At 46.6% G+C, this 72,089-nt stretch overlaps 1 protein-coding gene across 1 annotated transcript; it reads left to right on the top strand.

Annotated features, from left to right (window-relative positions):
- The first annotated feature begins 26,311 nt into the window (after window positions 1–26,311).
- Window positions 26,312–64,108, top strand: LOC119444889 (sodium/nucleoside cotransporter 1-like). The gene is made up of 6 exons (XM_037709232.1): window positions 26,312–26,392; window positions 38,941–39,066; window positions 40,733–40,860; window positions 49,995–50,163; window positions 52,332–52,484; window positions 64,058–64,108. Exons 1-6 carry the CDS (start codon window positions 26,312–26,314, stop codon window positions 64,106–64,108), a joined length of 708 nt encoding a protein of 235 aa, XP_037565160.1.
- The last annotated feature ends 7,981 nt before the right edge of the window (window positions 64,109–72,089 follow it).

Here is a 72,089-nt window from a genome sequence, read left to right as displayed (position 1 = left end):
CTTCTCGCTCACGAATAAAAAGAAGCAACACGGCACGTAACTCCTCTTGTACACATCGAGAACAGAGCAGGTACACCCGTGAGCAAAAGTATACGGACCAGGGATTGTGCGAAGAAGCCGATTTTTTCAACTGCCTGCGAATGAAACTGGAAATTGAGGACTGCAGTTCAAACTTGGCATTGCGAACTTTCCAGTGTACTCGTCAATTTCAGTTTATCCGTGTTAATTACCAAGAAATTCAGTTTTTTCGGCGACCCTGTGGTTCGTATACTTTTGCTCACGGGTGTACCTTGCGAAAATGCTTCACCAACGACAGTACTTGGCAAACTGTAATTCAAGCCTTGCGAATGGAGGCGATTACGTCTTTTTCAGTTCAGCAGGTATACTAAGCATAGGAAGAAATGATTTGGTTGCTCGGTTTCCTTCCATGCGTCAGTCATTGCAGGGGGGAACATTCTGAATACTGCGAAGCAGCACTCTCTGAGCGTCGTTTCGAAACCACCATGCGCAGATCTCTGTGGGACACCTGAGCCGCCGCGTCGTCGTGTGGTACGTATCCGCCGTACTCCTGCTCGAGTGGAAAACGTCGGCGCCATTCGTCACGTGCCTCGGATCGCAGATGCTGGCCGCCTTTCAGATGGCGCCGTGGGGCCTCGAGTTCTTGTTCGGCAGCTTCGCCGTCGGCACAAACTTCACCCAGGCGCTGCAGAACACCTCCTTTGCCGGCTTCGGAGAGCTCGACGTTCAGGCGCCGTTCATGTTCCGCGTGAGTGGTGACACTCATGCCCCTGAAATTGTTCGAGAGCTCTAGGCTCTTTCGCGATAGGAATTTCAACAATGACCGAGTTTCTGAGCTGGATCTACGCCGAATAATACCGCACACGTTTTGGCGTTCGTATTAACAGCTGTCTTGTGCGGGCGCTTACTGATCTTTCTTTTTGTGACTGCCAGGTCGGACATGTGGTGTCAGTTTATGCTTTATTAGTTGTCTGACAACTCAGATGATGTTACACCCGTATGCACCAAGAAGGAAAACTGCATCTCTGTGTCCGATTTATTTCTTGTGTCCGATGGCGCCACGCACACAAAATAATGCATGAAGGATTTGGCTAGAAACACAGCAAGCAATGATCGCCGGGATTCAATGAGGGTTTCTACGTTTTAATGTGCGATTTCTGCTGGAATAAAAATTGGATATAAAGAGTTTTTTCTAACCTTCATTACATTCAGGATAGGAAAAAGCACACCACTAATTGATAAACGAATAAACCTAATAGCAAAAGCTGGCAGTGATATGACACAACCGTTCTCCAAGATTTGCTGACGATAAGTTACATAATCAACATTTTTTTAAATATTTACATGCGAGCATCGCAAATTCCACTGAAATAAGTTGAATGCTTTACCGCTTAAACTATATGGCATTGCTTACGAGCGGCTTCCGTGAGCAGTCCGATGACAATATTATGCTTAGGTATTTATATCTACGCTGCTGTCCTAATATTACATTGTACAGTACAGCTATGCTTAAGTAGATAATGTCACTGAAAAATTGTTCACACACGTAGTTTTATATTAGAAACAGACGGAAAAGAACGCCGACCAAAACGATGTTGTCAGAAGGGTCGACGTTTCGGCTTCCTCGCGATATCTTTGTTCAACGAACTAAAAGGCACAGACATCAAGCTTAAGTTCGCTTTAGTAGTCTGTTAAGGCATTTAGCGTAGGCAGGCGAAAGATTACCGTCTTTCCGATTCGGCCGGTTTTTTGCTTGGATTTTCAAGGATTCCAGACATTGCCTCGACATCCAGTTCTTTTTCCTGGCGATAATTGAAGACTATAGCCCCGGTTGATATGGTGTTCCGTCGCATGTGCGTGTTCAGCGAGTCTACTCAGTGAAATATGAATCTACTTCTCGACCAGACGAGATGTCATCCAATTATTTATTTCGCGCAGTTTTACCTCTGTATAATCAATAATATTTCATGCCATTCCGAAATTACACAAATGAGAACGTCTCAAGGTCTAGGCGCTGCACCGCTGACCAGGTGTTCCAGCGAAGAGAATAGGTAACATATTAAAAAAAATTAATCATACTAAACTCCGGTTCACACTACATAATGCAAAGCATTCATGGTGTGGCAGAAAATGGTTCTTATTGAGCTATAACTGTTCTGCAGCGAACAGTTAATGCTTTTGTGACGTGTTGGGAACTGATGAGTAGTGCAGCGCATGGTGTTGTTTGTTGTAGTGATAACCAGGGGCCCAAGTTGGGGTGTCCAAAAGGTTCATTGAAGAGCGGCATATGCCCAGTGTGCTTCCGGATCGGCCCACATTTTTAGACTTCATTATCTTCCAGATCGGCGCACGAAAATGGCCGGATGGTCGCCAAATAGTCGTTCCAGAAAACTGGGCTGAACTCGCCCAAGGACGCTCCGCAACGGCATATACTTGTGCACCTACTCAGAATCACAGCCGGAGATCAAGTGACGCAGTTTTCCGAGACAAATAGGCAGCAGCGCCCCTCGTGCTCCCAGCTTAGCCCCCTCATCTTCAGCCCCCAAGGAGTGCCTTCAAATTTTATTTGCTCTATTTCGAATATTTACTCAGTGGACCACCTGTGCAGACGTCTTGAGTAGGCGCTTAGAGATTTCGTTCTCTACAACGTGCGCGACATTTTGAGCATGAACACAAAAATAAAAACGCAAGGAAAGAAATAAGCGTGAGCTTTCTAAACTTAGAGTATTGTATATGATGGGGCACACAGAGAGATGCGTTCAAGCCGATGGCGCATGGTTCTTTGTAAGTTCCCTTCTCACTTTTTTTTTCAAATTTAAAGCTTTCTTGACATGATGATAAAGATAATAATTTCTAGAACCAATTTTCGCGGTGAATGCTGTCCAACAGCACACAAACTGTCGTAGCACGCATCAGTAGAAAGTAGGGGTGGGTGAATATTCGAAATTTCGAATACTAATCGAATGCCACAAACTAACTACTCGTATTCGAAACGGAACTATTCGGCATTTTCCATAGTCGAAACTAATTATTCGCCACAGCTGAATTTTAAAGTCTGATTACCGTTCTCCGTCAGCTAAACAAATTATCGCAAATTATCAGAAGTTAGATGACGACAAATTGTTTCAGAGCAATGCAGTACAAAATGCGTAATGCTAACTGTTTTCGATTTCGCGATGATAGCCTGGATGACAACCTGTGATTTTTTTTCTTGTAGTCTTTTATTCATTGCATTGTCAGTCTATAGTCCTGTATCGCTTTTAACTTTTACGCTACAATCTGTTGACGTTTTTCTTGGGATGGGCCCTTTTACAAATTTCTGCGGCTCACAAGTCCCAGCAGCTCGATCTTTTTCCCCCACAACTTCTGATCTTTTATGAATACCAGATCTTTGGCGACTTCAGATCGATTTGGGGTTCGTGGAATCTGGGTACCTAACTACTTTCATCTCGTAAATTAGCCCCTTAAATGTTTTATTTTGACCAAAAGTGACCTTATTTTGCTTTATTTTTATGCCTTAAAACTTCACTACATGAAAAACCATTCTAAAGCAACCAATTTGCTTCATGTTTTAATACCTAGTGAGCAGAAAATGGCGATATGAAGTCTAGATGCAAAGAGTTAGCATACTAACTTTAGAGGAAAAGCTGGGCGAAAACAGTGGCAAGCACAAAGAGGCCGCCATGTTACTACCTGTAATTTTTGTAACGCGAAAAATATCCAAATTAGGAGTAGAAAACACGCATTTTCACGTAGCACGTACGTATGGACAATGTGTAATGTTCATTCCCAATATTTTTCATAAGATCTGATGCAAAGTGGGATGTAATATTTACGATGCATGAAAGTATCTGTTTGCAGGCGCCTGAACTAGATGAACAAGGCGCCTGAACTAAACACACTGAGGGAGGCGCAGAATCTTGTTGATTGCGTATCTTGTCTGAATAGCATCTGGTCGTCTGCGCAGGCGTGCCTGCACAGGGTAGCAACATGGCGGCGCCCTTGCGTTTACCGATTTCAATGCATGGACGCTATAGGGAGGTTTGCCTCTAGAGTTGGTTTCATTAACTATATGGCTACACGCGTTCATTAAAACTGCTCGTGCCTAAAACTGGAACTGGAAGTGTGGTTTTCTCAAAAATAAATGTGGACTGAACCCAGAAATAGTGCATTCTAATAATGTGAGCCAATCCTGAAGGTAGTGTACTCTAAAAAGAAAGTAAAGTAAAGGTGTTGAAAAAAAGTTGGTTTTGTAAGATGGTGAAGGTGAAGTCAAGGCGGTTGGCATCCAGAAAGAAAAAAAGCGCGTCAAAGTCCTCTGGAAGAGCCTCGTTTCCCTCGCGAATAAGAAACATGAAAAAACATGAAACACACCACATGATACACTAATGCACCCCGGAGGGCCTTGTCTTCCTTCCATGTTTTTCTTTCTTTTCTTTTTTTACAACCATAGTTTCAGCGTTTTTGGAAAGCTGGTCCCACAGCAGTCCCTCTTTCTGTCAAAGCTTCTTTTCAAATAGGCTCATAAGTGGCAAATTCTGCAGTTCTTTTAATAGCAAACATATTATTATATTTAAAACTCACCCTTTGTCACTGATTGTTAGCTGCCTTTTTTACACTAGTCAGTCCAGGCTTGGTACGTAATTATACTGACATAAATATTCATGTTGTAAATATATGTGTCTGCCTTTGACTATTGGATGTTCGATTCGATATTCGATGCTTATTATTCGTATTCGATTCGTATTCGAAAAAACTTGATATCAGCACACAACTTGTACAAAGTGCTACACCAATGAGCATGTTTAAGATGTGGCGTCAGAGAAGGTTCTGTGCTATGGACAGGTTCATTTACAGACAGCTGCAGTTGTCGCGAACTGAACAGGAGAAGGATAGAGAGAGAGGAAGCACCATCGTGAAAGTGCAGGGAGACTGTACTGGCGCTGACGTCATATTCTCGTCCGCAGCTGCACTGGATTAGCTGGCATAGTGGTGATTGAAGAAAAGCGGAACAAGGAGATTGTAGCTATGCTAAGTATAGTTTAAAAACTAGAGGATAATACTGCTATAAAGTTTGGAACCAAATTCACGAGGGTTTTTGTTGGCAAAAGGTCTGCCATTGAATGAGTGTCGAACAGCAACTTTTTTATCGTGAAGGTTTTCATTGCTGTCTAACGAAAACTATTTAGTTCCGACTCAACATCGGAGTGAAAAACAACGGTTCCAATCGGTTTGCACCAGCAGGTATTCGTTTCCTTAACCTAAGAACATAAGGCAACGCAAATTTCTTTTGCTCCAAAACGTTAGGTGGTTCTCCTGAGTTGCATGGAAATGCCTCGAGTGCTTACAAAAATATGACATTGTGGAATCATGCGTCACAACCAATATGTCAGAAGCATACGTCATATATATCCCACCAGCTTTAGTTTACATACCAGTGTGATAAAACAAGACTGACCAGGGGTGCTATGCGTGGAATCATGCGTCACAACCAATATGTCAGAAGCATACGTCATATATATCCCACCAGCTTTAGTTTACATACCAGTGTGATAAAACAAGACTGACCAGGGGTGCTATGCAGGATGCGCCGAGTTTGGTGAAACTCGGGATCTTCACGAGCTCTAGCGACACCCCAAGATGAAAGAACAAATGGTAGCAAGACAAAGTTTGTCCGTCGGCATGCCTCTAGTTTCATTGGTTTATCTAGATTCACTCTGGGTGGCTATCATCTCTTGGGCGCTGCCATATGGGCGGTCGACAAACTGGGGCTCACGTGATCATACGGTCGGTGCATGGCCGTGCATTCTTTCACTTGTTTGTCGTTCCACTGAGTGCATTACAGGCACAAGCAAGTTACAAAATAAATGCATTTAGTACAATAATATTAGTCACATTTGTGAGTTATAAGTATTTTAAAGTTTACAAGATGTACACTGAATGTGTATTAGACTATTTTGTAGTTTAATACGTTTCGCGTTATACCACGAGGGTACGCTCGCCCTCCTCTTTTTTCGTCTGGATTGGATTGGCGCGGCTCGCTACGTACTTGCGCTAGCATTTCCGAGCACCGATAGGTGTGCGCTTTGTTTTCTCACTGGGGTTTCAACAGATCGCTCGTTGATCTTTCTCTTTCCTCTGGATTGGATTGGTGCGGCTCACTACGTGCTTGCGCTCCCATTTCCGAGCACAGATTGGTGTGCGCCTGGTTTTCACACTGGGCTTTTAACAGATTGCTCGTTGCTCCCGCTAAAGAAAGGCTGCGAGTAGGGTGCCTCGCGCACGCATCGAGGCAAACCAGCTGCCCCAGCTGCGAGACGAAGTGAGCGTCGGCTAGCGCCTAAGGGGTTTGCCGCGCGCTTACCGTGTAAGCACTCAGGAATGCTGGAAAGCACTCATACAAGGGTCAGAAAACTACGCTTTATTTTCTTTTGCTTTGCGATGGACCTTCATACTGGCAAGCGTCGAGCGATGGCTTCTAACAGCCGCAAGAAGGACTCTTTACACTGGGTAGCCCGAGTGATCCGTGGTTTCAAACAAACGCAAGAGAGGGTCTTTGCAGCGCAGGTGGCCGTTGAGTGCCACCACATCCATCCCAGGTGGGACTCCAGCATCGGTGCAGTTACCCTGTACCACGGTGTAAGATATATACTCTTTAGGTGGGGGCACTTCTCGGCTTGCTTGCTAGACGCGATCGACCAGATAAAGTAGCAAGGGCGCGCGTCTATCGGGGCGGTGACGGCAGCGGATACCTATCAGCGGAACGACGCAACTTCAGTTAGAACGCAGGCGAGAGCGTGCGCCGACAAGGAACGCGTGCATGCCCTCTCCCCGGTGACCTACTTTCGTGCGTCACTCAATCATTTCGGATTTCCCGTGAATCGCCGGTTGCTATAACAACGGGAGATTAAACCAATAAAAAGCTTTATGCGTTGAAGTTGCGTCGTACTGCCGATAGGTATCCGCTGCCGTCACCGGGCCGATTGGCGCGCGCCTTTGCTACTTTATCTGGTCGATCGAGTCTGGCGAATGTCCTCACCTGAAGAGTATATATCTTACACCGTGCCCTGTACCCATCGCTGACGAGGTGGCGTTTCCCTTTTGACAATAACTTTCTATTTTTTCGCGTGTGAACGCCCGTGATGGGGTCCACAAAGTTCACGCTGTGGTTGACTATCTCCCAATGCAGATTGAGCCATAGCCCCGTTAGCGTCCACTAAATTTGGGATATATTTGTATGCGGCCAATTCGTCACTATGACTAATGGTCCCCGGTTGAACATTGGCTGCAATAATGGCTCCTAGCGTCGCCGCCTTTCGTAGGTCGACTTTGAAAGTCACAGCACCCCTCTGGTCGCGCAGAACATGCCGAAGACCCATGGGCCACCATCTTCAGCACCGCCGTAATTTTGACGGCTCGGCGGAAAGTTGTCGTCCGACATTAGGCGGCTTCGATTGTACTTTTGCTCGCCGCGAAGAAGGCACTCGTCAATTTGCGCTATCTACCCGGGGCCACCGAGTGGAGGCTGCGCCAGCAGCTCGTCCCTCGCGAACTTACGGTGGTAGTTCCTCCAGTCGGCGAAGGCGTGCTCCGATAGAGGAAACAAGTCGCTGGTGATCCCCTTCAACAGCCATATGTCTACGCTTTGGCTCACGCAGTACTTGAGCCAAATCATTTGCCGCCTGGAGAGGTGGTCGTTCGGACGGCCGAGGCGGCCCGTGTTGGCGAAGTAACGTCCTTCGCCTCTCTGCCCGTGCAGTGCAGCGGTACTGTGTAACTGCGAACACTGATTTCGGCAGCTGTTGCACCGGAAGGCAGCCCGGTGTCCATTCTGAGCCTTCCAATATAATGTGACCACTTCGCCAGCGCAGGTTGGTTGGTCCGGGTTGAGCCCCAGGGCCGCGATTTTGTAGCGATGCCTTATGACTTATTATATACTAGTCTTATCATCCACCACTCACGGCAGGCTGATCCCGTTGATAACGCGAGCGGGCTGTCGCTCTGACCACTGACAAAGCGCGATAAGCTCGAAAAGGCATTATTACCGGAAAGGCTTCGCTACAAGATACCGGCCCAAGTGCTCGCAGGCGCCCCAGTACTCCGATGACGACGCCAGACCTGGCCTGGGGCTGGGGCGCGGTGGACGAGCTGCGCTTGAAACAGGAGAGCCGAAGCGATCGCACGAACTTTTCCTCCGCAGCTTAGTCACACCACTCTGTGCTCGGAAAGCATAATTTACCTGCCACGTTGTCTCCGCAAACGACGGCCTTCGCCTAACTCCTCACAGCCAGCGCACTGACGTTTTGGAAAGGCAAAAATGACACGAAACTCTACGTCGGTCATGTAGGTGAATGGGTCCAGACGGTCATATTGACGCTTACTGCCGCTGGATGCGATGACACATTCTGCTGCTGCCGCAGCCATGTTCACGAGTTCTACTCGAGGTGGGTTTCGCAATGTACGAGTTTGGCACGAGTTCGCCTGTCAATCAAAACCATAGGTCACGCCCCGCGCGAGGCATGTAACTCTTGTGCGCGCCCACCACGGTTGGGCCACGCCCAACTTGATGATGATGATGATGATTTATTGGCATCCCTTTGAAATGGGGCGCCGACAAATAGTCACCTAGCCTGCTTGATTTAATCAGGTATACTATACATGTTCTCTATCTAGCATTTTTGTATACCTCTCATTATTTTTCTTTTTCAAAAATTCACCTTGTACCGCTGCCTATGATTTTAAGAGATCAGGTCGTATCCATCTTTTCCCTGCTTTTTTTCCACCAGTACTCTAATCGTCTCTTGCTGATCTCTATGGCTGATCTGTTTATCTTTCCTTCCACTTTAAACCCAAGCGCTTCTGGGAGTTGCACGTTACCTACGGTTCTCGCTGGGTGGATCCCGTCGCATTCCATTAGGATGTGCTGAGTGGTCTCTGGATCTTTACTGCAGCATACACATGTTTCATCTAGTTCCGAATATTTGTTCCGATATGTTTTCGTCCTTAGGCAACCGGCTCGAGCCTCAAATAGCAAGGCACTGCCCTTTGTGTTATCGTACAGATTTTCCCTTCTAATTTCTTTCTTCTCATTCTTGTAAATCTCCATTGTCCTTTTCGTTTCCATTCTTTGCATCCAATTCACGGTCTCCATTTCTCTCACTTTCTTTCTGATGACCCCTGGTTGTCTATTTACAGTTTCGATTATCCTGTACTTGGTTGCCAACTTCCTTGACCTCTTCCTCCATTCTGTGTCCACGCTTTTCATGTAGAGATGCTTGTGCACTTTAGCCGCCCATTTATTTTCATCCATGTTCCTGAGCCTTTCTTCAAAACTAATTTTGCTTTGTGCTTCTCTGATTTCAAAAGAGGCCCAACCCATGTCACCATGCACTGCCTCATTTGTCGTATTACCGTGTGCTCCCAAAGCCAACCGGCCCACTGATGTTTGGTTAACTTCGAAACCCGCCAATATATCCGATTTTAAGCATATAATGGCATTTGCGAATGTTAGCGCTGGCACCATTACTCCTTTCCAGATTCCACGCACCACCTCATACTTATTGTGGCCCCACAGTGCTCTGTGTTTCATTATTGCAGCATTCCGCTTCCCCTTTATTTTCAGATTATCTTGGTGGTTGCTTGAGTAATTCTTTCCTTCGTTTATGTGTACGCCGAGGTACTTATATTGCTTCACTATGGGTATTACTTGCTGTTGAATTGACACCACGAAGTTACTCGTGTGTTCATTAAAGATCATAATCCCTGATTTCTCTGTGCTAAACTTAAGGCCTAGATTTGTCGCTGCGTTCCCACAGATATTCGCAAGTATCTTTTTTATTGTCCGCTAGTAGCACAATGTCTTCTGCGTACATCAGTCCAGGGACCTTCTGTTGCACCATTTGTCCATTACGCATGTAGGATAAATCAATACCTAATTCGCTGTTTTCCAGTCGTCTTTCTATGCCCTTGACGTAAAGCATGAACAACAATGGTGACAGAGGGCATCCTTGCTTCAATCCTTGGTGAATTCCCACCATTTCATTTCCTTTTCGGCCTTCCCATGCCACTTGTACTTGGTTGTCTCGATATATCTCCCTCAGCAGCTCCACGAAATCGTCATCTATGCCTTCGTATTGAAGAATATCCCACAACAATTCCCTGTCTACGTTGTCATAAGCTCCTTTAATATCTAGAAATGCTATCCATAAAGGTCTTTTCTGAGCTACTGAAATCTCTATGCACTGAGTTAGTACAAACATATTGTCTTCTAAGCGTCTGCCTGGCCTGAACCCATTCTGTAGTTCCCCCAATACACCGTTTTCCTCCACCCACTTCGACAGTTCTAATTTTATGGCTTGCATTGACATTCTATATATCACCGACGTTACTGTAACTGGCCTGTACGAGCTCGTCTTATCCTTATCTCCTTTGCCTTTGTAGATGAGATTCATCTTGCTTTCACGCCATCCAACGGGAATTTTCTTTGTTCTAATCACTTGCTCTATTGCATTAGTCAACAGTGCCTTGCTTTTTGGACCGAGGTTTTTGATTAGCTGTATTGGGATTTCATCGGGTCCTGCTGCCATGTTGTTAGGGACATTTTCTGCTGTCTTTTTCCAATAAAAGCTTTCTATGCTAAATTTTGATCTCTCAGGCCTCTCTGTTGTTGCAGGATCTGTTGTCTGAACTACGCTTTTTCTCGTGCCGAAGTTATCCCTGATAACGTCTGTGATGTACCGCAGCGCATCATCGCCTTCATAGTTGTTACCGTCTTCATCCCTTATATCCGTTTGCGAGTTCTTAGATGGAGCTCCGAGTGCTTTTATATGGTTCCAGAATCTTTTTGGAACGCCTTTGTCTCTTTTGTGAATGGTATGCACCCAACGTTCACTTGTGCATTTAATTTTCTCTTGCACGAGCTCACTCGCAACCCTTTTCTTTTCTCGGTATGTATTCCATCTAAGGAGCACCTCTTCTTCTTGTAATCCCAACTTTTTGGCTTCTCGATGAACGTTAGATGCCTCTTTACGCTCTTCTATAGCTTTATTTTCCTTGTTCCACCACTTACGTGGTTTCCTCTTTCCAATCCAACAATTGCTTTGCCGTGTCCGCCTTATTTCATGCTGCATAATCTCCACCAGTTCCTTATATTCCCAGACTACTGTAGGAAAAGCCTCAATTTTCTTATCTATGTTGTTTGCGATCTCTGTTATTTGCTCGTCATTCATTTTTAAAAACTCTGAGGCAATTGGTTCATGTTCTGCGCTGGTATCTCGCCCAAACTTTAATGCTAAACGTCTATGATCGCTTCCCAGGCTATTTTTTCCAATTTCGTCTATTATCATTTGGTCTAGTTGTTCGTAGACCATTTCTGAGACTAAGGCGTAGTCGATACATGACTGCCTGTTTCCGCATTGCCACGCTACCTGTCCATGACACTTATTCTCCCTGTTAACTACTATAAGGTTGTGTTCATCACACAAATCCAGCACTAGAGAGCCGTTGTAATCAGTATATCCGTCTAAATCGTCCATGTGCGCGTTCATATCTCCCACTAATATCACCTGGCCCGAGTTACTGAACTCATTAATATCGCTTCTAATGCAATCGACCAATTCCTTATTTTTTTCTCTGCTGTCACTACCTGTCCAAAGGTAAGCTACTCCCAGCCACGTCTTTTTACCTTGCCATGTGCCACTAATCCATAAATGCTCTTTACATGTCTCGTTTACCCTTCGCCACTTCAGACCTCGCCTAATTAGTACGCCTACGCCTCCACCTTTCCTTGACCCGGTCATTCTGTTGCACCCTTCCCATACAAAGTTGTCAATAACAGGCGGCTGCTCCAACTCTCGTAGATGCGTTTCGATCAAGGCGTACACGCTAATCGCTTCATCATTCAGTTGCGTTTGAATTTCCAGCCATTTTTCCTGCTTTCGACCACCCTGCATGTTAATGTAGCAAATTTTACCTTCTCTATTCTTATCCTTTCTGCGTCTTTTCCTGACTCCTGGTCGCCTAATTCTGCCCTTTACTGGTGTTTCGCTATGTTTAATACTCAATCCTGCTTCCTGATTGCCTGGAGCCCGCCTAAAAAAGCTACAGCTCGTGCCGCGAATCGACGTCCGACCGGTGTTGCTACACTTTCACTAAAATGTATCCCGCCAACCACAAAAGCGCCTTCGCGGCCTGCTCGGTGCACTTCTCGGTTGATGTCAATGACCGTAAAATTCATTGCTTTAGCTAGAGTCCAAATTTCCCTGTTTACTGCAAGAACTGCCCTTTCAATTTTACAACCCTGCCTTTCAACCTCTGGCACCGTGCACACCGCGATTTGTACTTATTTTTCACTTATTTTTCGGCAACAGCGACGTGGTGCGGAACTGAGAGGCATTAACAATCTTGACCGGCGAAACAAAAAAAAAAGCACAACGCACTGTCATCTGTGATGTACGGAGCACCGGTCACTATAAAAAAAGCGTCGACTTTCGCTGGCGTATTGCATATATCTTCTTGGGCTGTGATGGCCCCAAAACACGGTTCATTGCCTGCATTGTGGCGACGTAGCGCACAGCAAACAATTATCGGCACGTCACTGTAGCTGCTTGCAAGGCGTCGATGCGCCGCGGTGGACGACGATCCTGAGCAGTGCGTAGCGTTTTCTAACGACAACGTATCGCAGCTGTCATTTTCGACGGATGCTCTGTCATAAGTGATGTGTCGGAGCCCCAGTGTCGCAAACACGGTCAGCGGTCAGCGAAAACACATCCAGTGCGATGGAATTTCTTCATCACAAGCACGGCACACTAAACAATTGCAACACCTTCCTGTGTTCGAAGTCTAATTTCCTAACTGCACACAAGAGCCCTCACCCGCCAAAATGCGATTGCTCCGCTGTCGTTACGGTATCCATCTGCGATCGCTGTTAGCTCAGCAGCAGAGGCAATCGGCAAGCACATTGGAGTGAACAACGCACTCAAATTCTGCGTACATGCGCACGGAGGCACCTTCACTGGGCAAGCAGTGGCAAGCGATGAATTCTGTCGCCTGGGCAGCACGCTCTTCGCAATGCATCGCGGAGGCTTCGCGCATGCAGATAAACTGGCGCATTTTCACTGTGCTGCGTCACTACGGACCCTACAATACCGCACAGCAATTTTGCAGCGACAGCCGTTGCCCCCGTCTCTATGGCTAGAGTGTCGTTTCAGGTGGTAAAGCGGCGGCTATATAATATAAGAAAATTGATTTATGTGATTTAGAAATAAATGCTCAAGAACAAGCATGAGACACATGGTTTTTGCGAACTGTGTCTCAGTTGTGACCATATTTAGAAGAAACTACCGCACTTACTGCATTGCGGCTTGCTCTGTAGCTTTAGGACATATTTATCTAGTTCCTAGACGTAGCAAATTAATTATTAATTTTTACTTTTTGGATAATTTGCTTTTGAAACTTGCCAAATATTGCAATTTTCTGTTGTAAACAGCCCGGCAACTACATGCTCAAGGAAGCTAAATTTTGGATAAAGTAGAGCTCAAGGAATTTCCATTTAGGACACAAAATTGCATTCGTGTAACTTGATTAGTTTCAATAATGCGGCCGAAAATAAGCAATATTTAAAATTCTGGTTTTATCTTTGCTCAGTTTTGCGGGAAGGTAATAAAGCTGCGAAGCTGTGCTTTAAAACTAATAAAGTTACATGAATGAAATTTTGTGTCCTAAATGGAAATTCCTTGAACTCTACTTTATCCAAAATTTAGCTTGCTTGAGCATGTAGTTGCCGGGCTGTTTACAACAGAAGATTGCAATATTTGGCAATTTTCACAAGCAAATTATCCAAAAAGTAAAAATTAATAATTAATTTGCTACGTCTAGGAACTAGATAAATATGTCCTAAAGCTACAGAGCAACCCGCAATGCAGTAAGTGCGGTAGTTTCTTCTAAATATGGTCACAACTGAGACACAGTTCGCAAAAACCATGTATCACATGCTTGTTCCTGAACATTTATTTCTAAATCACACCAATCAATTTCTTTATATTATATATAGTTGGAATCTAGAACAATTAAGCTTTTTATGATTTATACGACAACTTCATATCTTAAGTAGAAGAGCCGCCACGGTTGCTCCAAAAGTACTGAAAACGGGGGGCTCGTGCCGCCGGAGTGGGACCGCCGCCTTAATAGCCGCCTCAGTGAAAGCACCTTCGGTGAACAGCCATGCCGCAGCGCTGCGTTGCCATTCCCCTAATAGACAGGGAAGGGACAGATCATTCTCTTTACGGACTTTATGCGTCATTACCGCATCGATTTTATCGAGAATAGCACTGCAGCACCCCTGGCGACTCCTCACCGTATGAACTCCCTCGTGCGTGCGACCCTCTAGAATGCATCTGCTTGTAAGCTTTCGCCTCACTGTCGCCACTCGCGACAAACAAGTGCAAAATTTAATCATTCGCTCAATCTCCGTTTGTAATCACACATTTATAGCAGTAAAAAACGAAAAACCGATACGATAAGAAATAAAATGTTTGTTATTTTATTTGTTGTATTGCAATGTATTCGATTCAGGAAAAGTGCAGGTGCTAGAATGCACCGCATGTGCCCTGTTCGCATTCGACTGAGGATAGAAAGATAATGCCTGAAAGAGGAGGCCCGCCCTTGACGCTCCCGAGAAAGGCGTGGCAAGCGGCTCACGTCAAGTGTGCAGATAGACAGCGGGACAGTGACGGTATTGCTAAATTGCGATAATACGTTGATAACCATACGCGGCGCTGGCGCGTTTTGTTGCGCAGTCCTCTCTGCTTGAAGCGCGGAAGCATTGTGTCGCGCATGGTGCGCTCATGTTGTCATACGTGGCTTTATCTCGACATTTCTTTTTGCCTGCTGTTATTGCACGTTCCTTGCTATCTCCGTTCACTGACTGCCATCGAACAAACTCGGGTAAAACTCGTGCGAACGAGAAACTCGGCGCATCCTGCATAGCACCCGAGCTAAGAAGGGCTTCAGTGATTATAGTACGTAGGCCTCCCACCCACCGATAACTATTTTACACCTATAGATGGTCTTGAATGTATTACTAACATGTCGATTCCCCGACCCGACACGTCGAAAAGCGCACTAACAGTTCTGCCAGTTCTAAAATTACAGCAATGTCCTCTGCATATACAAATGAGGTATCATGATTGAGCCAAAAGCGCAGGAATGCATGGATGAAAAGCTCCAGGTAATGATAACTGAACAGGAATCCGTTATTTTTTTCTTTTCAGCTTTGTTCCGAAGTGAAAAAAATCGCTACGTTCCAATTCTGCTCCGGTTCGCGGGAAAATGTTTTTTTTTTTCGTCCCTCCGACTCCGTTCTTGAACAGAAGCAACGAATTTAGGATAAGGGCTCGTAATCACGGCACAGTTTACTAACGGTATATTTGCTCCTAAGAGCAAATTTCTTAATTGAAAAGACGGTCGGCGAATGGCAGCGGTAACTTGGGAACAAAGAGCTCCGTGAATTCGACCCCACCTTCTTGTCTTTTGATGTGAAGCATACGCAGCTGTTGCTTGTAGTTGTCACCCCAGAGAGCTCATTGGCATTCGCCGACCGTGCTTAGCTTACGGCATTAAGCCGGGATTCATTCGATTCAAACTCCACATTGTTTCCTCCTTCGCAGACTCTGCAGAGGTTCTTCTTGGTTGCTTTCTGGATACATTTTGCCTACTGCATCGCACCTCTCCGAGCCGCAATTGTCAACCTGGTACACGCGTTCAAATTGTTCACGGGGGCCACCGTGAGCGAAACCATGTGCGCCTTGGCCAACATGTTTGTCCCTATGGTACGCGCAGCCCTTCATCGTACGTATTGAAAGCGAGCGTTTATATGTGAGCGCTGTGAATTTCAATCAATATCTCTTCACATTGCTTGCTGTTGAAAATGGATGAAGAAGATGAGGAAAGACCCGTATAGTGCAGCGCTGGAGTATGCTCAGCCCACTAAAAATGATTTGACAGCAAGGCAAGATAATATGCACAGAACGCTGGCATGTAGCCTTACACGAAACGAACAAGATGAAAGCAACCATTGCATAAGCTTGCATACTGATGGACTTGCAGAAGTAACAACAAGAGAACAAAAAAGAAAGGACTAAAACACGGGCCACAAATGCTTCAGCGCTTTAATGAAACCACTCCTAAGGGTCCCGTGATCCTAAATGAGAACAGAGAAGGGCCGGCAGCACAATACGTGAAAGTAAAAGTGAAAGATCGGTAATGAATAAACAATGTAACTAAAGCAGTTATTCTTTAGATATATCTACTTTGAACAACCTCAAGCTATTTATATTATACTGCGCAGAAACGCCTAGCCTTACATAGGTTTATTTTAGGCCTATTAATATTCAGCTTTTTAGCCTTCTCCATTATTATATTATTCACTTTTGCAAAAGCTTGGGCATGAGACAAAAATGCATCAAAAGTGATGATAGGCCTGACAAAAGAAAACAAGACAGTGTTCTCTTTCATGGCCACAGCAACGTGAGAAACGGCTCTGACTCGCTGCGGGTACAGTTATTAGACCTCTCGGCACTCGTACTGTGACCGGAGACGCCGTGTGCGCGCGTGAATAAATAAAGAACACGTACAATCTACCCCGCGACAGCAACCCTTTTCCACTCTTAACATGCTTCCCATAACAACACTCTACAATGGTGAAGTTGACTTAAGGGAAACAGCCATTATGAAATGCTTATTAGACATGTGCCTCCCGTGCACTCTTCAACGCATGTCGTGATCTGAAGCGAAGTGGATTAGGCCTACACTGTCTACACAAAAATAGCTTCGCATATATTTAAATCTGATTTTTGGCCGACTACCCAGCGCATAATGCCATTATGGCAATGGCAATATCTTTTTTTTTTTTGCTCGATTGGATTGGGGCAGTTTTTCGGGAGATATATGGTCGTGTTCATACAATCAGGAGGGTTGGTCGGAAATGGGGGAGTGTCCCGGCCAAATCGGGACAGTTTGCAGGTATGCAAATAGCAGTACGTTCGTGTAGACCCGCACCACATAGGCGTTACGTTCGTCGCACATCACACTGGACGGACCGAACGTGTAGGTTGGTGCTTGATTATGCTAATTTGTGTTCTAGTCAAAACCACTATTTTGCCTCTTTTGGCTATTTTTCGGCGCTGGACTGGCGAATCTGGACTTGCAAATTAACGCTCTGCTTCGCCATTAACGCTCACCTTCGCCATTGGCACTTGCGCAACCATATTGTAAACAATGCTGTGTAAATAGATTATTTCACTCCTACAGGAGAAAGTACCTCGAAAACGTCATTACGAGAAAAATATCAAGAGGCGCTAACCTAGCACAAAGTGATCATTATGCGCAGTACAGATATCCTTGCAATGAGCTCTAAAGACGCATATTAGAAAAGTCAAAGTTTCGCTCGAAAGGCGAAGCATCGACTGCGATAGCAAATTAGCAGAGAGCCATACGAAGTAAGGATAGTAGTTTAATCGGCCGTGCCGACTTGTAAACATTCGCTAGTTAACTAAATTAACAAGCATAATGTCAGCGCGCACAGCAAACATGAACACGTCGCACTCGATGACCGCGGACACTCGCTGTCAAAACGCTGGCGTGAGAAAATGCGGCAGCAGCGGCGACCGAAGTGACCTTCCTGCTGTTGTCGATCGCTTCAAGGTAAGCTGAGCGCCGAGAACACACAGCACGCACAAAGTCACGAGCCGCCGACGCGAGATCGCTCTCAAGATACCACATACGCAGTTGCAGCTAAAGCCTTTGCAGCCAGAGTACAATGCCGCCCCCCCCCCCCCCCCTCGATGCCTCGCAACGTTGGGTGCCTCGCGCGCGGCGAAAGACTGCGCACTTCCTGCCCGCTTTCCTCGTTTTCGCGCGGGCGAGATTGAGCTGCAAGTCGGCTCCCGTCGTACGCTTTCGCTCGCACATACAGTGAATAGGGCGCGCGGCGACGGTGTTATCGCTTTTGGACTTTCTTGGACTTTATACGGAACCTCACGGTGACGACGACAACGACGACGGCAGAAATTCGTCTAGAGTGTCCATATAATTGCTATCGCAATAAAACTGAACTCAGCGGCTTCGCGTCGTAGTGGCTGTTATTAGATTCCTGTTTGGGATACTATATACAGTCCCGATACGCTATAATTACACCCCCGAGCTTGAGAATGGTGTAGACGATGCGAGTCTAGAATGGTAATGCAGTATGGTGGCAGAGTTCTGACTATTAAGCATATAGATGAACGGCATAAGGAACTGCTTGAGAAGCTCGGTCGACGTCAGCAACCAGATTTGGTGCATAACGCGTAACGCAGTAGACGTGACTTGCAACACGTTGCATGCAACCCCGTCGCATTGTCCCGCTAGATATACATCCGCATTGAATCGTGGCATTGCTTATACAGGGTGTTTCACGTAACCTGAAACAAGGATTTTAAAAAGGGGTTAACCGCAGCTGATTGAAACCAACGACATATGTTTGGCAGTCATGTGGCACTCCTTCGAGGATTTTTTTATATTCCGCTTAATTAGATGATTAACTAAGATCAATTATGCAAATTTCTTTGGTCTTAAGTTTAGGACCAAGTGCGTTTCGTTACGTTCTAGAGGGAATTCAGAAACGACCGATGAAATTTTTTGTGGCAACGTACAAGCTGCGTGGTGATTTTTTTCGGAGTTTAAAGAAAGCCCGCCAAATACGAAATGAAATTACGTGACTGCGCTCATGCGCTGCCGTATTGCAGTGCTCCCAACCGTGCTTCGAGCGATAGAACCGTGCGCGCAGACCGTGGCGAGGTGAGTGGCCGAGCCTCTAGGCATCGGCTTCACAGTGCGTCAGCATCTTTGACGGCGGCACACGGAAAGAAAGCGCCGTCGTCACTGATAAGCGATAGGCTGACCGCGCGCATCTGAACGCACGCATCTCTAAACCACACCGATCAGTTATGGGATGTGGAATTACATTTACCGCATTCCTTTGATTTGCTTTATTTTCTGTGGTTTAGCCACTCAGTATGTGCCACAGGGTGTGTGCCCGTTCTTGGCGAATCCTCTAGGAAGGGCACGTCCCACTACGATTACTCCATAAGACTAACATGTAATGTCGGCTGGCAGATATCTCTAAAGAGCACCAAAGCATGCCAATCTGTAAATAGAATAGTCAATTATATTTCCGAAATTATTTGATTTAGCTTACTTTCTATGATTTAGCCATTCTGTATGTGCCAACATGGTGTGCCCGTTCTCGGATCGACTAAACGCGGAATGAGGTAGCGCAGGGATGGACACGTCGAGGCATCGCACCACGTGCTGCATACTCTGGTGACGTCATTGCCTAAGATGGCTGTCTTTATGTGTTTGCCAACTAGAATATCGGCTATCCCCGTTTGCTCTCTGCTCCACACCGTTCTCTTCCTATCTCTTAACGATAGGCCTAACATTTTTCGTTCCATCGCTCTTTGTGCGGTCCTTAACTTGTTCTCGAGTTTCTTTGTTAACCTCCAAGTTTCTGCCCCATATGTTAGCACCGGTAGAATGCAATGATTGGACACTTTACTTTTCAACGACAGTGGTAAGCTCCCAGTCAGGATTTGGCAATGCCTGCCGTATGCACTCCAACTCTATTTTATTCTGTAAATTTCTTTCTCATGATCAGGGTCTCCTGTGAGTCATTGACCTAGATAAGCGTACTCCTTTACAGACTCTAGGGGCTGTTTGGCGATCCTGAATTCTTGTTCCCTTGCCAGGCTATTGAACATTGTTTGTCTTCTGCATATTAATCTTTAACCCACTCTTACACTTTCTCGGTTAAGGTCCTCAATCATTTGCTGTACGGTGGCTAAAAGCCACAGTATTTGCTGTAATTTGTCCCCATTGTTGCTGAATCAGAGAATCTATTAACCGAAGGTTGCTGAGATATTCGCCGTTGATCCTCACTTCGAAGTCTTCCCAGTCTAAGAGCTTGAATACTTCTTCTGAGAATGCAGTGAATAGCATTGGAGAGATTGTGTCTCCTTGCCTGACCCCTTTCTTGATAGGTAACTTTCTACTGTTTCTTGTGGAGAACCAAGGTTGCTGTGCAATCCTTGTAGATATTCGCCAAGATATTCAGGTATGCCTCCTGTACTCCTTGATTACACAATGCCTCTATGTGGATAGCCGATATTCTAGTTGACATTAAGCAGAAAAAATGGAGCTGGGCAGGCTATGTAATGCGTAGGATGGATAACCGGTGGACCATTAGAGTTACAGAATAGATACCAAAAGAAAGGAAGCGCAGTCGAGGACGGTAGAAAACTACGTGGGGTGATGAAGTTAGGAAATTTGCTGGCGCAAGTTGGAATCAGCTAGCGCAAGACAGGCGTAATTGGAGATCGCAGGGAGAGGCCTTCGTCCAGCAGTGGACATAAATATAGGCTGCTGCTGTTGATGATGATTTTGTGCTTGCGTGTTGTATCTATAAAACATTACATTTTATTAAATATTCATGTAGGAACACAAAACGCTCTTCCTGACGAACCGGGGAGTCCACTTCTGTCTCCTCCTGATGAAGTTTGCTCATGAGCTATGTGGACAAGTCGATGGCATTATGCACCATATCGCCATGGGACAGCATAAAATGGACTGCGCCGACCCGGTTCGAGAACCGTTATAAAATTTTATTTCTCCGAACTGGAACTCAACCGCAACAAAATCGGAGCACGTTGAACCCAAACCCGTGTCTAACCGAACCTTAATGAAATAACATTTATTTGAAAAGATCCAAAAGTAAAGGGAGAAAAGAAACACCATAGGAATAGTAGCTGTTCACTCGATTTTAATATTCTTTTTTTTTAACCCATACTGCCATGCTCGCCAAAAATGCCTCGCAAGTGAAACAGGTTGCCGCCTATAGTTCTGCGTAAAACGGCCTAACTAACATGATGTCTAACCTAACTATACATACACAAACGCACTGCTGAAAGTCCGGCTCCATCACCGTTCTATAATGTAGCGCTGGACACTGAATATTTTGAAAGACCGGATCCTTCTAAAATGCAAGAGGAGTAGCGATCATGATACGATGGTCGTTCCATCGTCGTCATTCCATCTTAATTCGTCATCCGATTGTCGTCAGACTGTCATGGTCAAGTCATCGTAGTGATATAGTCGTCGTCATACAGTTGGCGTCATGCCGTCATGGTCATGACCGACCCTGGCAGGCGAATGTCATAGTAAAATGGGTCAATAGCGGAGACAGTGTACGTTGCATATAGCCGAAGCAATAGAAATGTAAGAATGACCGCTGCAAATTCTAAATAATGATGTTTTCAGCAATACGCTGTGTCACTACGTTGCTCGATTCCTAATCGCATTACCGTGGACAGTCATCGTAGATGGTTTCCGCAGAAATGTTTTCGTTCATCCATTAACCATTTACCATTCCCCCCCCCCTTCCCCCCAAACAATCACAGTAGCCGTTTCCTTATCCGTCTTAGTCGGCAGGCTTCCTCGTGGAACTTACTGTATACTTTGGCAGTGTGTGTATGTTATAGCTCGCAGAGCAGAATCACATTCGTTTCATTCGCAATGCTCTCACTATACCTGAGTACGAGAGGCTCGCAGAGATTTTTCACATTTAGACTGAGTAGCAAAAGCAAACTAAAGTGCAATTCATAAACGAAGTCTTTTCTCTTGAATAGAACGTCGTGCGCTAGATGTGTTGCATACAGCTTTTCCCTTTTGATCACTTCCTTTCATAAAACTGCTGGCTGTTTCCTTTGTGCAGCAGTAGATCTCGCTGAGATATACAGGGTGTCCCAACTATCATGCATCAAGATTTAAAAATATGCAAATGCCACGTAGCTGGACAGAACCAAGGCAATGTTGTTTGCCGTCGCTTGGAGATACTCAGAATATTTTTGCATTCCGTCTAATTACATAATTAGTCTTAATTTATAGACTTCTGAAATATAAAATTACATGAATAATGTCAATGAGAAAATTGTAGAGCAACATGAAAAACTCCCGATACAGCTTTCTGTTGCTCAATACGTGCTACATAAAAGTGTTTTTCCGAGCGTGAAACAAGCCCGCGAAAACACGCAAAATTGCCGCGCGACTGGCTGCTCGAGGCACTTTGCGTATACCGTACGAGTCAATAAAAAGTCGCAGTTTAGCGCGAACGGCGAAGCATCAGTTACGATAGCAAATTAGTAGAGAGCTATACGGAGTAAGGATAGTAGTTTTATCGGCTGTATAAACTTGGACACATTCTCTTACTAACTGAATTAACAAACATGGTATCAGCGCGCACAAGCAAACATGAATAGATCCCACTAGACGACCGCAGACAACCGCTGTCAAAACGCTGGGGTGAGCAAGCGCAGCAGCGAGCGAAGGTTCGTGTGTTCTATCGCTTTAAGGGAAACTGAGTGGCGAAAGCACAGCGCATAAAAAGGTAGGAGCCGTGTGGCACATCGTTTTCAAGATACGGTGCGCGCCACCGCCCGCCGCCGCGCGAAGTACAAGTACGCAGTTGCTCGCAGAGCAGAAACTGCACCCCCTCCCTCCCGCGATGCCTTCCCGCTTTCCTCCTTTCGCGTGCGAGACTGAGTCACCAGTTCCCCTTGCGCCGTTGGTGCCACAGCACAACGTCGCTCCCCCTCCATCCCCCCCCCCCCCCGGCCTTTTGCGCGACGCTCGCGTTTGCTCTCCGCCGTGCACTCTCTATCCGTGAAAGCGCGCGTCGCTCGCACGCTTTCACTCGCACATACAGTATACGGCGGGCGGCGGCGATTTTATCGCCCTTGGATTTTATACGGAACCTCACGGCGACGGCAGAAATTCGCTTGGAGTGTCCATATAATTGCTATCGCAATAATATGTTGTGCCACTATTTTTAACAGGGAAGCTGTTTTAGCTAACCGTGAAAAGTACCGCCTGCTGCTGCAAAACCTTGCCGAGCTATGACGTCACTGCGTTGCGTAGCAACCACCTCGTGGAGTGGCGTGTGCCTCGCCTCCTCTCCGTGCCGTGCACATGTTGCCTTGACATGGGACTTGTTAAGGACAGGGAAGGAGAGCATGCGCGCGGCGCGCGCAATGCTCGGGAGACGGAGAGAAAATGAGAGCGTGATAGAGAGAGAAAGAAATTGTAGCAGCACCAACGAGGCAACGCGCAGAGCTGCTGCCGACGCCGCCCGCGTTGCTTAACCGCGCATGCGTTGAAGCAGTAGCGATGACGTCACCTCGCCTTGCTTAATAACCACCGGCGCAGGTGCGCGCTGGTTTCACCCGACACAGACACGGCTCCGTCGAGATACCGCCTTCTGCACGCTACTACGCATGCGCTGTGACGTCATCCCGGCGTGCCGTCTGCTGCGCGCCGCCTGTACACTGTGCATAGCTTTCGCACAGTGTGCATGCGCTTGGCCTCGGAGTTTTCCATAAAAGGGGCTGTGCCTAGTCATTTCCACTTTCGCTAGATATCGAGCGGCTAGGCTCCAACGCGTTCGGTGTCGCCAAGCAACAGCGTTCATGGCACTGGGCCAACCTTGGTTAGCCTGCCTGCGATTGTGGCACGCCAGGAACGCTGTCGCTCGTAGGCGCCGACGCATCCAGCACTGGTCACACAAAATGTCGCGAAAGGGAAGGTATCTCCGAAAATAATCGCTCGAGAATACCTTCCCTACATGCGTAGTTAAGTTAAAACAAGTTAATACCTAGCAGCAACCAAGTTAATACCTAGCAGTAGCAGCCAGTAAGACTTGAGGATCGACCTTTTTCGCTGTGCCTAAGCTTCGCACGACCGAGTGCAAACTTGCCCGCTTTTTTTTCTTGCTGCTGACCTTGGCAGTCAGCTCCCTGCCAGAAGGCGGCGAGCTGCTTGCCTGGTAGCGTTGATGTCTCGCTACCATTTCTTCTTCTTGCCGGTGGTCGCGTCTGTGCTCGGCTGTGACACCGTGCTCAAATGACAAATTTGATGGGGTGCAGCTCGTCAGTGTTACTTGCCTTGTACTTGCCGCAGAATTGCAACACGTAACTTGAGACTGAGCCAATTTGAGTGCGCGCCACTGCAACACTGCCAGTGGGTGTCATTTGAATTTTGATGCACGTGGCGTCCGTGTTCTCTGAGGTTGTCGTACGAAGCTTTTGGCTAAAAGTCACTGATGCTCATGCAGTATATTTCAAACAAAAAGCGGAAAAAATATGCGGAACGCTGTTCTTGGTTTAGCGCCTATTTGCAGGTATAGAGCACATGACCAAGTTGTACACTCTTTCACCGGGAGATGCCTCGCGCAACATAAACGTTTTTGTGGCGCACCCTGACGTTCCCCACGCTCTCTCATTTTTTTCTTGCATTTGCTTTCTTTATCCGCTTTTCCTTCCATCTTTGACTCCTCCCTTCCTCCAGTGTAGGGCTGCTAACCAGAAGCTTTTCCGGTTAACCTCCATGCCTTTCTCATTTCTCTATCTCTCTCTCTGTGGCGCTGGAACATGCGATAAAGACACTGAAATGAGCAAGGCAGCATGACAACGACTGTATGACGAGGGTGGCATGACGGTGATGAAATCATGACGATGTCATCACGACGATGGTATGTCGAAGACGGCATAATGACGCCGACATGACGACACTGGGATGATAACGCTAGAATGACGACGTCAGCGAGACGGTGATGGCATGACGACAATGGGATGGTAATATTAGACTGATGACGATGGTATGACGACATCACGACCAAGGGATGACGATGCTAAAATGACGACATGACGACGAGTATGACCATGAAGGCATGACGTCAACGGTATAACGAGGATGCTATGACGACGACGGCATGGTGGTGATCGAATGGCGAAGGCTTGATTACAATGGCCTGACGATGACATGACGATGACGGCATAATGACGATGTAATAACGACAACGAAATAATGACGACGGAACGACGATGGAATGAGGATTACGGCATAACCAGGGTGGTGTGATGACGAAATGACAAAGTAATGACGATTACAGAGTGTGGACAGTGGAACGATAACCACGCTATGACAACGAAAGATTGATCACACTGGAATAAAGGCGATGAAATGAGGACGACGGCGTGCGACGGCGGCGTACTTGTGTTGGATCTCAAGTATACGTGCTTACGTACATCAGCTACCGCTCCGGGCCTCCTCGGTTTGCACTATATCCGGTGCCGCTTTCCAGTATGCGCGGTACGGGCCGATCGTGCAAAACAGGAGCAGCCAGCAGTTAGACAAGTGGTTTGGGGCGAATATCAGACAGAGAGAGAGAGAGAGAGATTGTGTGATTGTGAAGAGGAAGAGGTGCTATTTTCTGCAACCCTTTATGTCACATGACTTAGTGCCTTGGTTAAGGGGAGGGGGAATAAAGATGAGAGAGAAGGTTAAGGCGGTCACAAAGCCCCTGACTGTCAGCGGTAGCTAGGCGGCGCGTTCACAAGTCACACAATAGCCCCGTGTCTTCCAGGAACGTGAGAAGGTGCTTGAAGACGGAGATATGGTGCCGGCCGGGGAACTGCATTTCCTGTGTCGAGACCGCAGGTAAACCCAGGCATCGAAATGACGCGTAGAGAGAAGCCCTTCCTTTAGAGAAATTGGGGCTGTAACAAAGAATATGCTCGATTGTTTCGGCCTCGCCGCACTTAAAGCAGGCCGGGATCGAGCCAGGCCTTTGATGTACTTCCGGGAGGGCGTCTAGGAGTAGCCGACCTGGAGGCGCAGCAGGAGAGACCGCTCCGTTCTTGTGAGGCCGCGATCAGGAAGGGGCGGAGGGGTCGACCGCTGGCGATGCGCCGATCCGTGTGGTGCCGCTTCAACATGTGCCTTGCATAGTCAAAGGCCGTTACAGCGGTGCTGACGGGTACGATGGCGTGGTGTGCTGCCTTTGACGGGGCGTCAGCCTCCTCGTAATCTCTGGACGCCGACGTGAGAGGGAAGCCACTGCAGCGATAGCTTCAAGCCACTCGATACAAGGCCGCGAAGCTTTTCCGCCAGTGGGCGACGCCAAGACCGGTGGTGTCCGGTCGTTGAGGAGCCAGGAGCGCCTGTCGCGAGTCGCAGAGGATCAAGACCGGAGAATTCGGGGGGTCCTCCGCCAGCAGGTCCGCAGCCAGATGCAGCTCAGGCACCTCAGCAGCGGTGGAGCTTGCCGCGAAAGGCAGCCGGCACACTCCCGAGCTCTGAGGGACAGGGATCACGCAGGAGGCTAATGGCATATCCGGAGTTCGGATGGACGGAGCCGTCGGTGCAAATGTGGAGATGTCCCTTCAGCCGGTCCTTCAGCAAGAATGTCGACGCCTGGTACAGGGCGCAGGATGGGGACCGCCTTTTCGTGAGTACATCCAGCGCAGTAGACATCTCCAGTGGCTGATGGTGCGGAGGAGGTGGTGGGATGGCTAGCTTGGTAGGACGGCCGACAACCTGTCGTTGGTTTCACCCAGCTGCGGTTAACCACTTTCTTTTTATTCCCTGGTTCAAGTTACGTGAAACACCCTGTCTATAGTGACCACAACATTTAGGACAACAAATAACGCTCCAATTGCAAGAATGGGTGTCGGAATGTACCGAAAACCTGTGTGTTAGGAGTGCCGTGTGGACTAGAGCAAAGGGCCCGTAGCTGCAAGCCCAGGCGCGGCGCGCCCGTGGCTTCCATGGCCTGGCCCCGGCCCACGACTGCATGAAGAGACCCGCCCCTGGCCCGCGGGAGGAACTCAGTGCACACGCCTTAAAGATGGCATTGCTTAGGTGATGTAACCAAAGACATTGCCATAAAACCGCAGCCGCCAATAAATCTTTGCAAAAGAATAAAAACTTCTCCCACAGAGCACGTCTACAGATAACATGAAAAAAGGCCGACAGAAGCAAAGGCTTCGCTAAAAATTTTGGGCAAGGTATTTTATTTAAAACTCTTGTGCAACACTTAATGTTGTAGATTCCAATAATTATGTAGGAGCAGGAGCGAACGTTTCGACAAGTGGACTTGTCTTTTTCAAGGCAATTTCAACGCAACATGGTCTCCTCGGCAGAATATATATAGGTACGGTTCCCCTAAAGGGGAGAGAAGGTAAGGTGGGTGGGTGAGGAAACGAGCGAGAGTGTTATATAGTGGCGTGGGTGTAGAATTGTAAAGAAAGATAATGCGCTACTAATAGTCGGTGGAGGAATTTGAGGTAGCGCCGTGTGTTAGCCGGTTGACGTAAAGCCCCTCCATGCACGCGCCACCGCCGCTTTTGCTAAGTAGCGCTAACCATTGATGGGCTGCCGCTGTTCCCTGATTCGTCGCTCAAACCAGTTCCGCTTCCGGGGTTTCCGGTTCCGGTTTTGCCGCTTCCGGGATTTCCGATTCCGGAATTTTGCTTGTTGCACGCTCGCACCTCTGCACAGCAGTGACGTCGCTTCGGCTTAAAACCAGAAGCTGGGCTACGTAAGTTCCGCTTCACGCCGGAAACTGAGGGGTTGAGTGAGGGTCGAGAAGGGAGAGGCGCGGAAGAGGAGGGTAGGTTGGTGGTACTTAACCTGGTCGGCGGAAACGCGTATGGAGGGGATTTAGGTTGACGTGTCATTGTAGGTTCCTCTTTTCATAGAAGGGGCCTGGACGACGGGAAAGGGTATCTGCTGCGCTGAAGGCCAGAGAACTGTCGTGTCTGAAAGAGAGAAGAAAAACGGTGCTCATGGAAAAAAAGGGGGGTAAATATACAGGGTGTTTCATTTTAGCTGCACCAAATCTTTAAAAATAGCCTGTCGCAGATAGCACAATTATAATCCTTGATCTAAACTACGCGATGAGCCGGCCATTGCTCCCACAAAAAATCAAAATGCCTAATTGAGTAATTAGCATAATTACGCTAATTAACTTTTTAATTTATGATTTTACGGCACATCGTTCAATCTACGAATTATAGCCGCTGAGTTCGCAAGGCGTATCCACTTGGAACGAATTCTCAGAACCTAACCAGTTTCCAGATAATAATTTTCAAAGTGTCCGACGAAATGCATGTGCGTTCCAGTTAACTTTGTGCTTCAATGCATAAAACAGCGTTTTCCTCAAAAAGTTAACTGGAACGCCCATACATTTCGTCGGACACGTTAAAAATTAATATCTCGAAACTGGTTCAGTCCTGAGAATTCGTTCCAAGCGGATACGCCTTGCGAACTCAGCGGCTATAATTCGTAGATTGAAAGATGTGCCGTGAAATCATAAATTAAAAATTTCATTAGCGTAATTATGCTAATTACTCAATTAGGCGTTTTGATTTCTCGTGGAAGTAATGGCCGCCTGATCGAGTAGTTTAGATCAAGGATTACAATTGTGCTATCTGCCACAGGCAATTTTTAAAATTTTGGTGCAGCTAAAATGAAACACTCTGTATGAATCAAAGAACGAAAGGAATGAGTGAAAGGAAAGGGAGGTTGGAAAATTATTGACAATCGAATTAAAAAAGAAACTAAGCAGCTTTCTGAAAAATAACTACGTACTGTTGCCTATACTTTGAAGTTTAGCATAACGAATAAATTCTAAAGCACGCTTTGTGAAGTTCGTGCCTATTGGTTGCAATGTCTTCAACTTATGGATGAGGTGCGATTCTCGATATTTTCTGTCTCTGGCAGAACGGAAATTTGACCGTAGTATGTAGAGTTTAAGTTCATCAAAGTTATGAACTGGTTGGTTGAAATGCTCGGCGACGGCTTTGGGAAGCTTTTTACCTGGGTCTGCGCAATGTTCGTTTAAGCTGACGCTCATTGCTTGTCCCGTTTCGCCGATATATTCTTTCTTACAGAAGGAACACTGAAGCATATAAATTACATCGGAACTAGTGCAAGAAAACCTAGTTTTCACTTCATGTGTATAGCTATTTGCGCTGCTTTTAATTTTAAAGTCATTTTGAAGGTGCCTGCAGGTTTAGCACGCGGGGCGAGAACATGCTTTTATTACGGGGGAATGATGTTGGCTGACTTTCGCATGAACATATCTTTAAGGTTTCTGCTGCGGCGACAGGTAGCCCTTGGTACATCACGGAACGCTTTTCTCAGACGCTCGTTACTTGATAATATTGGGTGGTATTTTCGTAGGATGTTGTTTATGTTTGGGAGTGCATTAGAATATTTTGTTATAAAGGCTGGCGGTCTATCAGATTCTGGTGTAGGTTGTTTCTTAGCTTATGCCGACTGCCTCTCTAATCTTGACGCGACGTCATAAGACCGGTCGGGAGGAATTTGTGGATGGTTTCGTTCCGCTAGCGTTACTTTAAGGTCATTTAGGTGGTGGATATAATCGTTGCCTTCGCTACAGATTATTCTTATTCGTTTCGCTATGACCCCTACAGCACATAGGTCCACCGATAGTGCTAAGAGCGAGCATCCAGAGCACTGCAGCAACCTAGTAGACATATCACAGAGTTTAAATCCCGATGAAGTCGATTTCCTCAAACGTGGTCTAACGTTTTGTCCCAGGAACAACGCAGTAAATGAGCATGAACTCCACAAAGATATGCCAGAGTACACCGGAGAGACAATATATACAGGCTGCTGCTACCAGAGAATGGCTAACAGCATCTTACGAGGCTTGTCCCGTCTTCTTCCTCTTCGCCTAGCACAGCGGTCCTTTAATGGCAGGCTCATACACAATGCCTCGTAGCATCACCCCCGGCGGACTGAGCGCCGTCACGGCGCCTTCTAAAGGTAGTCAGCACTGCTGGTGTAGTACGGTTTTAGCCGCGACACATGGACAACATCAGCAGCAGACGTAAAAGAAGAAGACAGGCGATGTTGGAGCGGAGTGATGCGGTAGTCAACGTCGTTGAGCTTGCGGAGAACCTTGTAGGGTCCTGTGTAGCGAGGGAGGAGCTTCTCGCACAGGCCTTGGCGTCGAGACGGCGTCCAGAGTAGGACCAGAGATTCAGGAGGGTACTCCACTTCGCGGTGCCGGCTATCATAGCGCTCTTTTTGGGAGGCCTGTGACGCACATAGCCTAGTGTGAGCAACCTGGCGAGCCATTCTGGCTCGAGAGAGGACGTCCTGAGCATATGTGGTTGGTACGGATTGATCAGCAGGAAGGAGCGTCTCGAAGGGCAATGCAGGGTTGCGGCCGTACAGGAGAAAGAACAGCGAATAGCCGGCAGTGTCATGTCGGGACGAGTTGTAGGCAAAAATAACGTAGGGTAGGGCAGCGTCCCAATCTCGGTGATCAGTAGAGACGTACATGGACAGCATATCCGTGAGTGTTCGGTTGAGCCGCTCGGTGAAACCGTTGGTCGGTGGATGGTAGGCTGTCGTAAGGCGATGTTCGGTAGAGCAGCTACACAGAATTTCGTCATTTACCTTCGCAAGGAAACAGCGGCCACGATCCGTAAGAAGCTGACGCGGAGCCCCGTGTCGAAGAATGACGTCGTTGAGCAGAAAGTCGGCAACGTCGGTAGCGCAGCTACTGGGCATGGCGCGCGTGATGGCATATCTGGTGGCGTAGTCAGTTGCGACGGCAATCCATTTGTTGCCGGAGACGGATGTAGGGAAAGGTCCGAGCAAGTCAAGGCTGATGCGGAACAAGGTCTCCGGTGGGATGTCGACAGGTTGAAGCAGGCCAGCCTGAGGAAGAGCAGGACGTTTGCGGCGTTGACAGCGCTCGCAGGCAGCAACGTATCGGCGCACCGAACGATATAAGCCAGGCCGTCTTTGGTACAATCGTTGTCTTCGCTACAGATTCATCCTATTCGTTTCGCTTGTCCGACAAACATTCCTCGCTTGCAGTATCGCGGATGATGACTGGTGTAGTCTAAATATACTGCTGGCTATCCGTAGGCTTCCGGTAAAGTGTTGTTCTCAGTTTTCCATTTTCTATGTAAACCATCGTGTCGAGGAAGTTGATCTGACTGGGAGAGTGGTGAGCAGTAAACTTAATACTCGGGTGAAAGCGGTTGAAATGGCTAATTAGGTCGGTTAGTGCGTTTGTGCCATGTTCCCATATTATGAATATGTCGTCAATTTAACGCAGGTAGGTGTGGGGTTTTACAGGGTATGATTTTATCAGGTTTGCTTCAAACTGTCCCATGAAAATGTTGACATACGTGGGAGCGCACTGTGTTCCCATGCTTGTGCCGGAAGATTGTGGGTAGTGAATAGAATCGAATTCAAAATAGTTGAGCGTGCGAACTAACTCGAGAAGTGACAGGTAAACTTCAGGAGCGCGCCCTTAAGGATTGACTGCGAGGGACTTCCGACGCGGCTTCAATTCCTTCACTCATGGGTATGTTAGTGAAAAGAACAGAAACATCTAAAGTTACTAGAATACCGTGGTCGTGGAGGATTTGGATAGCGTTAATCGAGTCGATAATTCGAAGGAAGTGGGGCGTATCTTCAACAAAAGATGGTAGGGTGGTTGGGATGTTTGAAAGATGGTGATTTAAGAATTTAAATAGTGACTCGGTAGGTGTGTTGTTATCAGTAACTATAGGCCTGCCTGGGATTTGTGCGGTAAATATTTCTTCTACGGGAACCTTATGTACTTTAGGAAGTAGGAAAAGACTGCCGGCTTCTTTGTTATTGGGCATCAGGCACCATGAAGCGATATTCAGAGTTCCTGGGACTGCAGTTGCGCTATTGTACTTTGCACAAGGTTGCTGTAAACCGAAGTTGGGTTAGGGTCGAGTTTTGTGTAATGGCCGTGGCTGCTCAGTTGATTTATGGCCGCATTTTTGTACTTTTCTATGGACCAGATTACGATACTGCCTGCCTTTGTCTGCTGGTTTTATTACACTGTCATTTCTTTCCGCGAGTTCTTTAAGAATTTTGTGCTGAGTGGGGAACAACTTTTTGTGCTTGCGGCGATTCCGCGTTGGCTCTAGAATTTCCTTTGAGATTAGTTTTATGTATAGATCAAGGTCTGGGCACTGTTCCGCTTCCGGTGTCCGCGTTCTAGGTCGTCTCAGAGAGTCTTTATCGTGTTTTCCTGCGTCTGGCCTATCGAAAAAGAATTCCTTGATGCGCATGCGTCTTGAAAGCTCTGGCATATATTTGTGGAGTTCATGCTCATTTACTGCGTTGTTCCTGGGACAAAACGTTAGACCACGTTTGAGGAAATCGACTTCATCGGGATTTAAACTCTGTGATATGTCTACTAGGTTGCTGCAGTGCTCTGGATGCTCGCTCTTAGCACTATCGGTGGACCTATGTGCTGTAGGGGTCATAGCGAAACGAATAAGAATAATCTGTAGCGAAGGCAATGATTATATCCACCACCTAAATGACCTTAAAGTAACGCTAGCGGAACGAAACCATCCACAAATTCCTCCCGACCGGTCTTATGACGTCGCGTCAAGATTAGAGAGGCAGTCGGCATTAGCTAAGAAACAACCTACACCAGAATATGATAGACCACCAGCCTTTATAACAAAATATTCTAATGCCATCCCAAACATAAACAACATTCTACGAAAATACCACCCAATATTATCAAGTAACGAGCGTCTGAGAAAAGCGTTCCCGGATGTACCAAGGGTTACCTATCGCCGCAACAGAACCTTTAAAGACATTTTAGTGCATGCGAAAGTCAGCCAACATCATTCCCCCTTAATAAAAGCATGTTCTCGCCCCAGGTGCAAGACCTGCAGGCACCTTCAATGTGACCTTAAAATTAAAAGCACTGCAAATAGCTACACACGCGAAGTGAAAACTAGCTTTACTTGGACTAGCTCCGATGTTTTTTTTATATTCTTGAATGTTTCTTCTGTAAGAAACAATATATCGGCGAAACGGGGCAATCAATTAACGTCAGGTTAAACGGACATCGCTCGCACACAGTTAAGAAGCTTCAAAAAGCCATCGCCGAGCATTTCAACCGATCAGGTCATAACCTTGATGAACTTAAACTGTACATACTACAGTGAAATTTCCGTTCTGCGCGAGACAGAAAATATAGAAAATCGTACCTCATCCATAAAATCAATACATTGCAACCAATAGGCATGAACGCTTCAAAGGGAGCTTTAGAATCTATTCTATATGCTAAACTTCAAAGTATAGGCAAGAGCACTTAGTTATTTTCATTGAGTTGCTTAGTTTTCTTTTCATTTCTTTTTTATTATTCGATTTTCAATAATATGCCAACCTCCCTTTCGTTTCCCTCATTACTTTCGTTCTTTTAATTAACAATATATTTACCCCCTTTTTTCCATGAGCACCATTTTTCTGCGGCTACCTTTGTTCTTTCTTTCAGAGACATGACAGTTCACTGACCTCCAATGAAGCAGATACCCCTCCCCGTCGTCCAGGCCTCTTGCACGAAAAGAGGAGCCTACAATGACACGTCAACCAACTAATACCACGGCGCTGTCTCCAATTCCTCCACCGACTATCAGCAGCGCATTATATTTCTTTTCAATTCTACGCCCTCGCCGCTAAGGCACTCTCGCTCGTTACCTCGCCCACCCGCCTTACCTTCTCTCCCCTTTAGGAGAACCCTGCCTATGTGTACTGTGCCGAGGAGAGCATATGTCGTCTTGAAGAAGGCAAGTCCACTTGTCGAAACGTTGGCTCCTGCTCTCACCTTGTTCTCGTGTTGCTCATCGTCTTGAATTTCCATTTCCCGCCTTCACCGTATTTTCGCTTAATAATTATGTACTCACTTGAAAAGAAGCGGCGCTTTCGCGAAGGCGAAGCATGGGCAGCCGTAACAAGTTGTAGCGTTGCGCTCGAGCTCCTCGCACGGTGTTCTAAAATTATGCGGAGGAGACATGCCGCCACGCAGTACGAGATGCAACTCCTGCTGCGTCGCAGGAACAGTGTGCTGTGAGGAACGGCGTTACCAGAGTGGCACGTCGATGGTGCACTAGGTGACACTGACGCAAAACTGAGAAAACTGCCGGAGTTTCTTGGCGCTATAGATTGAGCTTGACATTTGTTTGTTTGTTTCTTTGTTTGTTTGTGTGCCGAAAGTGAATTTAGCGTTAAAGTCTTGTGCTTTTCTCAAAGGGCTTCAGTGCTTTCAGGGTCCTTCGTACTGTGTCTTTGAGGTTTTAGTAGATTAACAAATTGGTGCTCTGACGTTTATTGTCCTTTCCTCTCTGACCGCCTTCCGGTGAAGCGGTTTGGTATGCGCACATCAGGAACGCTAATGTGTATGTACCCACGACGTTCATGCCAGCAGTGGAAGCCAGAATCCTACTCTGTCAGAGCCGATCGAGCGGAACTTGAGGGCGCGATCTATTTTGTTGCATCGCGCGGAACAAGATAGAACAACTAGCCCAGTCCCATAGCCTGCATGAAGGTAACTTGGCATGAGTTTGCTTCCACGCTTTTGCAGCTAAACAGACGCGTCGATACTGCGACCGCACGACGGGGATAGCGCGCAGGCACCCATAGTGTCCTAATTGCTATCCCAATAAATGGATATCGGAAATAGTTCCTACAGCAAGAAATCTTCACAAATTTCATTTCGTACAACATCAGATCAAAGTTCAAACGCGCATATTCTAATTTGAGCTCGAAATTAATGAAAGTGGGAAATGCACTGCCTCACCAGCCCTCCCGAGCCCACGAGAAAGCATTTCTCATGTATAAAATATAAGGTCCAAGAAGAACATTGCGAATGCATTTCAAGTGGAAGACCATCTATGTTACACTGCAGCAACCGTAAACCAATCGTAAAGGGATGTAATAAAATACAAGTGGTAAAATGATCCAATTGCAATAAAATAATCGTATCGAGACGGATAAAATAGTGCAATAGCAAAAGCGGTAGAAGCCAGACTGTATCAAGAGATGTATTTAGTATTCTTTATTCTTGTTTGAGTATAAATTTACTTTTTGTAGAGCCACAAACCCTTCAAATTCTTTTTGCAAGACAAAACGTCGAAGTTCGCTCGAAAGGCGAGGCATTGATTGCAATAGGAGATTATTAGGCAGCTATACGCACAAAGGTTAGTAGCTTTATCAGCTGTATAAACTGCTGTAAACATTCGCTTACCAACTGAATTAACAAGCACAGTGTCACGCCCGCACAGGCAATCTTGAATACATCTCACACGATGACCGCGGACACTAGAACGCTAGCGTGGTGAAGAACAGCGACGCAGCAGCGGCGAGTGAATTCCCTTTCGTGCTGCCTCGCGCTTCAACGCGAACTAGGCGCGCGAGAACAACGCGCATACGAAGCTATCAGCGATCTGTGGTTGACTAGACTTCGAACCCACCGCATATTACCTTGCAGGTAATATGCAATAATAGTAATAATAGATAATAATAATAGGTAATAATAGACCGCGCTCAGCCGCGCCATCGGCATTCGCGGCCAGGGTAGAAGCGGAGGTGCGCGCTACCCTGTCCCCTTCCCCCCCCCCCCTCGCCCCCTCCTAGCACGCGCACATCTCCTGCTTCTCCCCATTGTGCGGGCGTAAAGTCGGCGCGCACCCGCCCCGCATTCTTCCCATGCGATCATACGAAGACCCGCCGCACCAAGCCACCATCGTTCTCCGCGGCCACACTTTTATCGCATTTCTACTTTATACGAAACCTCACTGCGACGCCGACAACGACGGCAGAATTTCGACTGGACTGTACATTTAAGTGCTATCGCAATAAACCTAAACAAAAAAAGAAAGAGTTTTTTTTTGTTGTTCTTGTTAAGGTCATTAAGCGCCAATTTTTGCGACTTGTCAGTTGGGCTTCTCACACACTGCCTTTGCTCTGTGCAGTGCGTCCGCGTGTGTTCGAAGGTCCGACTCCTAGGTGAACGGGCCCGCTGCTTCAAGCCCGGGCCCGGCCTAGGCACGACCCGGCCTGGCCCTGACATTAATGTAGGCCCGGGTCCGTGCATGTAACTGGTGTGGATGACACAGTAGGTGCTGCGCACGCGAAACGAATGCAAAACACTGTTCGATACAACTTAGCACTGATTTTATTGCAATAACAGCAGTACGGGTGCTAGAGGCGCGTTCACGCCGTGGCCGCCAACGTCGCCACCGCCGCTGTGCTGTCTCATGTGAGACGGCGCATGCGTGGTCTGCACGCTGTGCGTTGGAGATTCACGTGATCTGACATTGGTGCGAGGGTGAGCCCTCGAGGGCGACAGCGAGGGCGAGCCTTGAAGGCTGTTGCCTTGATGCCCGAGATGCGCGCTGTCTTCCCGCGCGCCTAGTGTCGAAGGACATGTTATCTGCCAATTTGCTGACTTTAGGCGGCGTGACACAGTGAAATGGTAAGGGGATTGGCAGCACGGAACGTTTCAGTCCGCGCTGCCTGCTGCTGGCGCTATTTCCATTCATTTGTCACGCGCACGCATACACGTTTCGATTATCATAGCCGAAAGCACACGGTATAAAGAAACAGGATCCAATGATAAAATGTTGTGGTTTCGCCCTAAGGGCGATACATTAAAAGCGATGGCAAGGCATTGAAATATAAGGCGAAGTAAGGCTCGTAGTTATATTGACAGTTCAAATTGCAGTAAACATTTTCTTAATAACTAATCACGCGTGATGGCACGCGGCCAAAAGCACATATGAACAGAGTTCTCTCAATGACCACGAGCACTTGCGATCACCACGCTGGCGTGATGAGGAGCACCTCATCATGTTCCTTCGTTCCGCATGAAAGCCGGTGCGCGGCGGCGGCGCGCCAGACGTAGACATGGGGAGGCCAAGGAAAGTTCGCACTGCCGAGGAAGGAGCCGCTTATCAAGAATCGCGGCGCGCTGCTTAGCGAGACTACCAGCGTCGACGCCGAGTGGACCGAGCACGATTAGCGGAAGAAGCCGCGGCAAAACGATGGCGGCGAGCCGGAGACCTCGAGTACGTCTAGTGAGAGAATGCTAGGGAACCGTAGAGAAAGCGTCGGCTCCGAGAAGATCCCGACGTGAGAGACGCCGAGAAGGAACGATACCGATCAGCTCCGCTGTGTGTTTAGCCTTGCACCACTAGTGCAAGCTACCCCGAATTGATTTTATACAGTCGACAATGTATGCTGCAGGATAACGTAGGCAGTCAGTGACATAATTTTATGGTAGCGCTCCTTTTCGGTCTTCGTGGTATAATTCACTTGAAGAAATGCTGCGTGCCATCTTCAAAAGTACGTACACTTCAAGGAGGCGCGGGATTTCCCATCCGCTCCGGAGCAGCCCAACCAGAGGTCATTTCAAATTGTCGTATTGTGCCCCCCAGCAACGCAAACATATACTGTGACGAGACGCCTCTCGTTCGCTCTTCGCAGCCTTGTATTGCGAAAAGTTCTTACAATATCCCTGCAACACGGCCAAGCCGCCGTTACGATCACGCGCTTTGTAGCTCAGAATCATTTAAACTACAGGGTTATACCTAAGACACTTGACTTCAGTCAACCAAGAGAACAGGCTCGCTTCAGGAAGGGATATTCTACGATGGATCACATCCATGTCATCAATCAGGTAATCGAGAAACCTGCGGAGTACAATTAGACTCTCTATATGGCTTTCATAGATTATGAAAAGGCATTTGATTCAGTAGAGATACCAGCAGTCTAGAGGCATTGCGTAATCAAGGAGTACAGGAGGCATACGTGAATGTCTTGGCAAAACGCACAAAGATTCCACAGCTACGTTGGTTCTCCACAAGAAAAGTTGAAAGTTTCCTGTCAAGAAAGGGGTCAGGCAAGGAGACACAATCTCTCCCACGCTATTCACTGCATGCTTACAAGTATTCAAGCCATTAGACTGGGAAAGCTTATGAGCGAGGATCAACGGCGAATATCTCAGCAACCTTCGGTTTGCAGATGACATTGTTCACTTCAGCAACACTGGGGACGAATTACAGCAAATGATAGAGGAGCTTAACCGAGAAAGTGTAAGAGTGGGGTTGAAGATTAACATGCAGAAGACAAAGGTAATGTTCAACAGCCTGGCAAGATAACAAGAATTCAAGACCGCCAGTCAGCCTCTACAGTGTGTAAACAGTACGTTTATCTAGGTCAATTACTCACATTGGACCCTGATCATGAGAAAGAAATTTACAGAAGGATAAAATTGGGTTGGAATGCATACGGCAGGTATTGCCAAATCCAGACTGGGAGCTAACCACTGTCGTTGAAAATAAAAGTGTACAATCATTGCATTCTACCGGTGCTAACATATGGGGCAGAAACTTGGGGGTTAACAAAGAATCTCGAGAACAAGTTAAGTACCGCGCAAAGAACGATGGAACGAAAAATGGTAGGCGTAGCGTTAAGAGATAGGAAGAGAGCGGTGTGGATCAGAGAGCAAACGGGCATAGCGGATATTCTAGTTGAAATTAATAGAAGGAAATAGGGCTGGGCAGGCCATGTAATGCGTAGGGTAGATAACCGGCGGATCATTAGAGTTACAGAATGGGTGCCAAGAGAAGGGAAGCGCAGTCGAGGACGGCAGAAAACTAGGTGGGGTGATGAAATGAGGAAACTGGAATCAGTTAGCAGGATTAATTGGAGATCGTAGGAAGAGGCCTTCGTCCTGCAGTCGACATAAAAATAGGCTGATGACGATACCTAAAAGGCCGTGAGGTCTCGTTCGAAAGATTCGACAAAAAGCGTGACTACTTTCGAAACGGAAATTTATTTATGCAGCATCATTCTAGTGGCGGAATGCAAAAACGATCGTGTAGTTAGATTAACGCGCCCATTAAAGAACCCCAGGTGGTAAAAATAAATCCGCAGCCCTCGACTATAGTGTGCCTCAAAGCAAATGTGTTGCTTTTGAAAGTTAAGCACAAGATTTCTTAGGAGTTCATTTCGCTTTACATTGAACATAAATGCCCAAACCATGCATTTCTGTTTTTCGTCGATCCAGTCTACGTTTTTCAATTTATGATATGTTGCATTTATCCTTCGGTCACTCGCATTCCCGCTTTCTCCGAAACGAGTGAGCTGATCTGTGTGCCGTTGCAGGCAGAGTCAACGCTAATGGTGCACCCCTATATGGCGATTATGACTCCGTCGGAGGTGTTCACTGTAATCACCTGCGGCTTCGCCACATTGTCGGCCAGCACCTTGCCCGAGCTCGTGGACGCAGGCGTAAGTCACATTCCATTCGTGATGGGTTTGTGAGAACGCGGACTTGGCAGTGTCTCTTACGAGACACGTTTTGAAATGTGCCTTAGCAGTTCCGACTTCCAAGACGCGCAGGCCACTAGGCCTGCACGTGAGTATAAGCTTATTCATCCTTGCTTCGTCAAGTGTTACATGATAGAGACTCACGACAGCGATCGAGTGAAAGTAAGCAAGCGAGCTCTGCAACAGACTGATTCTCCCATCAAACAAGATACTCCCATTCGTATGTAAACTCTTACAACCCAGATCAAGTAATCTAGCTGTACAAAAAGCGCGGCAATTATGAAAGGTGTCATTAGGAATCATTGAGAAAGATGCGTTGGTGCACAATCCAAAGGCTTTTCTGATGTGGTGTTTTAAGAAGCGTGCGGTCTTGAACAACGTACTGAAAAAAAAAAAATCATCGCTGTTATTTTCCGACGGCCCACTCACGCTGCCTGACGAAAGTCGATTAAATTAGTCGCTAGCCAGCCGTCATCGTTTATTTATTTATTTATTTATTTATTTATTTATTTATTTATTTATTTATTTATTTATTTATTTATTTATTTATTTATTTATTTATTTATTTATTTATTTATTGAAGGCTTACTGCGATGGTAGGTATGGAACATATCTCGTAACATACAGGGCCAAACTGCGAGCGTCGGCATACGAATATCGCGCACCAATTTTTCGGGGAAAGAAAAAGCTTGACAGCGCCTGCTGCATTTGAATGCAGCCGTTAAATAAAGCGATGATGTGTGGGGATTTGAATTATAGACTTAGTCGCTTTACATTCAACATTAAAAATGCCCACTACATTTTCAGCAGTGTGTTACAGTAGGTAGGGCATATAAAGTTATGGCAAGAAATAAAATAAATCTACATCCAAGTTAGCAATAAACGTTTCCAGCGGAACGAGATATACTGTATACACCGCACGTTTTCGCATTTTGTGAGCTGCTGTATGTGCTTGGGTTTGCACTCACCCTCGTCATGAAATGCTTCACCAGTTCATCTGCACAGTACAGCTTTGATGGCTGCATAATTGGCATATAATTGGTCATCGATTGCATTGTCTGGGGAGTAAGTATTGTTTTTAGAAATCAATACACGCAGAGGATAAAAGGGAGCAATATCAATGTCTTTTCTTCGTTTGGTTTGGTGTGTGGTAGAACAGTAAATCGTACCGCCAAAATAAACGACCATCGAAAGCATACGGCTTCCGTGTTTCGATAGAATCTTTCGTGTATCTCGCCTTGTTCCTGCGTCGCCTTACCCTAATTGTGAACATCAAGCGTATTTCCGCTGTGTCCGCTTATTCGCTTTTCGTCAACTTTTCCGGGTAACAAGCAGGCGGACGCTTAAAGAAAGAGGCTGAGCTGGCAGGTATCGACGAGGTGCGCAAGAAACCTTCACATTTTATTGTTCATCTTGCTTAACAATTTTACTCGTAAATTAGGCGTCTGCCAAAATGGGCCGTGCTTCAAAATATGCTCTCAAATGAACCGTCACGGTGCTTCGAACTCGTCGGCTTTAAGGAAGACCGAGGCTAGTATGGCAGTTTGCCAGCCAACTATATCTACAAATTGGTTGTTGCAAAGTGAGCAATATTTCTCCGCTTACTCAACTTCCACTTTTTACGCAGATTGACTTGAACGACGTTGTGACCAGTGGAATCCTTGGATCCTTAGGTTCCCTTTGCTTAAGCAAAGTATACCTTCCCGAAGTTGACAAGGTCAAGGTGAAGAGAGGCCACTTCAGCATCAACAAATCGTGAGCGTTGGTGAATGCTTGGTCATGTCGCGGACGACTATGCCCCCATTTCCTCATGTTTCCCCTAGTTCCTTCAGGGTGGTCTATAGCTCGGGTCTCAAACTCACACGGCCAGCTGATGTTCCTCGACTGAGCAATGAGGACGTGCACCGTTCTCTACTTGGATTTATATATACAGCCCAGCTCTCACGCAGCACGATTTTAAAAAACAGGAACGGCGTTACGCGAAGCAAGCCTAGTGCATATTGTTTCAAGTACACTGAAATAGCCGCCAATAAGTTTTTCGTTACTGATATTTAATTAGGTAATTGTAATTAATTATCTAACTCGAGAAGTACTGTCCTAACTATAAAAGTGTCAATGAGAAAGTTGCAGAGCAACATAAAAAGCACCCGATACAGCTTTCTGTTGCTCAATACGTGCTACATAAAAATGTTTTTCCGAGCGTCAAAGAAGCCCGCGAATGCACGCAAAGTGCCTCGAGCGGCCAGTCGCGCGGCAATTATGCGTGTACTCAGCCGGCTTCTTTCACACTCGGAAAAACACATTTATGTAGCATGTATTGAGCAACAGAAAGCTGTATCGGGTGCTTTTTATGTTGCTCTGCAACTTTCTCATTGACACTTTGATAATTAGGACAGTACTTCTTGAGTTAGATAATTAATTACAAGTACCTAATGAAATCTCAGTAACGAAAAAATTACTGGCGGATACTCCACTGTACTGGATACGATACGCACTAGGTTTGCTTCGCGTAACGCCGTTCCTCTTTTTTTAAATCGTGCTGCGTGATAGCGGGGACACCCTGTATATATATATATATATATATATATATATATATATATATATATATATATATATATATATATATGAACAAAAAGAAAGGGAACCGAGGGGCCAGATTTTTATAATCATATCATAAGAAGCCAACAAACAATGACACCAAGGACAACATAGGGGAAGTTACTTGCACTTACTAATTGAATTAAATAAATTATACATTAATGGAAATTAAAATGGTTTAAAATTCATTGTCATCCATTTTTATTCGCATTATTTGATCTTTTCTTTAATTCGATTAGTAAGTATAAGTAACTTCCCCCCCTCCTATGTTGTCCTTGGTGTCATTGGTTGCTGGCTTCTGATGATATATATATATATATATATATATATATATATATATATGCGGTCAGCAATAATGAATGTGCTATAGTAAGCTTCAACGCAGTATGCATCTTCATTGCAGTGAGATCATTTCGCATGCGAAAATGACAATAATATAGACAAACGGAGGCCTCAGGAAGGCATCTGAGATTATAACAAAGTGGGCGGCGCAGTCTCCTGACCGCACGAGGGGTGGCGGGGGGATGGAAGCTGGAACCAGGGCGGTCGGTGTGTTGTGGTAGCGCGTTGGGGCGGCCGAGGCCGGAGCGTGCCGGAGGTGCTCGCATACACGATCGGCTGTCCGCGATATGTGTCGGTGGTGTATACAGTGTGCGTCCTGAAATACATTCTAAATTCCTTTAAAATAGGAAAAATCAGATAAATAAATAATTTCCTTTGTATGAGTTTTAGCACAGAGGCATAAATTTGAAAATGAGTCGATGTAGTAATTAAATAAGTAATTATGCGTATTTTCAACTTTGCATTATGCAAAATTGCTATGCAACTTTCTAACTAAAAAAGCCACCCGATTGACTCTGACGGGTGACTTGAAGTGCGCCTTCCAAACAGCTTTCAGAGAAGCAAAACCGTTTCCAGAAATGCAAAAACGTTGACGCTACTAATTTTTACAGCGTAATGAATTCAAGAAAATTTCACAGAGAAAAGCGAAGCTGAGCAGCTGTCGCGTTCTTGGCTGACACCCATGGCAAGCACGAAACGAGTGAGATCGCGGCTATATAAGGGTGCTCGCATCACGCTCACCCACCGATGTCCGTGTTTTCCTCTCCCCGTCTTTTCATAGGGATCCAGCGGTGGCCAGGGCCGTGATTTTGTAGCGAGGCATTATGACTTATTCTACTCTAGTCTTATCGTCCACCGCTCACGGCCGGCTGATCCCGTTGATAATGCGAGCGGACCGTCGCTCCGACGACTGACAAAGCGCGATAAGCGCGAAAAGGCATTATTACATGAAAGGCATCGCTACAAAATACCGGCCCAGGAGGCGCTATGGCAGTTTGAATGTCCTGCTAAAGTATACTGACACCGTCCGACAGGGACGCGTGATAATGATGCGATGTCTTGAACGATGAGGGACGCGCGTCAATAGCAATGCCTGACAACAACTATAGCGCGACCGGCCAGCGTATATTGAAAATCTAGGCCGGTATTTTGTAGCGATGCCTATGCCTTATTCTATATACTAGTCTTATCATCCACCGCTCACGGCCGGCTGATCCCGTTGATAACCTGAGCGGACCCTCGCTCTGACCACTGACCAAGCGCGAAAAGACATTAGCATCGGAAAGGCATCGCTACAAAATACCGGCCCTAGAATGCACAGCGCCTAGCAACCACGGTTGAAGACGATTGGCTGGAACGCCACCGGCGACTCTCTGATGTCACATCGTAGCAACGTACCGCCATTTTGTGCTTGGTGCCCGCGACCCACGCCCCGCCACGGATTACGTTGCCAGGTGTTAGGTTAGGTTGGGTTAGGCGTTAAGGCCGTTTCACATGGTGCGATTTTGCACTGCGATTATCGCACCGGAAGTGCGATTTCCGTCGCATGCGACGAAAATCGCAGTCGCAGAGCCGATTCTGCGATTTTCGGCTGCGACCAACCGGTTGGTCGCAGCGTCGCAACGTCGCAGCAATCGCTGCGATTTTTCCGTCGAAATTGCGCCGAGAGATATTTCGCGGTCTGTTTTGGAAAATGGCGGCGGTCGCTCAACGCAACGTTTATAGATACTTTTTTGTCTATAAATATTGGATCAACGAGCCTCGAACAGTGCAACTAATTGAGTGGAGCCTTGGATTGCGCAATCGGTACGTAACATCAGCACCGACACGCGAACAGTGCAGATAAAAACTCGTAGGTCAGATTCGGTTCTGTGATTTCTACGAGTTTGTTGACACGCTACGTTGCTAATCTGGCGACGCTGTTTTTTAGGTTGGCTTCGGGTGCTGATAGTACGTACTTTTGCGTGATTTTCCGTTATTCACACACGCTGCGAGTTGGTAAATACTACGAGGTGTCCCTCACGGGAAGGCATGGTCTTCGGATGTCGTCCCAATTTTCTGGTTCTGGAGACAACTCGCGATATACGAAAACGCCACAGTTTTATCGCGGTATGCTTTTACGGACGGAACAATTTAAAGAATATGCAACTACGGACAAATGCTGTGGTCAATAGCTCACGCTATACGCGCGACCATTTAGTTGCAGTCGGTTGGTTAGGGCTTTCATGCGCATTTTCCCCAATGAATGATCTCATTTCAAGGTTCTGTTACTTCCGCTGCGAGACGCAAAGCGAACGTGCAAACTGGATATCGTAATGAATGTTCTACAATAGCATATTTCACGCTTTGACTGGGAATAAGCAGTATTGCCAATTTATTTTCGAAGCAATATTTAAACAGTTTTTTTTCTTAATTTTCTGATGCATCATTTTTCTCCTGAATAAAAAAAACAATAAACCTTCAGTGTGTTGCAGACTTTGTATCCGTACTGCATCTGTATTAACCCTCACATTAAAAAGTAATTGCACATTTCGCTTACTTCAGTGCATCGAATTACTTTTGTTTATGCTGGTTGTAACATATCGCAGTACTCTAAGAACTACTTAGCCTTAAACATCCTTGCCTTTTCTTGCTTCTCTGTCTCTACTTCCTGTAAAAAACATGCAATGATGCGAAAAGCAGGCGGACATCTGGTTTTTATAAGTAGTAGATAACACATTAAACAAAAGCAGATCAAAATTGTGCAGTGAAGTCAGCCGGTTGCATTCCTTCGTGTGAATGATAGGATCTTTTCAAGTTTGGGTGGGTCTTGCATGTCCAGAGCTCATAAAGTGTGCAGACTCATCACGAGGTGTAGGCATAGCCCATCAAGATGGAGGCAATGTTGCTAATGAGTCTGCACTTACATGTATTACTGCATAAACTCGTATAACCATATCCCATCATTACTCAATCGAGCTTGCTCAGTCATATTCACCAAAATTCTACTTATCCGAGCTTGCTCCGACTCATATTCACCAAAATTGTACTTGGCCTAGCTTGATCTGACTAATATTCACAAAGATTCTACTCAGGCAAGCTTGCACCGAGTCATATTCACCAAATATCTACTTAGCCAAGCTTGCTCCGACTTATATTCATCAAAATTCTGCTCAGGTGAGCTTGCACTGAGTCATATTCACCAAAAATCTACTTGTCGAGCTTGCTTTGACTCATATTCACTAAAATTATACTTGGATCAGCTTTCCCTGACTACCACATTACAATATTCACTAAAAGTTTACTCAACTGAGCTTGCTCTTACTCGTATTCAGTCAGGTTCAAACGAACTCAGACTCACAGTTAGTTCGAAGTCTTAGTGAGCCGACGTTTGAGTGAGTTCACCGTGCTATGTATACATTACATTATGTGACCTGTGCGGTGAATAAGCAAACATTGTCTATGAGTACGTGTTGCATCGGGTGAAATAAGGACAACTGTAAACACTGCAGTTAGTTTTCTAGAGTTCAACTGACCGTTGCGTGAAAGCTTCGCCTCATGTCGATTCAAGCAAGTGAATTGGATCTGCATCATATTTTTTGCCAATCCTGCTGGCTGTCCTAGTCATTACTGGGTGGCCACATTTTGTACATTTCAACACAAAGTTTAACCCGCCGTGGTTGCTCAGTGGCTATGGTGTTGGGCTGCTGAGCACGAGGTCGCGGGATCGAATCCCGGCCACGGCGGCCGCATTTCGATGGGGGCGAAATGCGAAAACACCCGTGTACTTAGGTTTAGGTGCACGTTAAAGAACCCCAGGTGGTCTAAATTTCCGGAGTCCCCCACTACAGCGTGCCTCATAATCAGAACTGGTTTTGGCACGTAAAACCCCATAATTTAATTTTAACACAAAGTTTAGTAAATGACTGTAGTGCAATATATTAAAAAAAGATGCTTGCATCACTGCACGTATAACAATCAGAACATGACACAAACACATGCACATAAGATGGACACAAATGATAAATACATAAACAGATGGAATCAGCTAGCCACCACCTATTGAAAAAAAAAAGAAAAAGCACAGGACTACGTATAACCATTCCCCTTGCCAGGTACATGGGCTACAGGAGAAGCACACGTGCAACCTAGCAGTTACCTCGAGGTAGCAGCTATGGACGCTTTTGCATTCGCAGCTGGCCACTCAACCACTCAAATGTGTTCAGTGTGCACTTGTACTTAGGCACACTTTTTATTGTCTGTATCTCAAAAATTTAATCTGGCTCCTCAAAATTTTGAGAATGTTTGGATTCTGAGGCTTGCAAACGTAAATATTTTTATTCCATTTTCGTTCAAGGTGAAGGCTCATACAAAAGATTAGAAATATTGTCAGTGCTCCTCACTTTCTCTCAGAACATAAGTGGTCTGTTATTGAGATTCTAGCAGCTTTTCAGCAGCAAGAAAGGGAATCAGCTTCCCCTGTTTTCAGCATTGGGTTAATGCAGGCAATTCAGGGAGGCATAAAGTTTTGCTAGTACAATCGGTTCGGGAATACCAGATTAGACTGTACCTTGACACTTTCCTTGTACTTTCTTATTTTGGTCAAATAACCCAGTTTGAAATGGCTCCAGTTAGCATGATGCTGGCTTTCATTTCCAGGAAAGGAATCATAGCACCTGCTCCAGTTGCATATGTTTTTGGTTATCAGGGGTATTCAGCCTCACTTTAAGGATAACGTGCTGAAGCAGGTAGAAGCACACGCATGCCATTAGCGGATAGTTTCGATAGCTTCTTACCTTACACTTGCCACCATGAATACAAAATTTTAGCGTTCGATTTTGTTATTAAACAAACAAACGTACTCCTAACCAGGTATTTTAATGTTAGCCGTGTGGCTACGCGGCTGCGCTACGTACTGCAGCATATTAACTTAAGCTTCTTGACACAGATTGACAACACACTAACAGCGCAAGAAACAGGACGAGAAAATAGACGACGCCCATGTCTGCCAGAATGATACGATACTACGTACACTAGTGACTGCAGCTCCTAAAAAAATGTGGTGTCGGCTTTTACGCCTTTCGAAATATTCAGAGAGCACTTGTATGAATAATTACAGCACAGGCGCCGAGACGGACGAGCCAGGCTGGCGCTAAGATAAACGTTCACAACACAAATTCCATTGCACGTTCAGTAATTACACACAGATCATTTGCGGCTTTGTTCAGGGGCAGACGTGAGCTTTTGGGTTGGTGCTTGCTGCTAAGTTTGGTGCAAGAATATTGCTAGGAGCAGGAACCGCTAATGCACAATCACGAGCAATACACACACATCCGTTTTTCAGAAGCTGACGTTAATCACGGGTAGCGCGAGGGTCTCTGCGTTGACATGACGACTCCGCTGCAGCCGAATTCCGAATACTGCATATGCGATGACAACAGCTATAGGGGCTTGTTTATAGGTCCTCTTGTAATTTGTTTAACCGCGGGTAGAACGACACAGGCATAAAACACACACAAGACAGCACACAACGCTGAACGACCACCTGCGAACAGCTGTTTACGTCCGCCATTTCTCCTCGTATTGAACTTCGCAAACCGCTGTAGCGCACTCCAAAACAAACTAAACTTTGAAGCGTTTTTAAATTACTAAACGCACGTATTATTGGTTCTAATAAAGAGAGGTCAATTATATTATAACGCGCACGTCTTTTTCATTACATTAAACGAATTTATGCGGCGTGTGCGACAAAATCTGGCAGCAAGCAACTCTGGGCGTCGCATAATCGCATTGTTTACATCGCACCATGTGAAATGGCCGTTGCGAATTTCGCATCTGCGAAAATCGCAGCTGCGAAAATCGCATTGCAAAATCGCACCATGTGAAACAGCCTTTAGGCGGCGCGGCGTACTCTCACAGCGGTTGCTAAGGGTGTCGCGGTGTCGAGCGTCGCCGGCGGCATTTCAGCCAATCGCGTGCAACCACGGTTGCTGAGCGCTGTGGCTTCTAGATTTTCAATATACGCGACCGGCCAAGCTCTGTCCATACGCCTCCCGAGGAGCGCATGCGCTCCTACATTCTCGCACGCTGGTGCCCAGTCACATCAGACGCTGAGCACATGTTCCTCAAGATCAGCGGTGAATTTGCTGACGAGAAATCGGAAGCGCGTCCTACTAAAACCCCTATATATAAAAAGTAGCGCCATTCTTAGATCTTGCCGCCACCGCGCTCACCCCGGTGTTTCCTCCTCGCCTCCGCCAGTCACCCCAGCCTCCTCCGCTCCCCCATTGGCGAATCCGTGTCACGTGGAAGCACGCGTGGCGCTTTGTACATTTTTTTCTTTCCAGCGCGCTCCGACTGCCATTCTCGGGCCTGTGCGAAGAAAGTGCTGTACGCACAAACTGATCAAGCGTGTTAGGGGACAAGAACTTCGTTGTGATGGCATGCTGCTGTGCCTTAAGTTTCCACAGCCGACAAGGCGATGGCAACATGCTTTTTTTGTTTGTTTGTTTACCGACCGGCGAGCGCAAACGCTTGCTGCACACTTGGTATTTGCGCCGTCTCGCATCGTCGCGTTGCTACATCCAAAACGGCATTATTAAGGCCGGTTACTGACTGACGAAGCAAAATCGCGCCTCAAAAACTGCCTGCGCAGGGCGCGATCGAAGTTTTCCGCGGATTTCCTCTGGTAGCGCGTTAGCTGTCGTCTGCCACGGCAGGCCCGACGTAGGCGCCGCAACTGTCGATATCGCGCCTAGATCGCGCTGGCCGTGCCGAGCGCGACAGCGGAACGGAGGAGGAGGGGAGTGTTTGGCGCTACGTTTTATATATAGAGGCTTTAACTAAAAACTGCCTTCTGCGCCCACTAGGCAGTGTGTTACGGCGCTGCTGTTGACATGCCAAGTTGCCCATAGCGCAAGAAAAACGTATGAACAGCCACCACCCTTCCGAACTGTAGTGCTTCATTCCCTAAAAATGTTGTCGCATATGAGCATGGAAAGTCCTATGCCCGGCAACGTTTGGGGATTCTGCACGATTAGGTCCGTGCCGTGCAGCAATTCCCTCCAAATCAGCCCGCCGGTATTCCATAACAACTCTGACACATAATTCCGCTCTAAAAACTGCAGCGAAATATATATAGATGTTCCATTAATATGTTTCCGCACTATAGAAAAATGGAGCATGGAAGTCGAAAATGGAGAATAGAGAATCTTTCAGCGCTGCTGCATGCAGGTCTTCTTTGCGGTTTCGGACAGACTGATTACAAATACGAGAACCTGAAAAGTAATCATCCAGAATAAAATTGTATAAAAATAAAACTGCACGGAAGGAGCAACGCATTGCCCGGGCGCATTTTAATTCTGTATTTCTCAAAATGGGTGCTATAAACGTGAGGGTTCTAGCAAATGATCGAGTTCTAGCTGGCTGACTTGAATTACAACATGGCCCCTAAAGCATTTAAAAATTAAGCCAAGTGCAGCAGCAGCGGCGATGGACGAGTGGCGGGGTGGGGAGACGCCCCGATGCCCTTGCGGACAATGTGATTCGTCGATCCTTCTCTACGCCTATATACATAAGGCACGTTGTACCAATGCACCACGAGTTAGGTGTGGCTGCGGGCGACGTAGGAATGTTTGAGAATGAACGTTCCACGATAACTTCTTCCCCGTGCAAGGGCAGAATGTGAGCAAATCTCTCTTCTCTATGAATGCGGCACCTTACAGAAAACAAGGCAACCAAGAGAGTATCACCATTGCCTGGAGAATCATCGTAAGGTAGAAACGATTGTGCCGACTAACACGAGGTGGCAATCACTTGGTGAATGTTTAGTGATAGATTACGCTATTATTGGTCAATGCTGCAAATTAAAACGTATCCAGTAAATCACAGCTGTAACCATTTAGGGCGGCTTTTTAGTCGCAAGTGAATTGGGGATTTTCGATAACGTGGCTGGCACCGCTCTTCTGCAGGCGGCAGCTGTGGTTCGCGGACGTGCTAGGCAGCGGGCTGATGGTGAGCCTTACACTGGCCGGTTGCATGACGGGCTGCCTAGTTGCTTTCGTCACGTTCTTCGCGTTCGCCGATGGCATCGTCAACTGGATGGGCGAGGCCGCCGGCTTGCAAGGACTCAGAGCCGATGTCAGTCAGTCCTCCTGTCCTCATCTAATTCATTCATTCGTTCCTTCTATCTTTCAATCGTACGGTTGCATGCGCAACCATGTGGTGCTAACGTGAATGTATGTTACCAGAGAAATGCGGCTTCACATGTTACCGTGATACGTTAAGAACACCGCGCATGTATACCGCTGTCTACCGCGGCAGGTTCCCGTGATTGCGTAACATGGCGGCATCCAGATCCGTCCAGATCCCCCCGCTTCGATACGAATTCGCCCTTGCTCTGCGCAGTTCCTCTGCGTCATCACTGTAAGAAATAAATGGTAAAATTAGTCGTCCCTTAACCTCATCTCACGTTGAGGATGAAGTATAGGCGATGTTTTGTCGCTATTACGGAGATCAGTTGCTTTGACGCTGCGGTGGAGATGGCACCGAGCAGGGAAAGTTTTTTCGATTTCCACCTAGCATACGGGCGCAAGCAGCATTAGTGTTGGTGATGCGTTGGCAATTCAAAACGATCCAAAAGCCTAATTCTTCATTGCATCATTGATTGGGTTCTACGCTCTAACACTGCATGTAAACGATGATGTGCTAAAACACTGATATATCGGCATACCTACAGTGGTTCCGTGAAGAGGCTGCTCATGCACAAAGGGCCTACATGTTACGTATCACGTATAACGATAACGTATCACATATCGCGCAAAGCTAAAGTTCTCTAAGGTAGCGCCCTCTTGAGTAAGCTCGGCATGTATACGCCAGCAAATATAATGAGGCCGTGAATGCTGTCAAGGATAAAATTGAGCCAGCAGAGAGGACAAAGAAATGCACAGAACAACGCGAGGGCAAAGTTGTAAATAAAATAAATTGGAAAACATCGCTTCGCGAAACAGGAACAGATGCGTAACATCAAGCTTTTGTTCTCTTTTTTTTTCGTTCGAACAGTGCTAACTTGAGCTGCGATCATATTGTAATCAATGCATTTTGTAGTAGCAGCGCGCGGGACCGGATAAATGCAAGAAAACAGATGAAGCGTTGAGTCCCTGTTTTTCTGTCTCTGTTACTTTCAGCTAAATGGCCATTATCGCAGAGATACCAGGTGTTTCTTTCACTAACATGCTCCAGAACAAATTAAGTGTCAGGAATGATATCAGGAATGCTAGGAAAATGTAACAATTTTATATAAGGCTGTCTATAACGCGAAGCTCACCAAGACACTTCGACGCGACATGCACAATTGAGCTTGCTTGCTTTGCTTTGTTTTGTTTTGCTTAAAGCACACGTCCTCAGGGTCAAATATAGACATTAGGTACGGGAGCGGCTTATAAGCAATATAAATTCAAAAATAAAAGTTACAGATTATACATTGTGAGCTAACCATTTCATAAATTGTTCAGGATGTTGCACCATAACAGTCCATGGCGGGAAGGTGGTTCCCCTCGTTTACTATGCTTAGTAAAAACTACAATAGTTCGGCATAGTAGAATGCCAACTTGGCGAATTTATCTACTCGCTGGGAAGTGTAATCAGCAGATGAGATTAAATCATGGTGTAGGTGCGGCTGATAATATATTTTATGAAAAGAAAAATAATATTGCAACCTAATCTAAATAACTTACTGCAAGGTGCGTGCTATTAATGTGTGAAAAGTTTTCACAAAACAAAGTATTTTGTCATTGCATACCACGCAAAGCAAGGACGCATGCATAGACACGATACATGAAAACGAATTGCAGTTTTGAATACATGTTATTTCTCTCTCTCTCTGAAGGAAACAACACTCCATCATTGTTCAAGTTTTGCAATCCCAACTTCCATCATAAAAAAAATATAGGCTTATGATGCGTGTCTCCTCTTAATGGACTAAATCGGAACCAACTTTAATCAAGATAAACATGATACCAAGAAGAAAAAGCCACGTATTCTTCTTCTCAAACCGCTCGTGCATCGACAAATCCCCATAAAATGAGGGCTTTTCGGTGACCTCGGCCTGCGATTTAATGCCTATTGAGGGATGGGTTCAGACGCTTTGCGTAAACCTCACTTCATTCAATTTCTCGACGCAACTGAATATCTCGCTGTATTGAGAGGTTGTTCGTTGCACCGCCAATAACGCAGTCGGTGAGGCAAGCGTCGCGGCACAATGGATGCGAAGTTCCTTTTCAGGCAGAAGCGCGCGTCTCTGAACGCAGGAAGTGGTAGCTGGCCTGTTCCGACCGTTCGCGTGCGTCTTTGGGCTGCCCTGGGAGCACACGGAGGTAGTGGCACGGGTCATAGCGCTAAAGGCAATGCTGCACGAAACCGTGGCGGCTGCCTACCTCATGAACCAAACGAGCAGAGTCGGGGTAAGGACCCATACCTTCTGGAATTTCATACGGATAATTGCGTTAGATTTTCGCATCAAGGGCTCCTCTATACGTAGAGCGCGCACAAGGGCGAGGCACAAACGAAATAATGGCACACGAAGGCAGCGCTGACTCACAACTACAAGATTTTGTGGCACTACACATGATAAAAAACTGGGGTGGAGATGGAAGACCAGCGAAGCTGTACTATGGTGGGAATGACGTATTTCCAATTATGACTATTAAGATGTGATGGTGTAATAGGTTATTTGAACTGTTAAAGAGTGAGAAATATCAATGATCCGGTGGTTTTCATTTATTTAGTGACCACAGGGACCATGGCCTTATGGTCGCTACGGTACACCGCCATAGGGTGTACGGCAATGTTTGGCACGTTCTTCATAAACACGTCACTAATGCCGCGTGCATTCGGTGCGAACGCGGGCAAAACGCCGCCGCCGTCGACAACAGTTCTGCGCGTTGCGAAGCATCAGTTGCCATATCAAATTAGTAGCGAGCTATACGGAGTAAGGATAGTAGTTTTATCGGCTGTATAAACTTGTACACATTCGCTTACTAACTGAATTAACAAGGATGGTGTCAGCGCGCACACGCAAACATGAATAGATCACGCTAGATGACTGCACACTACCGCTGTCAAAACGCTGGCGTGAGCAAGCGCGCCAGCAACAGTGAGCGAAGCTACATGCGGTCTATCGCTTCAACGGATTGAGCGGCGAAAGCACAGCCCATACAAAGATAGGAGCCATGTTGCAGATCGCTTTCAAGATACGGTGCGCGCGAACGCGCGTCGCCACGCAAAGTACAAGTACGCTGTTAATTGCTCGCAGAGCAAAAGCTGCACTCCCTCCCTCCCGCGCTACCTTCCCGCTTTCCTTCTTACGCGTGGGTGATTGAGTCGCCAGTGCCCTTTGCGCCCGGTCCCAAGATGCGCATTTGGTGCCGCATCTAAACGTCGCCTCCCCTCCCTCTCTCCCGTCCCCCCACGGCCTTTCGCGCGACGGAAGAAGTCGCGTTTGCTCTCCGCCGTGCGTTTCCTCCCCGTGAAAGCGCGCGGCCGTCGCGCGCTTTCACTCGCACATACAGCACACGGACAATGAGAGTTTTTTTCTACACGCGGACACGACCATCGAAGACTGAGCCCTTAACAGCTTCGCTGTAAAATACGTACCTGCGCGGTTAAATATTTGAAGGTAATCTACGTGCGTACGACATTCTTTCTTTTGTGTGGCGTCCTCGTGAGCGCTCTACGTAGAACAACATTCGTCGCCAACTCACCCAAGCCACTACCCTAGTATCAAGGGTTGTTCTCGTATTGATGGTACTAACTATAAGAACGAAGAGAATATCCGCAACCGGGATATCGTTCATTTTAACTCTCCGGTTGAGCGCTACCGTCCAGTTCCACACACAAAACAGTAAACTGCATGCGCTCCTATATCAGTTATAGAACAGCTGCGCCAATTGCACCAATTTGCGCTAAACGGCGCCAAGAGCAGTCCTTTAGGCCACTTCGCTCCAAAACAGCATTTTAGCGGGAAAATGCTTCGATCCTGTGCCATAGGATGCCTAAAAGAACACACACCTTATTCCCTTGATACTACCTGGGTAGTAAAACGAAAACCAAAGCGTGGAAATAGAGGTTACTATAGTCGAGGCCAAGCGAGTTTGTATGAAACACCATGCCACACTCTTACTAGAGCTAAGGAAAAGCGTGACTCAGTTGCGAGATTTAGACTCTGTGTTATCATCTCACAGACCTGCTGAAACACCGTCCCATGCAAGCCAAGGTAACAGGAGACATTAACAAAACAGTTGTATGCGTACGACCTGCAACGTTGCACACAGCTGCAGCTCTTCCCCTTAAAAAAGTATTCTAACACTCAGAATTGGCATGAGATGAGTGTGAAGGGCTGTTTTCAGGTGTGACCAGTTTGGCATGATTACACACGAGGAACAAACAGTAATAGCCGCGGACATTGCATTCTCGGTTTAAGAGCGACGCCACGTGATGATAGACAATAACGGATGCCAGCAGCAGCGGAAGCATTATAGTATGATCACCATCAGTGAACTAACGTTCGTCTCGCCAATGCTATATGCGGATGACAGCCTAGGATCGAATCGGCGTATCCACAGCAGCTGTTTATATAAGATTACACAGAATTCCTAAAAATATCGCCCGTGGCATATAGTACAAATCTACTCCTTCAGCCGGATTACTCAAAGACGCGGACACTACTCGCACGAGAAATCGCAATGCACAATTGAAGATAATTACCAGAATCTCGCTAAGTAGCTTTTAGGCTTTACAACAAATGTTGCAACCTGTGAGTTGGTGAGGCACATCTACTTGAAATGAATTATCAGGATATGACACCTGTTTTTAGACATTCGTTCCCAAAAATATGCGACAACATTAACGTTCCATGTTTGTGCTTCAATGCATAACAGCGCATTTTATTTTAAAAAGTATGGGGAACGGCACGTTTTTACATCCAGTTTGATAACGGTTATCTTAAAACTGGAGCTTGCTTCAAAATGCGTTCCACATGAATGTGCCTTGACAAATAAGTAGCATCAATTCGTAAATTAAAATTGTAATAGGAGCATGCCCTCAAGTTTTATTTTTAAGGTTGCTTAGTGAATTTTTCTGTGCAGGTCAATTATGCGTTCCGACTTCTTTTGGAAGTCCGCTTGTTCGAGTAATCCTACTCAAGCAGCAGATTTCTGCTGTGTGTGCAACAGGCGATTTCATTTCGTGCGGCGGCGTGCGACGGCGTGCGACGGCGTGGTTGATATCAAATATAAATGCAACGCTACGTGTTTCGGATCTGCGAATTTGCGTTGAAAAGTTGTGATAAGTATTATAAAGTGCAAGTTATCTTGCGTAAATCTGATTCAAATAGACAACAGCCTATAGGCGCGTTTTTTTTTTACCAGTAATCCGTAATTCTTGTTGCCCGTTCAACGTTGAAGGTCAGCTAGTACCACTGCGAGGATGAAGGCTGACGCCACGGTTGCTGTGAAAACGCCGCCGTTGTCATAACCTCTGATGATGTGAAAAGTCATTAATCTTGATTACAATACGAACGCAGCAGTGAAAAGTGCAAAAAGTCGAAGGAGGTTTGTAATGTTCAGCCAATCTTATTTCCAGTAAACGCATTTTAATAAATGATGGCCCAAAACACAAACGTCAACACCACCCATGAGCGATAAATTCAATTCTGGGGTTTTACGTGCCAAAAACACAATTTGATTATGAGGCACGCCGTAGTGCACTCCAGATTAATTTTGACCACCTGGGGTTCGTTAATGGGCCCCCAAGACACGGGACACGCGCGTTTTTGCATTTCGCGCACCCATCGAAATGCGGCCGCCGTGGCCGGGATTCGATCCCGCGACATCTTGCTTAGCAGCGCAGCACCATAGCCGCTGAGGCACCGCGGTGGGTTAAGAGCGATGCAAATGCTATGAGCACGCGTTATGAACAAAATATTTTCACGACCCCAAACTACGGGGAAAATGCGGCGATGCATGCATGCCTCTCGGCCGCCATTTTTCATATGGCCGCTCATTAGCATTATTCGCGTGGCTCGTCGCACCACAAATTACGGCGCGAAATCTCTGCAATGGCGGCCGAATGCAACGTCCCGCAATGTCAAATTGACGTTTCCGAAACAGCCCTTCCTGTGACGCCCCTCATGTGATATTCCTTGAGCCAATCAACATGCTGACATGGCGGCCATCTTCACTCTTCAAAAAGTTTGCACCCTTTGGGGCTTATCTCGTCCGATAACAATAATCGTCATCTGTATTGCCAGCATTTCCGTCCTTTAAAGGAATCCTGAACCACCCCTCGGGTTTGGGGAAAAAAAACATAGTCCGCGGGTAGCATACGCTGCTGTGAACATCTCAGCCAATCAAGTTTTGTAGTCGTGCGTGGCGCGCGGCCGGAGCTCGCAGGCAGAGCACGACGTCACTTTTCTCTGAAACGCTCTCTCTTCAACAGAAGCCTGCTCCTCACTCTTTGCTGAACGCTTTACTTCGTTATACAGGGTGTTTCACTTTAGCTGCACCAAATTTTTAAAAATTGCCTGTGGCAGATAGCACAATTATAATCCTTGATCTAAACTACTCGATGAGGCAGCCATTACTTCCACGAGAAATCAAAACGCCTATTTAAATAATTAACATATTTACGCTAATTAACTTTTTGATTAATTATTTTAAGCACATCTTTTAATCTACGAATTATAGCCTCTGAGTTCTCAAGGAGTATCCACTTGGAACGAATTCTAATGACTGAACCAGTTTCCAGATATTAATTTTCAAAGTGTCCGACGAAATGCATGGGCGTTCCAGTTAACTTTGTACTTCAATGCATAAAAGAGCGTTTTCCTCAAAACGTTAACTGGAACGCGCCTACGTTTCGTCGGACACGTTAAAAATTAATATCTCGAAACTGGTTCAGTCCTGAGAATTCGTTCTAAGTGGATACGCCTTGCGAACTCAGTGGCTATAATTCGTAGATTGAAAGATGTGCCGTAAAATAATTATTTAAAAAGTTAACTAGCATAATTATGTTAATTATTCAATTAGGCGTTTTGATTTCTCGTGAAAGTAATGGCCGCCTCACCGAGTAGTTTAGATCAACGATTATAATTGTGCTATCTGCCACAAGCAATTTTTTAAAATGGTGCAGCTAAAATGAAACACCCTGTATAGCAGATTCCCATAGGCGGTTGCTATTGGTCAATAGCTGGCATCAATCTAGAAGGATGTTTGGATGAGTATGCTTCTTCCTACTGTTACTGTGTGCATTTCTTTACGAAGTTTAATGACCAAGCTGAAGTATATAAAGAAATTCTGCTTTCGAATTTCGATAATAATTGCGTATACTTCCGAAACACGCCGACTATCGTCTGCTCACGCTCGGCCGCAGCCGCGCGCGTAGGAATTCAAATTTGGTCACCCTGCTTATCGGTCTCGTAGCCGTCGGGTCTCGATGATTTCGACTAGTTTTGAACGCTCAACTAACTTCGAACCACGCGAAACTTAAGAACACACGCACGCTTACCAGCGCGCACTCACTCTTCGCCGCTCCTGGTTAGACGCCTTGACAGACTATATATTGATAGCGCTTCGTTGGATGTGGCTACTGTCCATCGGTCAAGCTGGCGAAGAACAAAGCAGGTCGGCACCACGTAACACGGTCAGACTGGAGCATATGAGCGCGAGCACGCACTCAATCTCTGAAATGCACAAGCAAACGCTACGCATACGTACTGCAGTTGCATGGAGCTGCGGTCAGCTACGTAGCGTAGATACCGCAGCCGCCACCGGTTGCCGCGACGAGTCCTCTGGGCGAGCGCACTGCGGCTTGCTGAGGACAACCGCGTCTGGCTTTTGCTTGGCGCGTTGTAGGTGCCAAAATCGGAAGTAGTGGCTTCTACGTTAACATCCAGGAGCAATTTTGAACTGCACGCCACGCTGACGTTCAGCAGCCGGAGTGCACGCCCCACTCCGCCGTAGCCTTCGCAGTGCAAAGCATTGAAGATGGCACGGGAGCACCGTGAAGACTATATGTCACGGGAGCACCGTTTGATTGCCAATAACTCCGCTTCTGCTAAACGCATTGAAGTACTTTTTTGCGGCATAGTATTCCTGAAATGGCCTATTTTAACTTCATATTCATTTCTCCTCTTCGATAAAAAGGGGTTCAGGGCCCCTTTAACGCTGCCAGCCCGGTACTTCAAGGTTACGAACGGTATGCGTCTTATCAGCGGGACATTGCATTTTCGACAGAAAAGTAGCGAGCGCAGAGTTTTCAAGAAAGGTAACGCAAGCAAGGCAGATGACGATTATTGTTGTGCGACAAAATAAGCCCCAAAGGGTGAAAACTTTTGTTTAAGAGTGTTGGACCGCCACTGTATATTCAAGAAATTGTAGATGCATTGCGCGGGCTTACGCACGCTTCCATTCACTCTCTTTTTTAAGCACTAACATCGCTATATAGGTGCTAAGGACCAGAAAAAAATTTGCAGCTCCACGTCACGTTTCTTCATCTTGATGGAAACTCAAAAAGTGCATTTTGCAAAACTTACGCTTCCCGGCTCAAATTTTCGAACACGTGACCTTTTGACAGCTGATCAGAGAGACAACATGGCGGATAATGGCCGCCGTGCAACCGTCATGCCCCAATAAAAGGCACAGAATACAATCGATACCAATGGGCTGCTGCTTAACGCACGTCAGTGGGGTCTCAAAACATTGATCACAAGTTATAACGCACATACTTTATTAACGACCCCCCCCCTAAAAAGAATTGCCTACTCGTTTTGCAAAAAATGGCATGTTAACTACGTTTGTCGCTGACTATAACTACATTTAAAGACCCTTTTCGCGAAGCAGTTGCCTTTAGAGGGACGAGATGGCGCTTTCGGCGGCGCGCCGCACATTGCCTCAGCGAAAACGCACGAATACGAAACAATTACAGCTTTTGCACTGCTATTGTGCCATCAGCTGTCGGAAATGCAACTGGGTGGTTGGTAATGCACAGTGCCCATTCATGTTGCGATATATGGAACGATAGAGGAAAGATATGAGCAGTATACTTGGCTGGAAAAATAGTGACTTGCATGCTAAGGAATGGAATGAATCTGTGTGGCCAAGTTCACGTACCGCTGATACATAAGGACTGCTTGTGTTACCGCCCCTTCGCGATGCACTGCTTTCATTGAGAATTAAAAAAAATTGAACCGTCAGCGCTGTATCAATAACCTCCAAAAAAAAAGGACTTCAACCCCAGAACATGACCAAGAGTGAGTACTGCTTGTTACACATTTTTTTTCGGAGGTCCCGAAGTAACAACTGTCGGGGGGACCTCCTAACAAGACATGAAAAGGGGACTAGTAGGATCATGGCAAACAGTGAGTCATGTCATATATTATACAATTTCTACATCATCGGAAATGAACGGTAAGAGAGAAAAAAAATCTTTTTAAACTATCACACATATATTCACACAGTTAAAAAAAGAAAAAAATTGAATAAATCTTAAAGATAACTCGCAGAAATTCAAACGAGGATAAATGGCACGTAAAACTAACAACGAGGAGAAGTATCAATTATAGTCAAAATTCAGTGACTCGGTAATTTGAACAGTACATTGCATAAAGCGGGAGACACATGGTCCGATCCGGCGTCCGACGCGCCGGAACGGCAGCCGGAACCGAGGCGTTTTGCCGTGCCGAAGCGCCGGATCGGATGCCCAGCGTGCGACAAACTGGACAGATTTTCACCGTCCGACGCGTCCGACAACCGCACCGTCGTTTGGCCGCAGCCAATGACAGTGCGCCTGGCATGTGACGTTCTCTGACGCTCCCTCTAGAGAGGCGGCGCCGGCGGGCCGGTTTCTCGTCGCTCTTTTTTTTTTTTTTTCATGCCAGCTGCAACAGCATTGCTACAATTCGTTTTTTACAAGAAATAGTTTCCAGTTCGGTAAAATTATCTCGAACCTGTGCCTGCTCTGCAAAGCAGCACCTAGTACTAGCACTCAGCTACTTGCGAGATCGGCCGGGGCCCGCGATGCGACAGCATTTCGCAGGTAGACAGGACACACCGACTGTCTGAGCGAGGCTACTCGCTTAGCTTGCACGCTTACCCTTCGCATCGACGGCGTCGAGTAATACAATTGTATATAATTACGGGTAACCAGCGTGTACAGTGTTAATCGTGTTGGTGAAAATAAGCGCACTTCGACGAGCTCGGACTATATAGATCGCAAGAGCCGTCGGCCGTGGCGTCCGCCGAGCCAGGCCTACCGGCCCTATCGCTGGCTGTCGGCGGAGCCGTCAGTACAGAACACACCGCTGCGAAGTGTTTTGTCGCTCGCAAAGACGTAATTTTAGTGACAGTGTTCGCGTAAAGCGATGATGCATTGCGCAAAGTTGTTTATTTTGTATTTCTCGACGAGGATACGAAGTCTTCCGAGCGTACAAGCTGGGGCGCAAGATCTGGGCGGAGCTTAGGCACCTCTCGCTCGTTCGGATGCCCGTCCCGTGTGCCCCGAATCGTCGTATGCCGCATGCCGGAGCAAGCGGCGCCGCATGTCGGATCAGATGCCGAATTGTACCGTGTGTGTCCTGCTTGATAGTAAATCAGAACAACATCTAATTAATTATATGTTCGTTAAATTGCACTATGTGGTGTATATTGTGTATAGTGGTATATTGACAAATGGTGTACCACTGCTTCCTGACATAGTAAGTTTCTCGTGCGTTATCTACACACATCCGCCCCAATTCACACGCCAAACTTACACCCACTCTATGGCCACCGTATCAAGAATATTTTAATAGACGCACTCATGAATCAATGCGCCGAAGCATGGGTGACTGCGACTACAGCGAAAGCACACAAATGTTCGAAGCTGAACGTTTCGTGACGGTCCACCATGTAAGCGAGTGAGTAGCTATAGTACGTCTTTGGTTCGAGCTGGTAAAAAGTACAGGACACCTACGTTTCAAAACTCTTGTGCGCAGCAAGAACAAATCTATGGCAACTGAGAACACCTGCGAGTGATTAGGCAGAAAGTGAAGAATCCGACAGTTACTTCACCGAAGAACCCTTACCGAGCCAGAAGCACGACAAGCCGCTGCTTCCAAATTTTTGCCAAGTAATGAACGAAGAGCGACACACACCGATCGTGACTTAATTCATAAGTCAAAAAGTTTGGACAGCAGCGCCGCTTTTAGTGCAAGCCCCGTATATGCTGCGTGCTCGCACTGTTTGGGCAAGGCGCAATGAGCTCCGAAGGCTCTGAAGCTGTGACCAGAGCTTCGTGTCGTCCACGCAGTCACAATCTACAATATCCGTCGAAAGGCAACTTTTCTAAGCCGTACTGGCGTCATGCACATCAATTGCAAACACCGAGGAAACGGGGCAGCTGAGGCAAGGAATGGATGCTTCGCCACATGATCAAACATGGCGGCGCCTACGTTGTCGCCGTGAACAGGGTCCATCTTAGGGTTAGTGTAAACTATACTAACTATATGGGGTCTATAGATAAACAAATTTAGCCGCTTATAGCACCCCTAGCCGAAAGAACACGAATCAAAGTATGCTACCAAGTTACAGTATAGCTGCACTTAAGCGCTTCCGCGGTTGATTTTTCGCCCTCCCTGCGGATCGCTGGACCGTGAGATTGTTCGGGGCCTGGTGTGGCGGAGAAAGCCGACGCCGTGGTGCTGCACGCAGACTGCGTGGGAGCCGCCGTCAGCAGACGCCGCTGCGTTCGAGAGCGGTCGTAGGTGGCTGTTCTTAAGGACCCGCGTTCGAGCGAGGCCACGAGCCAGCAAAGAGACCCTTAATACTTCCCATGAACTCGTTTATACAACTTCGCGCTGTTTTTGATGTATCAATTGTCAGGCTGGCATGCACCTGTGAAGTATATTTTAAAGGAACACTAAAGCAAAACAATAAATCAACTTAGACTGATAAAGTATTCTTCGAAAACTCTGCTGTCGTTAGTTACACTACAATAGGTCAAATATTAGAAGAGAAATTAAATGAAGCTCAAGGGTATTTTTTTTAATTTCGCGCGGAAACCCCAACGTCAGCACTTCAGTGTGACGTTACGATTTCTAAAGTAATTTTTCGTATTTGCTCCACGTTGGCTCAGTAAAAGTTCACTAAACTTACCATATTAACTTCTTGGGTTCCTTTAGAACACAATGTAGTCAAACTTTACCTCTAAAGAATTAACTGGGACCTAGAAGACGCTGTCAAAATCCATGACGTCACGGTAAGTTGGGGCGGGAACTTCAAGGTGGCGTCGTCACTCGCCTCAGTGTTTTTCGTTCCTTTCTGGCTTACCAAGCGGCTTCTCGCGGTAAGAGTGGTTTTCTTGGTATTGTGGAAGGGTAATCTACTGATAAAGAAGAAAGAATTTTGTCCCTTTAGTGTCCCTTTAAATATTCGGTCAGCTCTTAAACTAATAAAGTAAAATAGAACATGGTATATTCTCCTCTTATCCGACACAGATCATGGACATAATCACTTTTCAAGTGGGTTCTGATTATTCCGGATTAAAACATGTACCTCAACCCCCCCTCCCCCCCCCCCCCCCCCGCGCCCCCTCCTCTACATACATGGCAGCAGCATATACAGGGTGTTTCAGCGAACACTTTCAAAATTTATGAAAGCTTGCCTGTGGCCGATAGTAGAATTCTAGTTGATGAGCTGGTCTACTCGAAGAGGCGGATATTACTTTCACAAGAAATTGAAATGCATAATCGAATCATTAACAAAACTTCACTAATTAAGTTTTAAACTAATTACCTTATGGCCCATATTGCAATCTACAAATTCTTGCCGTGGAGATAGCAAGGCGGATCCACTTGGAACGAATTCTCAGGATGATAACAGTTTCGAGATATCAATTCCCGAACTTTGCGGAGAAATGCATTGGCACTTGAGTTACTTTTGTGCTTCAGTGCATAAAACTACGTTTTGTTAACTAACTGGAACCCCACTGGAATTTGGAATTTGAAAGTGAAATTGAAATTTGAATTGGAACTGGAATTTAGAAAGTGTTAGCTGAAACACCCAGTATGGTGAAGAAGGACGCAACTGTTTCGTCCTGTTCCCTGTCGTGTAAGCCTTTTTGTGGGCCTAAACACAGGGATGATCGGTGTATAGTAGGTTGGTAGATAGGTCACCTGGTAGGTTGCCGTGTCAATGCTGCATCCTGAATTTTTGTGTCAACTCGCTGTATTCGAAAAGCACTTAGCGGATGTGTTTCTTCGTCTGTGACGACACGACATTCTAGGTCAAACAGGCGCATGTTTTTACGAAATTAATCTGACAGCAAGAACACGCTTAAATCAGTTCCAAACACTTCCGCATGCGTCCGGCTTTTATATCCGGGGTTACTTTTATTTTTATATCCCAGTTACTTTTAGAAACTATTGGAGGAAATGTGAATTATAGTGCAGGAGTCTCACGAGCATGGAGGAGAAGTCAGCGTATGCTCTCACACAAACTGTTCATCCGGTCCTAGCCTATTTGTTCACTCCTTTCGGCTACAGGCACCGGGCGCGGGACGAGTTTGGACCGGTGGCGCCTTCATGCAGCGGCGCCGCGAATGTAATGGCATGTGACGGCTAGGCTGGGCTGGGCGCAGCAGGCGCACCCGCCAGCTACGCTTCTTATGTTCTGTCGTTTGTTATGTTTTGGGTTACACATGGGTCCAAATAAAAAATACCACATGGAACCAAATAAAAAATAAACATGTTCCTTTCGTGGGAGCACGAACAGTTACTCAAACATTATTGAAGCTGGTGAGGCAATTCAGTTCCATCGGTTTTAATTGCAACCTCACACATGTATATGCAGCGGAAACCCCGGATATGCGCAGTTCGTATACGCAACGGTACGCACACTTCCGACGCTGCTCTGCTTTTGTGTAATTTTTCTAACACAAATAAAGGAGCCGTTCATTTGCAAAAGATTCGTGTTCCGTGTAAATTTTGTCTTCACCTCTGCAGGTGCGGCAGCTTCGAAGCTTGGGCACCGAAAGCGAACACTCAGATTTGTAGTCGTCATATAGCAGTCCTCTCAGTGGCTAAATCTTTTTCATTTAAGGCATTTTTTCCTTCCTCGCGCTTCCCAGCTCTAGCAGCGTCTGGTACACGTCTGTGTGCTTAATCGCCATCAACGCCGGCTTTACACGTGCACCGGCCGCCACCGAAGGTTCTCGTCACACCAAACTGTGAAATATAGACCAAGACTGAAGATTGGGTTCGTTTGTAAGACATTAGAATCGCCGAAGCATCGCAGAAACAACAAAAAATTGATAGAGAACGGAAACATACCGACACATTTGCGATGGGCGAAAAAAAAAAAAATATGAGGGAGGACGTACGTCTATGCCCAGAATTTTTGTACTGCTTCGCCAATTAACATGATTAAATACATGACAATGTTAACATGCACAGCAAAACATCTGCAAATGAACTGCTGAAGTTCCGCATCTTAGCTTGCCGCCATGAGCTTTGTTTACGGGGTGCATTTGCATCGCAATTCGCACTCGTTTTCTACTTTATGTACTACCTGGTGTCACGAATGTGACCTGCCTCGTACAAGCAGTGACATTTCTCAAGGGCAGACGCATGACAATGCGTGTTCCGGTTCGTCAGGCTTTAAATAAGACGCAGTTTCGCCCGAAAGGCGAAGCATCAATTGCGATAGCAAATTAGTATATATAGAGCTATACGTAGTAAGGATAGTAGTTTTATCGGCTGTCTAAACTTGGACACATTCGCTTATAACTGAATTAACAAGAACGGTGTCTGCGCACACAAGAAAACATAAATAGAGGCTCTATTCTCGACACGCACGGCGGCCGCACGGCCGCCATTATTCGTCATCTTGAATATCTGATTGGCTGTCAAGAGGTCACTTGTTTTGAAATTTGTGCTGGGAAGCAGAAGTTTTGCAAAATGCAATTTTGCGTTTTCATCAAAATGTCGAAACATGACGTGGAGCTGCAAATTTTATCGACTAATACTTTTTAATGTTTTTCGCAGCTATATTGCGACTTTAGCGCTTTAAAAAGTAGGTGGACGGTAGCGTGCACAAACCCGCGCAATGCATCTGCAATTTCGCGAATATATGGTGGCGTTCCAAGATAGCCGCCGTGCCAGCTTGTTGATTGGCTGAAGGGATATGTCGAGAGGAGCGTCACAGGAAGGGCTGTTTCGTAAACGACAATATGATGTTCCGTGACGCTGCGCTGGGCCGCCATTGCAGAGATTTTCCGCCATAATTTGTGGTGCGACGAGCCGCGCGAATTATGGTAATGAGCGGCTCGTATGCAATAGCAGTCGCAATAGTAGTCGCAATATGCAATGGCAGCAGAGAGGCATGCGTATCGCCGCATTTTCCCAGTCGTTTGTGGCCGTGAAAATCTTTTGTTCATAACGCGTGCTCATAGCATTTGCATCGCTCTCAGGAGGTGTTGGCGTTTGTGTTTTGGACCACCATTTTTATTAAAAACACGTTTATTTGAAATAATATTGGTTGGGCATAGCAAACTTTCTGCGACTTTTTTTTTTTTTACTTTACACTGCTGCGTTTGTTTTGTAATCAAGATTAATGACTTCGCGTCATCAGAGGCTGACAACGGCGGCTTTTTAATTTATAAAAAGAAATGTACGCAAGGCGGCGCCTTGAAGTTTCCTCTCGTATTATCCTCTCGCGGTACGAGTAAGCAGCGAAGTGAACAAGAGAACCGGCTTGCGCCGGCTTGTGCGACGGCGCTTGCGTCGCGCAATCGGATATCAGTGTACAGTGAACTAGAAGTATTGGGTAGTGGAAAGAGCGGAGGGCTGGGCGCACAGGCAGCGTGAAGCCAAGAGCGAAGACTCCGCTAGGGGCGCTAGTGTGCTCTTCCCGAGGAGAACGTGCCGGTTGGAGCCCGCGTTGCCCGCGTAGCTGCAACACCTCGTCGTTCTTGGTGTTACGAGCCAGCGTGCTTTTCGTGTTTTTGCAAGTGAAGCTACTGAAAGTGCCGAGCGTGACCGTTTCTCTGTTCGATGCTGCCCTGTTGTCGCTTTTTGGATAATGTAAGAGAAGAAGAAAAAAAGCGATACGCATTGCTATGCGCCCGGATGCAAGTGAGGGACTGAGGGTATCATGGTTTTCGAGAAGTAAATGAGCGCACGTTGCCTCTTTTTGGAGTGCCTAAAGACAATGACCGGCGGAAACAATGGGAGAGAAAGCTTCGCTGCAAAGATAAGCCACTCTACGAGACTTCAACTGTGTGGGAGAGGCACTTTGATGCGCATTTTATTTTGCGCGACTATGTTCACTTCATCAACGGTGAGGAAGTAAGGATTCCTCGAGGGACACCGGCGCTGACCGACGCCGCGGTGCCCACGCTCCTGCCCGATTTGCCATCCTACCTCTCAAAGGAAATGCGTCAGAGAAGACCAGAGAGAAACGCGTTGCAGTGTGCCCAGCTGCACGCACGAAGGTGCGTTTGTCTCGTCGCGACGTTCATGAGTCATCATCCCCAGATGGTGGTGCGGATGGCAAGGACTGCCTGTATGTGACAGTGCCCCAGCATAATCTTCAAACGATCGTAAACAGTGTGGATACCAGAAAATAAATTTTGGGGCATTTTTTGTTGCAGGATGATCCGAGACGTCATTGAAATAATGAGATCCAGACTTCCAAGCCGAGCTGTGCGGCCAGAATCTGCTTCTGTGGAAAAGCTTCTTTCGTTTTTGACGTGCCTGACCGAATGGGAGCTGCATGTAGGTGGTCGAGGTGGCTTCCTGTCCGCATCTACTGCTGTTGGCCTGACACTAAACCGCGATAAGAGGAGTCTCTTATCTCCATACAGCTCTGACCTTTATGCGCCGTGCATTCGCCGCTCAGTTTCCGTTGAAGCGATAGACCGCACGTACCTTCGCCCGCTGCAGCGTATGCTTGCTGCCAGCGTTTTGACAGTCGTTGTCTGCAGTCATTCAGTGTGATCTATTCGTGTTTGTTTGTGCGCGCTCACACCACGCTTGTTCATTCAGTTAGTAATAGTCGGGCCACATTTTCCAACGCACGCTACACATGCAATGCTGCCCGGATCGGCAGTGCGTGCACACCGCCACCTCCGAAGAATACCCCCTGAAGAAGGAGCCGAAGTGGCTCCGAAACGTCCGGTTAATACATACCCTTACTTGGTTAGAGTCACTGTCTAGTAAATCCTATTCAATACAAATGTATTTTCTATGTTTCGAACGGGACTTGTGACTGATGCAACTGGGTAAAAAAAAGTGAAATTTTGATGCTAAATGTGCACTCTGTCGATGCAGCACGAAGTGCACGCATCGCGATGACATACATTGCAGGTACGAACCGTGCCCTGCCATCCCATACTACAGATCTTAGGGTTCTTTACATAAAATCATACTGACATATTTGGCATGAGGAAAATGAGCACAGCATTCTGAAACTCTGTGCCGCCGCACTCGCCTGCTGCGCTCTGCCGCGGACTCCCTCAGCCGGTGCTCGGGAAGTGAGCGCGCGCGCCATCTGGTGAGCTTCTACACAATATGCCTCGCGCCGAGGCCACCGCTTCTTCCACTACCCAATATTTTCTAGTGCACTGTATACCTGTGGCGCGCACAAAGCTATCGATGATATTTGGCCGCTTGTTAGCCAGACGAGTCGGGCTGTCATTTGCGTTTCACGAGATGGCGATAACGAGGCCTAGAGTGTGCGCTCATCTTCACTGGTAAGTCACGTATGTTGTCTCAAGCTAGAAAGCAAGCGCATGGGCGCCAATATACGATGACTCATTCCGTTTCCCGAGGACACGCATCCTAGCTAACGAAGCAGACGACAGGTTGGGCACATGCAGACGACGGAAGCGAGAAACGATTTTGGTGGAATAATCGTACGCTTTGAGCTAGCTGCTTTAATTTTGCTAGGAGGAAAAACTGTTTTGCTTTATCAAGAAACTGTTTTGCTTTATCAATGCCTACATTACAGTTTCTTAGCCGAAAGGTCAAACTTGCGTCACGTTACGAAAGCAAATCGGGGCCATCAGCGCCATTTTGTAAGCGTCGCGTCTACGTCACGCCTCGAAGAAAATGGCGGAATGCCCAGAATAGTGGCTTAGATCACACTCGATGACCGCAAACAACCGCCAAAGTCGATCCAAATAGGTCGCGAAGCTTCGGGCGAAAACCGGCTCAGAACGAATTGTCACCGACATCAGCAAGGGTGGTTATCGGAGCAGCAATTGAAGCGCGACTATTGGTGAATTTCAATGGCAGATTCGGAGCACTTCCGCTAGCAGTCTTTCTGCTCCATGCGGAGCAAGTTTATTCCATTGGCAGATGTTTCATTGGCAGATCTGGAGCAGCTCCGCCGCCAGATCCACTCCACAGAGCAGCTCTCTCTACTCCGCCAAAAGCGGTGGTACAGTGGCTAGTAGCGGTGGATTCGACCGGAAGTCGCAAGCGCCCCGCACGTGCGCAGAGCGTGGCGTACCACGTGACCGACGCTACACGCTGCGCGAGCGCGCTCGTTCTCTGCGTACGCCCTTGAACTACCGTCAGGCGAGTCGCAGCTCGGTAGCAATCATGAGTGGTGCATCGCAGCGTCAGCTCCCGCTTTTAGTGCTTGCGGAAAGCGATGATTCTAGCTCTAGTTCTGAATCGACCAGTGAGGACTCAAGCGATGAAGGAGCTAACGTATGCAAAAAGGTTTTCGACGTCATGTTTCGGCCGCCGAAAAAGAAAGCGAAAGTTACGCGCGGAAGTTGCGCACTTGTTGCCGGGGAAAAAAAGAATTCTAGCCTTACAGATTTCATTTGCTTGTACAGTCTGATCGCTTCTCTTGTTTTTCATTTTCACCCTGCTTACTTTCCTTTTTATTTTTGCATAACTGTATGCCTGTGCAAATACCGTGTATGAATGTATACCCCATTACGTGTAAAACATGTGTGACATTTGGAAGTTTATATTGAAGTTGAACAAATGTTTAATAAAATCAGTTTATCTCTTAAGCATACAATCAGTTTATTTACTTTCTCTTCCACTCGTCATTATAATCCACAGTTATGCCAAGGACACGGCTCAGCAGTGTCATTTTCTCCTTGTGTTGTCTCGCCCTCTCTTCCCGGCTTTCCCCTTTCTGCTTTTTTCATTCCTCGTGTTGTGCTTCCTCTCTGTGCTTCGTTCTTCGCTTGCAGCTGCTTCACTTCTTCAAGAAAAAAAGTCATATCTTGCAGTCTTGATGTGGAAACACGCGGGGACCTTGTTTTTTGTCTTTCAGCGGTGTTTGTCTGCCCTGTCGATGAACTACTCTGAGTACTCTGCGAGCTTTGCGATTTTTCATCAATTTGTGATCCATCCGGCGTCTCCTCCACCTCCCCTGACGAACTTCCTTTTTTTTTCTGGACACGCTCCCAGTATCTTTTCTCGAAACGACGCCGTAGCCATCTCGCAAGTCCTCTGGTTCGACGCTGTCGTCCAGAGCAGCTATCTTGGCCAGCTCCTCGTCATATGGCACCTCGCTGTGAGAATTTCCCGACTTCTTATTGCGAACAGTTACAGACGTTTTGCGCCTAATTGCAGTCTTAAAGCGACTGCAGCATTGCTATCCGGTCCTCATTATGCCCATTGCTTTATTGATATTTTCCGTGATGCGATCAAACATTTCCTTTTTATTTCTATATTTTTTCATCGGTCCCACCTGGAGGAAATATTGCTCGTAATAATCAAGCATCAACTTCATTTCGCCCGCCGTCCATTCGCAGGCTGCACCTGAAAAATTTCAAACAATAATTAGGTATTTCATATGAAAATTCACTGCAAATTGGCTTACTGCAGCGGCTGGTCCTCGGGCTTGGTCCCCTGGCTTCATGCTGCTGTAGATCGTCCACACTACTTCCAGGATCTGAGACTGAAAATTGAGATTGAAAAGGGACGAGAATGAGGGCTTGGCCGTACAGCGCTGAGCCACCGGGGCAGAACAGACGACACCGGTGACGGCTGCAATCGCAAAAGTGGCTCCCTGCCGAGAAATTGCGCATTCACTGTGTACTCACGCCACTCTCTTTTTACAGTTAATATTTAAACAGTTTATAAGCAACCTGAAAAACCGCATCTGTGTTTATTTAAACGAACGTGAACGACAAGTAATACAGCATCTTTGTTGACAAACACTATTTTTCACTGGGATATCAAGCAAAGTAACCGACTCATAAATATTCATTAATGCCTCGGTTGTTTTTACAGGCACTTGTAAATAAAATAAGAATAAAACAGCTTCAGCAAGAGTATTGTTACCAGCGAATTACAGGGTACACATCTAAGGAAGGAAAATAAAACTTAAATTATGTGGTTAAATTATGTTTCTAGCTGTTATTCAACAAACGACGTAAAAGGAACTTGGACGTAAGACAAGACGCATCCGTGCTACCGTTCCACGAACTTCACACACCGTGGCAGAAAGCAATGAGAAACATTGCATGAGCACTCGCACGGCACTGCACATGCGCGAAAGGTTTTTTTTTTTTTTTTACGATAGCCAAATCTACTCACCTTCCGCGTCGGCACGTACTCGGTTCACCGTCGACGACAGGAGGACGCGGTGTGACTTCCATCAGAACACAGGAGCCAAACATTTAAGGCGATACTTTTTTCATATACAGCTCGCGCGCGAGTTCAAGCCGAACAGGTTGTGGAAATGGCGCGAAACGCGAGGAATGCTGGGCGCTTCCGGAAGCGGATGTGCGCTAGAGCCCCCGGCCATTTGCTCCGGAGGGAGTGTCTGTGTTCCATTGGCAGATTTCCTTCGGTTGCCCTCTGCCGGAGTGGAGTGCTGCGGCGCAGAGTTCGTCGGCCACTCCAAATCTGTCATTGGAATTCACCATATGTTTGGAGGGAACAAACATTGGGAAAGAAAAAAGAATATTTTAATTAAAGCGAGACACAGTTAGATTCATTCCACCAAAATAAAATTCCTAATCAATTTTATATATGCATGGCGAGAAAAGAAGAAACAACTCTATTTTACTTGATCATTATCAATAAATAGCTTTTTCCGGCGCCCACCGTGAGAGCGCCCACCGATAGCAGCGTTCGTTGACGCCGCTATCACTTGCAATCCAATGTAGCTCTTGAAGTGTGTAGAAAGGCGCGCTGTAAAGTGCACCTGTTGCAATACGCCCCCTCACATGTGTGTTGTTTTGCTTGTCGACGTTTGTCTGAATTTAGTGAGGCGGGTACTTTCATTGTTTCGTAACCTGTTCAGTCAAATGTAGTGTGTTGCGACCGCCAGATACTTGTTTACTTTAGTTATTTTCGTGCGACAGCGCTGGCCGACGGTCTTGGCGTCCGACGAAAGGACAAGCACTCTACGCAATCTACGCCCAAAGCGTTCGTCGATCTCCAAAGAAAGTATGTTCTGTGCAGCGATGCGATTTCGACACCCGTACGGCTCGCCTTTTCCTGCATCGCTTTCCGCGCTGAAAGCTCGGAACGCCCATCAAGTCGAATGGCGAGGCATTTGAATATACAGCTCTAATGGCAGGCCTCCGAAAGCAAATTTCGCGCCCATGAGAACAAAATGACGTCAGTTCTGTTTTTAACGGATATGACGTCAAATTACTTTTTCTTCCGCCGGAAGTGTTCCCTCCTCACACAGATGGCGCTAAGCCCTATGGACCGCCATGTGTTGAACGTATGGGCCTCTATGGAAGCTTCGCTACCAGGTATGTTTACCTTGAAACCACTGTCAGCGCGTTTCCTGCAGCGAGCGAAGGTTTGTGCTGTCTATCGCTTCAGCGGAAAGTGAGCGGCGAAAGCACAGCGCATACAAGCGTAGGAACGGCGTGCAGATGGCTTTCGAGATACGCTGCGCGCGACCGCTGGCTGCCGCGCGAAGTAGAAGTGCGCAGTTGCCGGCAGAGTAGAAGCCGCACCCACTCCCTCCCGCGCTGCCTTCCCACTTACCTCGTTTAGCGCGCGAGATTGAATCGCCAGATCCCCTTGCACCGGGTTGCTA

This window comes from Dermacentor silvarum, chromosome 1, assembly GCF_013339745.2.
Source record: "Dermacentor silvarum isolate Dsil-2018 chromosome 1, BIME_Dsil_1.4, whole genome shotgun sequence".
Taxonomy (NCBI): domain Eukaryota; kingdom Metazoa; phylum Arthropoda; class Arachnida; order Ixodida; family Ixodidae; genus Dermacentor; species Dermacentor silvarum.
The sequence above is the reverse complement of the archived record's forward strand: the minus strand, read 5'-3'. Positions and strand labels throughout refer to the sequence as shown.

Bases quoted from the DNA above. Each gene is read 5' to 3' on its own strand.
- LOC119444889 (XM_037709232.1), top strand. From the start codon at position 26,312: ATGTGGAGATGTCCCTTCAGCCGGTCCTTCAGCAAGAATGTCGACGCC. The intron at 39,067-40,732 runs GTAAGTCACATT...CTTTTTACGCAG, and splicing joins CCGAGCTCGTGGACGCAGGC to ATTGACTTGAACGACGTTGT. The intron at 52,485-64,057 runs GTAAGGACCCAT...TCACCTCTGCAG, and splicing joins ACCAAACGAGCAGAGTCGGG to GTGCGGCAGCTTCGAAGCTT.